We start from the raw sequence: 72,089 nt of genomic DNA, 5'->3' as shown, positions 1-72,089 counted from the left end.
ACGCCCATAGCAACCCAGAGCTTTGGGTGTTTAGACCTCAGAACAACTCCCATAGCAACCTAGAGCTTTGGGTGTTTAGACCTCAGAACAACTCCCATAGCAACCTAGAGCTTCAGGTGTTTAGACCTCAGAACAACTCCCATAGCAACCTAGAGCTTCAGGTGTTTAGACCTCAGAACAACTCCCATAGCAACCTAGAGCTTTGGGTGTTTAGACCTTAGAACAACTCCCATAGCAACCTAGAGCTTCAGGTGTTTAGATCTTAGAACAACTCCCATAGCAACCTAGAGCTGCAGGTGTTTAGACCTCAGAACAACTCCCATAGCAACCCAGAGCTTCAGGTGTTTAGACCTCAGAACAACTCCCATAGCAACCTAGAGCTTCAGGTGTTTAGACCTTAGAACAACTCCCATAGCAACCTAGAGCTTCGGGTGTTTAGACCTTAGAACAACTACCATAGCAACCTAGAGCTTCAGGTGTTTAGACCTTAGAACAACTCCCATAGCAACCCAGAGCTTCAGGTGTTTAGACCTCAGAACAACTCCCATAGCAACCTAGAGCTTCAGGTGTTTAGACCTTAGAACAACTCCCATAGCAACCTAGAGCTTCGGGTGTTTAGACCTTAGAACAACTACCATAGCAACCTAGAGCTTCAGGTGTTTAGACCTTAGAACAACTCCCATAGCAACCCAGAGCTTCAGGTGTTTAGACCTCAGAACAACTCCCATAGCAACCTAGAGCTTCAGGTGTTCAGGTACAACGACTTGGTGTTGGACTGACAGTGACAGGGACATGGGATCTCCTATCATTCACAGAGTTCTACTCTGGGTTATGTCATACTGTGTACAGGGACCCATCTTGGAGGTATGATACATTATAAATGCAGCAGGCCTATTATAAGACTGTCTAAATCCTCATCTGGCCTATTTGTTCATTTGCTGCTCTCACTTCCAAAGCTCTTTAAAGAGTTGTGGTTCCGTCAGCACATATCACATATGGTCTTACATAGGACCTCTGTCATCGTCAGGCTATTTCAATACGGCTCTTGACGTGTCTTTCTCAACGTTGTCCACCACTTGGAGAAACATGAAATGTGATCCTACAAGGTCTCCGTGTTGATTCCCATTCCTTGTTGCGTTTATTCATCTAAACTGTTTGTCATTTCGCTATCTTTGCATTACAATGACTGTTTAAAGAGGCTGTGGCTGTGCACGGGCTACGTCCTAAACGGCACCCTAGCCCCTACGCGGTGCACTTACTTTTGACCGGAGCCTGGTCAAACCTAGTTCACTAGATAGGGAACAGGGTGCCGTTTAGGACGTAGCCACAGCGATGTTGGACAGCTCAGCAGCCAGCAGCAGGGAGGGTAATAACATCACCATGGAAGGCAGTGTCTCATACCACCTCGCCCTACATTGTGGCTGGCTGGCTGGTTGACTGGCTGGCTGGCTGGCTGGTTGGCTGGTTGACTGACTGACTGGCTGGCTGGCTGACTGGCTGGCTGGCTGGTTGGCTGGCTGGCTGGCTGGTTGACTGGTTGACTGGCTGGCTGGCTGGCTTGTTGACTGGTTAACTGGCTGGCTGGCTGGCTGGCTTGTTGACTGGCTGGCTGGTTGACTGGCTGGCTGGCTGGTTGACTGGCTGGCTGGCTTGTTGACTGGCTGGCTGGCTGGCTGGCTGACTGACTGGCTCACTGACCGGCTGGCTGACTGGCTGACTGGCTGGCTGGCATGATTGGCTGGCTGGATGGCTGATTGGCTAGCTGGCTGGCTGGCTGGCTGGCTGGCTAGCTGGCTGGCTGACTGACTGGCTCACTGACCGGCTGACTGGCTGTCTGACCAGCTGCATGGCTGTCCTGCGATCTTGCTCTCTCCACCCTGCTCTGCTCTGCTCACTAAGACCTTTGCTGTGAATCCTTGACGAGGCATCGTGTTACAACACAGGGATTACTCTGTAAACGTCTCCCAGGATAGCAGGCCCAGGGTATATTTAACCTGGCTTCATACATAACCAGAATAACACCTGGGCTGGCAGGGGCAGAGATCCACCGCCCAATGGCCCCCACTGGCCTCCGTAGGTGTCCCAGACCTGGGTTCAAATCCCAGACCTGGGTTCAAACCCCACCCATCTAGCACTCCAAGGCAGACAAAATATTTCAAATAGTAAATGAACCCAGGTCTCACCGGCCTGTACGGGGTCCCAGAACGAGGCCTGGTGGTGGTGTGGTTGGAGCCTAACACGGAGCCTTGCCTTGTCAGCTACAATGACTGGGGATTAAGCTGATGTATCCTGTAGGGACATGGACGCACAACCACTGATCTAGAGACTCACTGACAAGCTTACTGGTGTGACAGAGAGCTTTTGATGAAACAAGACGAGACAAACCCTGGTACAACCTTGCAACATTTCTGATACAACCCTGTGTACAAGCCCAGCTAATTAAATGGGTGGTATTGGCAACGCATCGTCACAATCCTCCTCTGGCCTAGGTTACAACCCAGCTGGCATACTAAAGTTACTCTCTCTCTCTCTCTCTCTCTCTCTCTCTCTCTCTCTCTCTCTCTCTCTCTCTCTCTCTCTCTCTCTCTCTCTCTCTGTCTCTGTCTCTGTGTCTCTCGGTCTCTGTCTCTCGGTCTCTGTCTCTCGGTCTCTGTCTGTCTGTCTGTCTCTCTGTGTCTCTCTCTCGGTCTCTCTCTCGGTCTCTCTCTCGGTCTCGGTCTCTGTCTCGGTCTCTGTCTCTGTCTCTGTCTCTGTCTCCCTCTCTCTGTCTCTCTCTCTGTCTCCCTCTCTGTCTCCCTCTCTCTCTACCCTCTCCCTCTCTCTCCTTATGCCAAGGTACACTCATCAGGATAAGAGAAAGACAAAGTTTTTCTGCATTTTTTTCCCTGCATGGACTGCTGTCTCTAGCCCCTTGGCCGGTTCCTGTGTGAGTTGGGTACAGACAAACCACAGGTGCAGCAGTGCCTTGATCAATGTCAGCTGATCCACTCCTACCAGGTTTCCTAGTACTCTAAGCTGAGAGATGCTCCAGAATACAAAATGTCACCTTGTTTCCTATTTGGTGCACTACTTTTGGAATGCAGCCTATGTGGAGTACCCACCTCACTTCTCACCTGCTCTGCTCCGGGCCAGATCAGTATGGTTGTAGCAGGTAGTGTACACCTCAGGTCATTCACATAGTCGTACATACACAGATTGGAGATTACATAACTCTAACCCTAATCCTAACTTCAGGTCATTCACAGAGTCGTACATAAACACGGTGTAGATGAAGGGGAGGAGACAGTTTAAAGAAAGATTTTTAAGCCTTGAGACAATTGAGACATGGATTGTGTATGTGAGCCATTCAGAGGGTGAATGGGGCAAGACAACAGATGTAAGTGCCTTTGAACAGGAAGTGGTAGTAGGTGCCAGGTGCACCGGTTTGTGTCAAGAACTGCAAAGCTGCTGGGTTTTTCACTCTCAGTAGTTTCCTGTGTGTATCGAGAGCGGTCCACCACCCAAAGGACATCCAGCCAACTTGACACAACTGTGGGAAGCACTGGAGCCAACATGGGTCAGCATCCCTGTGGAATGCTTTCAACACCTTGTAGAGTCCATGCCCTGACAAATTGATGCTGTTCTGAGTGCTAAAGGGGGGGGGGGGGGGGGTTGCGACTCACTATTAGGTTCCTAATGTCTGGTATACTCTGTACATCTGCGGACTCAGACAGTATCTATGACAGTGTTGATTTTTTCATGTAATAGATAGTAACATTCCATCCTCATCAGTACCAAGCTAGTCAGAGACGGCCTTATCTCATCTAGCCCTAACTAAACCACATAGAGGGAGGAGGAGAGGAGGAGAGTCTGACTTAGGCAGAGTATGTCACTCAGTCAGGCCTCCTTGTGTAAGGTAAGCTAGCTCAGTCAGACCTCCTTGTGTAAGGTAAGCTAGCTCAGTCAGACCACCTTGTGTAAGGTCAACTAGCTCAGTCAGACCACCTTGTGTAAGGTCAGCTAGCTCAGTCAGACCTCCTTGTGTAAGGTAAGCTAGCTCAGTCAGACCACCTTGTGTAAGGTAAGCTAGCTCAGTCAGACCACCTTGTGTAAGGTCAACTAGCTCAGTCAGACCACCTTGTGTAAGGTCAGCTAGCTCAGTCAGACCACCTTGTGTAAGGTCAGCTAGCTCAGTCAGACCTCCTTGTGTAAGGTCAACTAGCTCAGTCAGACCTCCTTGTGTAAGGTAAGCTAGCTCAGTCAGACCACCTTGTGTAAGGTCAGCTAGCTCAGTCAGACCACCGTGTGTAAGGTCAACTAGCTCAGTCAGACCACCTTCTGTAAGGTCAACTAGCTCAGTCAATGTAGAGGACGTAAGGATCATTCAACTCACTGAATAGAGGCCAAATTTGGAGCGATGCTTGGCTGAGAGTCTGCACTCTTAATTAGGGTTCAACGTGGTCAGCCAACCTTCAGCCATGGGGGTTGGGGAGGCGACAGATACAAGCCCCCCCAGGCCTCTTATAATCCCCCCCAGCCAGGCAGTCAGCTAACCAGCCAGCCGGCCAGCCAGCTAGACAGCCAGCTGGCCAGCCAGGCCCCCTATATGCCTCCCCAGTCAGCCAGTCAGCCAGCTAGGCTGCCTATAGGTCACCCCAGACAGACAGACAGCTAGCAATTACCCCTTTCCCCCTCCACCACCATCTCCCGACCCAGCAATCACCACTCCACACACCCAACACCTCTCCCAAACCTTCACCACCACCTCTGCCTCCTGAACCCAGCACCACTGCCTCCCAATCTGCCACCTCTCCCTCCCTCTCCTCCCTCACCACCACCCTTTTCCTCCCTCCCTCCCTCCCTCCCTCCCTCCCTCCCTCCCTCCCTCTCCAGATGGACCGGCTGCCTCTTGACCAGAGAGCCAGCTGAAGGTCCTTGTAGCAGTATAAGTACAGAGTGGATTTGAAGAGGTCACCAGGGCTCAATGGACACCTCTTAGTGGCTGGGCTATTTCTGGCTCCGCTCTGGGGCCTGGTCGCATTCCTTCCTGCCTGCCCTGCCTGTACAGACCAGATGTGCGTCCCAAATTCCACCCTGTTTCCTAAATAGTGCACTACTTTTGACCAGGGTCCATAGGGCCCAAAGTAGTGCACTAAATAGGGTGCAATTTGGGATAAAAACCCAGATGTGTTAGAGAGAGCGTTCCGTATGGCAGTGTAAACAGATGGCCTTAGACTCAGTACTGTACTGGTCTCTAGGAGGAGGAGGAGGAGGAGAAGGAGGAGGAGGAGGGGGAAGAGGAGGTGGAGGGGGAGGGGGAGGAGGAGGTGGAGGGGGAGGGGGAAGAGGAGGTGGAGGGGGAGGGGGAGGAGGAGGTGGAGAGGGAAGAGGTGGAGGGGGAAGAGGAGGTGGAGGGGGAGGGGGAGGAGGAGGTGGAGAGGGAAGAGGTGGAGGGGGAGGGGGAGGAGGAGGTGGAGGGGGAGGGGGAGGGGGAAGAGGAGGAGGTGGAGGAGGGGGAAGAGGAGGTGGAGGAGGGGGAAGAGGAGGGGGAGGGGGAGGGGGAGGAGGAGGAGGAGGTGGAGGAGGAGGAGGAGGGGGGGTAAGAGGAGGAGGAGGAGGTGGAGGGGGAAGAGGAGGAGGAGGGGGAGGGGGAGGAGGACGAGGTGGAGGAGGGGGAAGAGGAGGAGGGGGAGGAGGAGGAGGTGGAGGGGGAAGAGGAGGTGGAGGAGGAGGAGGAGGTGGAGGAGGTGGAGGAGGAGGAGGAGGAGGTGGAGGAGGAGGAGGGGGAGGAGGAGGAGGGGGAGGAGGAGGAGGTGGAGGGGGAGGAGGAGGTGGAGGAGGTGGAGGAGGAGGAGGAAGAGGAGGTGGAGGAGGAGGGGGAGGAGGAGGAGGGGGAGGAGGAGGAGGTGGAGGGGGAGGAGGAGGTGGAGGAGGTGGAGGGGGAAGAGGAGGAGGAGGGGGAGGGGGAGGAGGACGAGGTGGAGGAGGGGGAAGAGGAGGAGGAGGAGGGGGAGGAGGTGGAGGGGGAAGAGGAGGTGGAGGAGGAGGAGGAGGTGGAGGAGGTGGAGGAGGAGGAGGAGGAGGAGGTGGAGGAGGAGGAGGGGGAGGAGGAGGAGGGGGAGGAGGAGGAGGTGGAGGGGGAGGAGGAGGTGGAGGAGGTGGAGGAGGAGGAGGAGGAGGAAGAGGAGGTGGAGGAGGAGGGGGAGGAGGAGGAGGAAGAGGAAGGAGTAGGAAGAGGCATTTTGTCATGATTATTATTTTAATTTAGTGACAATTGGAGAAACAGTTTGAGCCATGCTGATCATTTGAAAAGTATGAAAGCCAGCGATCCAATATGCTTTAGCGTATACAATTCCCATGCAGCCTTGATTACAAGTTTGAACAGCTGAATGTGAAATTGAATCTACACCTCGATTCGGCTGATTAGAAATCCTCATTATTCTGTTTAAGGAAGGACATTTTGAGCGGCATTCTTTTTTAATATAGTCTACACTTTCTTGTTCTGACCTTGTAACTGAAGTGGGACGGTGTGGCTTCGTGAAAAATTATAACAAGAGCAGCTGCTCACCGACTTGACAGCTCTAACGTTCCACATAATATCAGCTATGCGAGTGTCTGCTGTTGATCTGATTGAATCTAGGTCTATGACTACCAAAAAAATACAAAAAATCACTGTTTGCTTCCAATGCAAGATGGTCTCCCATGGCGACAGAAACAAAATGTCTGCCTCATCTCATCTAGTCGGGTTATTTCTATTGTTATCAGCCTTGTGAAACTTTGAACCCCCCTTTTAAAATGTTTCACACGTCTGTCAGTAGAAAGGTCCCATGACAGCGATCCCTCTAAATATAAAGTTGGTTCCCGTTCCTTTCTGTTTCAGGAATAGACGTTTCCACTGCCAGCCGGGTCGGGTGAGGTCTGGAGGACTGGGGTCAGTCCTAGTGCACGACTACTTGAACAGATGGGCCCCTACGGAGAGGTCAGGGTCTGAGGTCTGGAGCTCCGGGGTCAGGCCCTACGGAGAGGTCATGGTTCGAGGTCTGGAGCTCCGGGGTCAGGCCCTACGGTGAGGTCATGGTTCGAGGTCTGGAGCTCCGGGGTCAGGCCCTACGGAGAGGTCGGGGTTTGAGGCCAGGAGGACCGGGGTCGGGCCCTACAGAGAGGTCTGGAGGTCTGGAGCTCCGGGGTCAGGCCCTACAGAGAGGTCAGGGTGTGAGGTCTGGAGCTCCGGGGTCAGGCCCTACGGAGAGGTCATGGCTCGAGGTCTGGAGGACCGGGGTCGGTTCCTACGGCGCAGTCCCACTCGGCTTCTGTCCCAAATGACATCCTATTCCCTATATAGTGCACTACGTTAGACCAGAGCCCTATTCCCTATATAGTGCACTACTTTAGACCAGGGCCCCTAGAGAATAGGGTGCCATTTTTGTGCACTATCATTGGCCTAGCGCTTAGCAGCTACGTAGAGCTTGACCAGGGCACATCGGAGGAATGCCAGTTGATGATTGAGGATTGAGGAATCATTGAGTTGATGATAGTGGAAGAGACTCTTAATCACTTCATAGGGTGTTTCTATGGTTTTAAACTCTGCTAGGCTGACAGGTGGTCTTGGATGGATGGAGCTTTGTTGCTATTTCCTATGGTTGTGGTCCTTGTCCCCAATTCAACTCTAATAAACCTCACTTCTCCAGGGCTGCGTCCCAACACGGCTCCATATTCCCTCTATGGTCCACTACTTCTCCAGGGCTGTGTCCCAACACGGCTCCATATTCCCTTTATGGTCCACTACTTCTCCAGGGCTACGTCCCAACACGGTTCCATATTCCCTTTATGGTCCACTACCTCTCCAGGGCTACGTCCCAACACGGTTCCATATTCCCTTTATGGTCCACTACCTCTCCAGGGCTACGTCCCAACACGGTTCCATATTCCCTTTATGGTCCACTACCTCTCCAGGGCTGTGTCCCAACACGGTTCCATATTCCCTTTATGGTCCACTACCTCTCCAGGGCTACGTCCCAACACGGTTCCATATTCCCTTTATGGTCCACTACCTCTCCAGGGTGTGTCCCAACACGGGTCCATATTCCCTTTATGGTCCCCTACTTCTAGAGGGCTACGTCCCAACACGGTCCATATTCCCTTTATGGTCCACTACCTCTCCAGGGTGTGTCCCAACACGGGTCCATATTCCCTTTATGGTCCACTACTTCTCCAGGGCTACGTCCCAACACGGTTCCATATTCCCTTTATGGTCCACTACCTCTCCAGGGCTGTGTCCCAACACGGTTCCATATTCCCTTTATGGTCCACTACCTCTCCAGGGCTGTGTCCCAACACGGTTCCATATTCCCTTTATGGTCCACTACCTCTCCAGGGTGTGTCCCAACACGGCTCCATATTCCCTTTATGGTCCCCTACTTCTAGAGGGCTACGTCCCAACACGGTCCATATTCCCTTTATGGTCCACTACCTCTCCAGGGTGTGTCCCAACACGGGTCCATATTCCCTTTATGGTCCACTACCTCTCCAGGGCTGCGTCCCAACACGGGTCCATATTCCCTTTATGGTCCACTACTTCTCCAGGGCTACGTCCCAACACGGTTCCATATTCCGTTTATGGTCCACTACCTCTCCAGGGCTGTGTCCCAACACGGTTCCATATTCCCTTTATGGTCCACTACCTCTCCAGGGTGTGTCCCAACACGGGTCCATATTCCCTTTATGATCCCCTACTTCTAGAGGGCTACGTCCCAACACGGTCCATATTCCCTTTATGGTCCACTACCTGTGGTTTGGACTGGAGGTCACCACCCACCCTGTGGTTTGAATTGGAGGTCACCACCCACCCTGTGGTTTGGACTGGAGGTCACCACGCTGTGGTTTGGACTGGAGGTCACCACCCACCCAGTGGTTTGGACTGGAGGTCACCACCCACCCTGTGGTTTGGACTGGAGGTCACCACCCACCCTGTGGTTTGGACTGGAGGTCACCACCCACCCTGTGGTTTGGACTGGAGGACACCACCCACCCTGTGGTTTGGACTGGAGGTCACCACCCACCCTGTGGTTTGGACTGGAGGACACCACCCACTCTGTGGTTTGGACTGGAGGTCACCACCCACCCTGTGGTTTGAACTGGAGGTCACCACCCACCCTGTGGTTTGGACTGGAAGTCCCCACCCACCCTGTGGTTTGGACTGGAGGTCACCACCCACCCTGTGGTTTGGACTGGAGATCACCACCCACCCTGTGGTTTGGACTGGAGGTCACCACCCACCCTGTGGTTTGGACTGGAGGTCACCACCCACCCTGTGGTTTGGACTGGAGGTCACCACCCACCCTGTGGTTTGGACTGGAGGACACCACCCACCCTGTGGTTTGGACTGGAGGACACCAGCCACCCTGTGGTTTGGACTGGAGGTCACCACCCACCCTGACCTTTGAACTGGAGGTCACCACCCACCCTGTGGTTTGGACTGGAGGTCACCACCCACCCTGTGGTTTGGACTGGAGGTCACCACCCACCCTGACCTTTGAACTGGAGGTCACCACCCACCCTGACCTTTGAACTGGAGTCCCTTGGCTCATTGCCACCAAAACAACGCCTTCAAAACACCATTAGTCCATCCCTGGCAGCCCAACCCACTCTCCTCATGCAAGATCTGCTCTCTAATTCCTGGCGTCCCTTCAAGCCTTCTCCCCTCAGACTGCAGAGATGGAGGGACAATCTAATAATGCTTCACCCTCTCAGCCTCGCAATCTCTCAGGCTGCTGGTTCTTGAGCTCATCAATCAACATCATTGAGCCCTAATGTATCCTCTAAGAACTGCTTAGCCTTGCCTGAGATGCCTCGCCCTTTACAGAGGCTCATCAGAGGGCTTCTTGGAGGAGCTCGGACGGAAGGGGAGGAAAACCTAAGCTAATCTTTCTTAGGGTTTCATGAATCACTCAATGCTGTAGAGGACATATTGTCCAAATTAACTTCTCCACCAATCAAAGCCCAATAACTCCCAAACCCTCCCTTGAATCAGTCTACTGGTCTTCAAACCCCCCCTTAAATCAGTCTATAGTAACTGGTCTTCAAACCCTCCCTTAAATCAGTCTATAGTAACTGGTCTTCAAACCCTCCCTTAAATCAGTCTATAGTAACTAGTCTTCAAACTCTACCTTGAATCAGTCTATAGTAACTAGTCTTCAAACCCTCCCTTGAATCAGTCTACTGGTCTTCAAACCCTCCCTTGGATCAGTCTATAGTAACTGGTCTTCAAACCCTCCCTTGAATCAGTCTACTGGTCTTCAAATCCTCCCTTGAATCAGTCTATAGTAACTAGTCTTCAAACCCTCCCTTGAATCAGTCTATAGTAACTAGTCTTCAAACTATCCCTTGAATCAGTCGATAGTAACTGGTCTTCAAACCCTCCCTTCAATCAGTTTATAGTAACTAGTCTTCAAACCCTCCCTTGAATCAGTCTACTGGTCTTCAAACTCTACCTTGAATCAGTCTATAGTAACTGGTCTTCAAACCCTCCCTCGAATCAGTCTACTGGTCTTCAAACTCTCCCTTGAATCAGTCTACAGTAACTAGTCTTCAAACCCTCCCTTGAATCAGTCTATAGTAACTAGTCTTCAAACCCTCCCTTGAATCAGTCTACTGGTCTTCAAACCCTCCCTTGGATCAGTCTACTGGTCTTCAAACCCTCCCTTGAATCAGTCTATAGTGACTGGTCTTCAAACCCTCCCTTGAATCAGTCTACTGGTCTTCAAACCCTCCCTTGAATCAGTCTATAGTAACTAGTCTTCAAACTCTCCCTTGAATCAGTCTACTGGTCTTCAAACCCTCCCTTGAATCAGTCTATAGTAACTGGTCTTCAAACCCTCCCTTTAATCAGTCTACTGGTCTTCAAACCCTCCCTTGAATCAGTCTATAGTAACTAGTCTTCAAACTCTCCCTTGAATCAGTCTACTAGTCTTCAAACCCTCCCTTGAATCAGTCTATAGTAACTGGTCTTCAAACCCTCCCTTGAATCAGTCTACTGGTCTTCAAACCCTCCCTTGAATCAGTCTATAGTAACTGGTATTCAAACCCTCCCTTGAATCAGTCTACTGGTCTTCAAACCCTCCCTTGAATCAGTCTATAGTAACTAGTCTTCAAACCCTCCCTTGAATCAGTCTACTAGTCTTCAAACCCTCCCTTAAATCAGTCTATAGTGACTAGTCTTCAAACTCTCCCTTGAATCAGTCTATAGTAACTAGTCTTCAAACCCTCCCTTGAATCAGTCTATAGTAACTGGTCTTCAAACCCTCCCTTGAATCAGTCTACTGGTCTTCAAACCCTCCCTTGAATCAGTCTATAGTAACTAGTCTTCAAACCCTCCCTTGAATCAGTCTACTAGTCTTCAAACCCTCCCTTAAATCAGTCTATAGTGACTAGTCTTCAAACTCTCCCTTGAATCAGTCTATAGTAACTGGTCTTCAAACCCTCCCTTGAATCAGTCTATAGTAACAGGTCTTCAAACCCTCCCTTGAATCAGTCTACTAGTCTTCAAACCCTCCCGTAAATCAGTCTATAGTAACTGGTCTTCAAACCCTCCCTTGGATCAGTCTACTGGTCTTCAAACCCTCCCTTGAATCAGTCTATAGTAACTGGTCTTCAAACCCTCCCTTGAATCAGTCTACTGGTCTTCAAACCCTCCCTTGAATCAGTCTATAGTAACTGGTCTTCAAACCCTCCCTTGAATCAGTCTACTGGTCTTCAAACCCTCCCTTGAATCAGTCTACTGGTCTTCAAACCCTCCCTTGAATCAGTCTATAGTAACTGGTCTTCAAACCCTCCCTTGAATCAGTCTACTAGTCTTCAAACCCTCCCTTAAATCAGTCTATAGTAACTAGTCTTCAAACTCTCCCTTGAATCAGTCTATAGTAACTAGTCTTCAAACCCTCCCTTGAATCAGTCTACTGGTCTTCAAACCCTCCCTTGAATCAGTCTACTGGTCTTCAAACCCTCCCTTGAATCAGTCTACAGGTCTTCAAACCCTCCCTTGGATCAGTCTATAGTAACTAGTCTTCAAACCCTCCCTTGAATATGTCTATAGTAACTAGTCTTCAAACTCTCCCTTGAATCAGTCTATAGTAACTAGTCTTCAAACCCTCCCTTGAATCAGTCTATAGTAACTAGTCTTCAAACCCTCCCTTGAATCAGTCTATAGTAACTGGTCTTCAAACCCTCCCTTGAATCAGTCTACTGGTCTTCAAACCCTCCCTTGAATCAGTCTATAGTAACTAGTCTTCAAACCCTCCCTTGAATCAGTCTATAGTAACTAGTCTTCAAACCCTCCCTTAAATCAGTCTATAGTAACTAGTCTTCAAACCCTCCCTTGAATCAGTCTATAGTAACTAGTCTTCAAACCCTCCCTTAAATCAGTCTATAGTAACTAGTCTTCAAACCCTCCCTTGAATCAGTCTTCAGGTAATTTGGTGATTTATAATTTATTAATCTGTTAAAAAACGGTACACTCCCACGTCTCATGTGCAGCACACACAGACCTACAGTATAGAAGGGTAACCGTAGCAACAGGGAGAGGGGTCACGTAAAGGTTAGATGGCTCAGGGAAGAACAGGTAATTGTGTTTATCTAGACAGCTCTACATTACAGCTCAATGTAAAGGGGTAGAGCTCAACACAAACACACACACACACACACATGAGTCTTAAGAGCAACACAGATGCTTCTCACACACAGTGACCTATATCTGCAGGACATGTAGTTAGGGATAATGAATAACCAGGAGGAATGTTGCTTGTTTTGGCCATGTGCGGAACATCACTACATACACACACTGACAGCTCTGCATGGCATGGATAAGAAGAGGAATGACAACATCAGTCAAGGGAAACGTTTCAGAAAACCCTGAAGCTTTTACCTGAATGATTCTTCAACTATTTGTGGTCTCCTCAGACGTTATTTAAAAAAGATATGTATTTATTTAACTAGGCAAGTCGGTTAAGAACAAATTCTTATTTTCAATGACGGCCTAGGAACAGTGGGTTAACTGGTCTAGGAACAGTGGGTTAACTGGCCTAGGAACAGTGGGTTAACGGCCTGTTCAGGGGCAGAACGACAGATTTAAACCTTGTCAGCTCAGGGATTTGAACTGGCAACCTTTTGGTTACTAGTCCAACACTCCAACCACTAGGCTACCCTGCCTCTAACCACTAGGCTACCCTGCCTCTAACCACTAGGCTACCCTGCCTCTAACCACTAGGCTACCCTGCCTCTAACCACTAGGCTACCCTGCCTCTAACCACTAGGCCACCCTGCCCCTAACCACTAGGCTACCCTGCCTCTAACCACTAGTCCACCCCTGCCTCTAACCACTAGGCTACCCTGCCTCTAACCACTAGGCTACCCTGCCTCTAACCACTAGGCCACCCTGCCTCTAACCACTAGGCCACCCTGCCCCTAACCACTAGGCTACCCTGCCTCTAACCACTAGTCCACCCCTGCCTCTAACCACTAGGCTACCCTGCCTCTAACCACTAGGCCACCTGCCTCTAACCACTAGACTACCCTGCCTCTAACCACTAGGCCACCTGCCTCTAACCACTAGACTACCCTGCCGCTCCTATCTGGTCAAAGAGACACAGGCAGACACAGGCGTACCCGGGAAAGAGCTGTGAGTAACCATTTCTCCGGACTGTTCTACACCTGTTGTATCCTGGGCACCTGACAAATAAACTCTTGATTTGATGTTGAGTTTACGTTGAGTTTACGTTAGAATTGACTTGCTGTTTGGGTTGTTTGCCTGAAATGGCCTCTTCTTTGACAGAGACGAACCAGAGGAATCCAATATGTTCCTTTATCTATCAAATAATGGAAAGCCGTTAGCGATGGACAAAGACGACATGCCTGTTAGGTCTACGAGTCAACTGATACAACTGTCCGTTCCAGCAGGACCAACCGTTCTAGCAGGACCTCTACTGTCTCATTGTTGAGGACACATAAAGAAGTCTTTGTTCCCCACCTGCAGATGACTCTGACAGTTTGGTTGTGACCCAAATGCAGTGTTGGGCCGTCAGGACCAGCAAGGCCTTCTCTGCTGGCCTAAACATCATCAGAATATAATAAAAGAATATATATATTTTCCCACAAATATGTATTAAATTATTCCCCAGAGTAAGAGTTACACTCTTCATTTCATAGCTTTCCTCTTGGTTGCACTGCTTCCAGCCCCAGGTTGAGATTTGGAGGGCTGGTCTTTATGTTAGATCTTTTATCCAATCATATTCAGCCATCATGTGTTGCCAGGGGTCTAAAATCTGCCCTCAGGCCTTCAGAATCAGAATCGCTTGTAGCTTGAAGTGAATGGAAATGAAAATTTAGTGTCAACCAATCAGCTTTAGAGTTGGCTATTGTACGCTTGCTGGCTGGCTCCAGTGTTACACAGGGGCCAGCTAGCAGGCGTAGTGCGTGCACGTCTTTTGATTGGATAACCAATATTGAGAGGCAGGTCCTATGGGCAGGTCTATGCAGAACCTCAGAACTAGGAAACTGAATTTGATAAACAAATTAATTTGCGTACTACTAAGCAGTTTTTTCAACCCACAATGGCGGAAGGAGGAGAAGATATCAATTTGGTCGAGGATATAATTTAACGTCATTCTCAAGACAAACTTTTCAAGAAAAGTTAGACATTGTAAGGAGAGGTCGCCCGACGCCGACGCTACAAAGCCTGTCACAGGCGGGAAAGGGGTTCGTTCGCCACTTTCAAAGTTCCAACTACGAGCGCTATCAATGGCTCACAGGCTCCGAGAAGCACTGTAAATTGTACTGCTGGGAAGGCCTATTATTTACAAGTGATGGATTTGGTGTTTGGAGCCACACTGCCTTTGCCAACTTGAGTTGTCTAAACCAAGGCAGCAACGAGACACCGAAGTACGGCTGGGCACTTACAAGCAATGGTGCTTTTGAAAACTTTTGGGGACACCCGAGTGGATCTACAGCTCAACGAACAAGCGCTCAGGGCAACGGAGCCGCACAATGATTGTGTCATGTTTTTGGGTGACGCCTGGTTATGTTTTTGGGTGACGCCTGGTTATACTGCGTTTCTGTCTAAATGTATAGTGTCTAGAGCCATGGCATCATAATGATGATAATAAGAGGTGGATTAATTCGGGTGGGACTGGCTAGGACCTCACTGAAGGCCCAGGCCTCAGGCCCACGGCACGCCACTGCCCAAATTGGACCGTATGGGCCCCTGGTCAAAAGTAGTGTCCTAGAAAGGGAAATGGCTTGCATTAAGGAAGCTGGTACTGTTGTGTTCTGGGGACAATAATAACAGTGTTATCGTCCAGTGGAAGGTGTTCCCGTGACTTCTCTGGTTACAGGACTGACCGTTAGATCCTCTCAGGACGGTTGAAGGTGTTCCCGTAACTTCTCTGGTTACAGGACTGACCATTAGATCCTCTCAGGACGGTTGAAGGTGTTCCCGTGACTTCTCTGGTTACAGGACTGACCATTAGATCCTCTCAGGACGGTTGAAGGTGTTCCTGTGACTTCTCTGGTTACAGGACTGACCGTTAGATCCTCTCAGGACGGTTGAAGGTGTTCCCGTGACTTCTCTGGTTACAGGACTGACCATTAGATCCTCTCAGGACGGTTGAAGGTGTTCCCGTGACTTCTCTGGTTACAGGACTGACCATTAGATCCTCTCAGGAGGGTTGAAGGTGTTCCCGTGACTTCTCTGGTTACAGGACTGACCGTTAGATCCTCTCAGGACGGTTGAAGGTGTTCCCGTGACTTCTCTGGTTACAGGACTGACCGTTAGATCCTCTCAGGACGGTTGAAGGTGTTCCCGTGACTTCTCTGGTTACAGGACTGACCGTTAGATCCTCTCAGGACGGTTGAAGGTGTTCCCGTGACTTCTCTGGTTACAGGACTGACCATTAGATCCTCTCAGGACGGTTGAAGGTGTTCCCGTGACTTCTCTGGTTACAGGACTGACCGTTAGATCCTCTCAGGACGGTTGAAGGTGTTCCCATGACTTCTCTGGTTACAGGACTGACCGGTAGATCCTCTCAGGACGGTTGAAGGTGTTCCCGTGACTTCTCTGGTTACAGGACTGACCATTAGATCCTCTCAGGACGGTTGAAGGTGTTCCCGTGACTTCTCTGGTTACAGGACTGACCATTAGATCCTCTCAGGACGGTTGAAGGTGTTCCCGTGACTTCTCTGGTTACAGGACTGACCGTTAGATCCTCTCAGGACAGTTGAAGGTGTTCCCGTGACTTCTCTGGTTACAGGACTGACCATTAGATCCTCTCAGGACGGTTGAAGGTGTTCCCGTGACGTCTCTGGTTACAGGACTGACCGTTAGATCCTCTCAGGACCGTTGTAAACCATACCTCTCCAGTGGCAGGCTATTAGCATATTCTGAAAAGCTATTTTCTCCTCTCCAACTGACATCTGTCAGTCTACTGTAATACTGTGTATTGAGTCCGTCTGCCAGACTAATGCATTGAGTCCATCTGTCAGTCTACTACAGTACTGTGTATTGAGTCCATCTGCCAGACTAATGCATTGAGTCCATTGAGTCCATCTGCCAGTCTAATGCAGTACTGTGTATTGAGTCCATCTGCCAGTCTAATGCAGTACTGTGTATTGAGTCCATCTGCCAGTCTACTGTGTATTGAGTCCATCTGCCAGTCTACTGCAGTACTGTGTATTGAGTCCATCTGCCAGTCTACTGTAGTACTGTGTATTGAGTCCATCTGCCAGTCTACTGTAGTACTGTGTATTGAGTCCATCTGCCAGTCTACTGTGTATTGAGTCCATCTGCCAGTCTACTGTAGTACTGTTTATTGAGTCCATCTGCCAGTCTACTGCAGTACTGTGTATTGAGTCCATCTGCCAGTCTACTGTAGTACTGTTTATTGAGTCCATCTGCCAGTCTACTGTAGTACTGTGTATTGAGTCCATCTGCCAGTCTACTGTGTATTGAGTCCATCTGCCAGTCTACTGCAGTACTGTGTATTGAGTCCATCTGCCAGTCTACTGTGTATTGAGTCCATCTGCCAGTCTACTGCAGTACTGTGTATTGAGTCCATCTGCCAGTCTACTGTGTATTGAGTCCATCTGCCAGTCTACTGCAGTACTGTGTATTGAGTCCATCTGCCAGTCTACTGCAGTACTGTGTATTGAGTCCATCTGCCAGTCTACTGCAGTACTGTGTATTGAGTCCATCTGCCAGTCTACTGCAGTACTGTGTATTGAGTCCATCTGCCAGTCTACTGCAGTACTGTGTATTGAGTCCATCTGCCAGTCTACTGCAGTACTGTGTATTGAGTGTTATATATAATACGATTGGATTATGGAGAGCAATGGAAGGGGATATTCATTTTTATTTTAGTTATTTTACCTTTATTTAACTAGGCAAGTCAGTTAAGATCAAATTCTTATTGACAATGAGGGCCTAGGAACAGTGGGTTAACTGCCTTGTTCAGGGGCAGAACGACAGATGTTTACCTTGTCAGCTTGGGGATTCGATCTGGCAACCTTTCGGTTACAAGTCCAAACGTTCTAACCACTAGACTACCTGCTGCCCCAATTGATGGGGTGAGTGACAACATTCGCCTATGATGGGGTTTAGGGTGCCACTGGATTCAACTAAAGGGACGAACTAATGATATTTTATTCACCCATTACTCTGTTGGTTGGTGTCATTATCTTTATTCTTCTGTCTCTGTTGGTTGGTGTCATTACCTTTATTATTCTGTCTCTGTTGGTTGGTGTCATTATCTTTATTCTTCTGTCTCTGTTGGTTGGTGTCATTACCTTTATTCTTCTGTCTCTGTTGGTTGGTGTCATTATCTTTATTCTTCTGTCTCTGTTGGTTGGTGTCATTACCTTTATTCTCCTGTCTCTGTTGGTTGGTGTCATTACCTTTATTCTTCTGTCTCTGTTGGTTGGTGTCATTACCTTTATTCGCCTGTCTCTGTTGGTTGGTGTCTTTATCTTTATTCTCCTGTCTCGGTTGGTTGGTGTCATTACCTTTATTCTCCTGTCTCTGTTGGTTGGTGTCATTATCTTTATTCTTCTGTCTCTATTGGTTGGTGTCATTACCTTTATTCTCCCATTACTCTGTTGGTTGGTGTCATTATCTTTATTCTCCCATTACTCTGTTGGTTGGTGTCATTACCTTTATTATTCTCTCTGTTGGTTGGTGTCATTACCTTTATTCTCCTGTCTCTGTTGGTTGGTGTCATTACCTTTATTATTCTGTCTCTGTTGGTTGGTGTCATTACCTTTATTATTCTGTCTCTGTTGGTTGGTGTCATTACCTTTATTCTTCTGTCTCTGTTGGTTGATGTCATTACCTTTATTCTTCTGTCTCTGTTGGTTGGTGTCATTACCTTTATTCTCCCATTACTCTGTCGGTTGGTGTCATTACCTTTATTCTTCTGTCTCTGTTGGTTGGTGTCATTACCTTTATTATTCTGTCTCTGTTGGTTGGTGTCATTATCTGTATTCTCCCATTACTCTGTTGGTTGGTGTCATTACCTTTATTCTCCCATTACTCTGTCGGTTGGTGTCATTACCTTTATTCTTCTGTCTCTGTTGGTTGGTGTCATTACCTTTATTCTTCTGTCTCTGTTGGTTGGTGTCATTATCTTTATTCTCCCATTACTCTGTTGGTTGGTGTCATTACCTTTATTCTCCCATTACTCTGTTGGTTGGTGTCATTATCTTTATTCTCCCATTACTCTGTTGGTTGGTGTCATTACCTTTATTCTCCCATTACTCTTTTGGTTGGTGTCATTACCTTTATTCTCCCATTACTCTGTCGGTTGGTGTCATTACCTCTATTCTTCTGTCTCTGTTGGTTGGTGTCATTACCTTTATTCTTCTGTCTCTGTTGGTTGGTGTCATTATCTTTATTCTCCCATTACTCTGTCGGTTGGTGTCATTACCTTTATTCTTCTGTCTCTGTTGGTTGGTGTCATTACCTTTATTCTTCTGTCTCTGTTGGTTGGTGTCATTATCTTTATTCTCCCATTACTCTGTTGGTTGGTGTCATTATCTTTATTCTCCCATTACTCTGTTGGTTGGTGTCATTACCTTTATTCTCCCATTACTCTGTTGGTTGGTGTCATTATCTTTATTCTCCCATTACTCTGTTGGTTGGTGTCATTACCTTTATTCTCCCATTACTCTGTTGGTTGGTGTCATTACCTTTATTCTCCCATTACTCTGTTGGTTGGTGTCATTACCTTTATTCTCCCATTACTCTGTTGGTTGGTGTCATTTCCTTTATTCTCCCATTACTCTGTCGGTTGGTGTCATTACCTTTATTCTTCTGTCTCTGTTGGTTGGTGTCATTACCTTTATTCTTCTGTCTCTGTTGGTTGGTGTCATCCGTCAACGTCTCGGTTTAAGTTAAGATGTATCAAATGGTGTGTTGGCATGGTTACGGTAATATTATGGGATACTGATACACTGACTACGTAGGAGTCACAAGCAGCAGGGTCTGTAACAATGAAGTCCTTGCAGGTTATCTCCCCTCTCATTGGTCTGTAACAATGAAGTCCTTGCAGGTTATCTCCCCTCTCATTGGCCTGTAACAATGAAGTCCTTGCAGGTTATCTCCCCTCTCATTGGTCTGTAACAATGAAGTCCATGCAGGTTATCTCCCCTCTCATTGGTCTGTAACAATGAAGTCCATGCAGGTTATCTCCCCTCTCATTGGTCTGTAACAATGAAGTCCATGCAGGTTATCTCCCCTCTCATTGGTCTGTAACAATGAAGTCCATGCAGGTTATCTCCCCTCTCATTGGTCTGTAACAATGAAGTCCATGCAGGTTATCTCCCCTCTCATTGGTCTGTAACAATGAAGTCCATGCAGGTTATCTCCCCTCTCATTGGCCTGTAACAATGAAGTCCTTGCAGGTTATCTCCCCTCTCATTGGCCTGTAACAATGAAGTCCATGCAGGTTATCTCCCCTCTCATTGGTCTGTAACAATGAAGTCCATGCAGGTTATCTCCCCTCTCATTGGCCTGTAACAATGAAGTCCATGCAGGTTATCTCCCCTCTCATTGGCCTGTAACAATGAAGTCCATGCAGGTTATCTCCCCTCTCATTGGCCTGTAACAATGAAGTCCTTGCAGGTTATCTCCCCTCTCATTGGCCTGTAACAATGAAGACCATGCAGGTTATCTCCCCTCTCATTGGTCTGTAACAATGAAGTCCTTGCAGGTTATCTCCCCTCTCATTGGTCTGTAACAATGAAGTCCATGCAGGTTATCTCCCCTCTCATTGGCCTGTAACAATGAAGTCCATGCAGGTTATCTCCCCTCTCATTGGTCTGTAACAATGAAGTCCATGCAGGTTATCTCCCCTCTCATTGGCCTGTAACAATGAAGTCCATGCAGGTTATCTCCCCTCTCATTGGCCTGTAACAATGAAGTCCATGCAGGTTATCTCCCCTCTCATTGGTCTGTAACAATGAAGTCCATGCAGGTTATCTCCCCTCTCATTGCCCTGTAACAATGAAGTCCATGCAGGTTATCTCCCCTCTCATTGGCCTGTAACAATGACGTCCATGCAGGTTAACTCTCTCTCTCCCCTCTCATTGGTCTGTAACAATGAAGTCCATGCAGGTTAACTCTCTGTCTCCCCTCTCATTGGCAGTGACTGTATGGACATGTGGGAGGTGTGAGGAGACAGCTCTTTATTTAGCAGCAGTGACTGTATGGACATGTGGGAGGTGTGAGGAGACAGCTCTTTATTTAGCAGAAGTGAAAAGTTGCACTCACTGAATGCTAGAGGTCGGAGGTCAGAGGGGTATTTCAAGACTTGCTTGATAGTGATTCCATTTTATAAGAATAGGCGGTCATTACCTCTCTCTCTAGCATCTGACACCACATGGGAGAATAGACAGCTATTACCTCTCTCTCTGGCATCTGACACCATCTTGGAGAATAGACAGCTATTACCTCTCTCTCTATTATCTGACACCATCTGGGAGAATAGGTGGTTATTACCTCTCTCTAGCATCTGACACCATCTGGGAGAATAGACAGCTATTACCTCTCTCTCTATCATCTGACACCATCTGGGAGAATAGGTGGTTATTACCTCTCTCTCTGGCATCTGACACCATCTTGGAGAATAGACAGCTATTACCTCTCTCTCTATCATCTGACACCATCTGGGAGAATAGGTGGTTATTACCTCTCTCTAGCATCTGACACCATCTGGGAGAATAGGTGGTTATTACCTCTCTCTCTAGCATCTGACACCATCTTGGAGAATAGACAGCAATTACCTCTCTCTCTATCATCTGACACCATCTGGGAGAATAGGTGGTTATTACCTCTCTCTAGCATCTGACACCATCTGGGAGAATAGGTGGTTATTACCTCTCTCTCTAGCATCTGACACCATCTTGGAGAATAGACAGCTATTACCTCTCTCTCGGATCTGACACCATCTGGGAGAATAGGTGGTTATTACCTCTCTCTCTAGCATCTGACACCATCTTGGAGAATAGACAGCTATTACCTCTCTCTCTAGCATCTGACACCATCTGGGAGAATAGGTGGTTATTACCTCTCTCTAGCATCTGACACCATCTTGGAGAATAGGTGGTTATTACCTCTCTCTAACATCTGACACCATCTTGGAGAATAGGTGGTTATTACCTCTCTCTAGCATCTGACACCATCTTGGAGAATAGGTGGTTATTACCACTCTCTCTATCATCTGACACCATCTTGGAGAATAGGTAGTTATTACCTTTCTCTCTATCATCTGACACCATCTTGGAGAATAGGTGGTTATTACCTCTCTCTCTATCATCTGACACCATCTGGGAGAATAGGTGGTCATTACCTCTCTATCTATCATCTGACACCATCTGGGAGAATATGTGGTTATTACCTCTCTTTAGCCTCTGACACCATCTTGGAGAATAGGTGGTTATTACCTCTCTCTAGCATCTGACACCATCTTGGAGAATTGGTGGTTATTACCTCTCTCTAACATCTGACACCATCTGGGAAAATAGGTGGTTATTACCTCTCTCTAGCATCTGACACCATCTTGGAGAATAGGTGGTTATTACCTCTCTCTCTATCATCTGACACCATCTTGGAGAATAGGTAGTTATTACCTTTCTCTCTATCATCTGACACCATCTTGGAGAATAGGTGATTATTACCTCTCTCTAGCATCTGGCACCATCTGGGGCATTTCCACAGGTGTCCAGGCAGCAAAGGCTGCCATTTATTTAGCAGTAATTATAATTAGCATCAGGGCTTGTTGGTTTCAGTATGCCAGAGTGCCAGTCAGGACAATAATATCCAAGATATTTGTTGGATGGGTTTGTTTGGGGTTTCACACATTGCAGTCTGGGATTTAAAAGCACCACCGCTTGGTTTTAGCTCAGTGCTTAGTTGACACCAGTTATTTTCCTTCATAAACTCATCTCCAGTGGAGCTGTGCTGTGCACTCAGAGGAATGCATTTGAAATATATGATCTCTCCCAGAATAGACAGGACAACCAAAGAGAGGTGGGGTGGAATAGAGAGACAGACAGAGAGAGGTAGGCTGGAATAGAGAGGTAGGGTGGAATAGAGAGATAGGGTGGAATAGAGAGGTAGGGTGGAATAGAGAGACAGCCAGAGAGAGGTAGGCTGGAATAGAGAGGTAGGGTGGAATAGAGAGGTAGGGTGGAATAGAGAGGTAGGGTGGAATAGAGAGGTAGGCTGGAATAGAGAGGTAGGGTGGAATAGAGAGGTAGGGTGGAATAGAGAGACAGCCAGAGAGAGGTAGGCTGGAATAGAGAGGTAGGGTGGAATAGAGAGGTAGGGTGGAATAGAGAGGTAGGGTGGAATAGAGAGATAGGGTGGAATAGAGAGGTAGGGTGGAATAGAGAGACAGCCAGAGAGAGGTAGGCTGGAATAGAGAGGTAGGGTGGAATAGAGAGGTAGGGTGGAATAGAGAGGTAGGGTGGAATAGAGAGGTAGGGTGGAATAGAGAGGTAGGGTGGAATAGAGAGAGGTAGGGTGGAATAGAGAGGTAGGGTGGAATAGAGAGGTAGGCTGGAATAGAGAGGTAGGGTGGAATAGAGAGGTAGGGTGGAATAGAGAGACAGCCAGAGAGAGGTAGGCTGGAATAGAGAGGTAGGGTGGAATAGAGAGGTAGGGTGGAATAGAGAGGTAGGGTGGAATAGAGAGGTAGGGTGGAATAGAGAGACAGCCAGAGAGAGGTAGGCTGGAATAGAGAGGTAGGGTGGAATAGAGAGGTAGGGTGGAATAGAGAGGTAGGGTGGAATAGAGAGGTAGGCTGGAATAGAGAGGTTGGGTGGAATAGAGAGGTAGGCTGGAATAGAGAGGTAGGGTGGAATAGAGAGGTAGGGTGGAATAGAGAGACAGCCAGAGAGAGGTAGGCTGGAATAGAGAGGTAGGGTGGAATAGAGAGGTAGGGTGGAATAGAGAGGTAGGGTGGAATAGAGAGGTAGGGTGTAATAGAGAGATAAGGTGGAATAGAGAGGTAGGCTGGAATAGAGAGGTGGAATAGAGAGGTAGGGTGGAATAGAGAGGTAGGGTGGAATAGAGAGAGGTAAGTTGGAATAGAGAGAGGTAGGCTGGAATAGAGAGGTAGGGTGGAATAGAGAGACAGCCAGAGAGAGGTAGGGTGGAATAGAGAGGTGTGGTGGAATAGAGAGGTAGGGTGGAATAGAGAGACAGCCAGAGAGAGGTAGGGTGGAATAGAGAGGTGGGGTGGAATAGAGAGGTAGGGTGGAATAGAGAGAGGTAAGGTGGAATAGAGAGGTAGGGTGGAATAGAGAGGTCGGGTGGAATAGAGAGGTAGGGTGGAAAACATACTGTAGAGCAACACGGTGAAACACCCTCCTCAACCGGGTCCTTTTGTCTCTCTCTCAATTAAATTCAATTCAAATAGTTTTCCTAACCTCTCTCTCTCTCTATCTCTCTATCTCTCTATCTCTCTATCTCTCTGTCTCTCTGTCTCTCTGTCTCTCTGTCTCTCTGTCTCTCTGTCTCTCTGTCTCTCTGTCTCTCTCTCTCTCTCTCTCTCTCTCTCTCTCTCTCTCTCTCTCTCTCTCTCTCTCTCTCTCTCTGTCTCTCTGTCTCAATTCAATTCAATTCAAGGGGCTTTATTGGCAGGGGAAACATGTGTTAACATTGCCAAAGCAAGTAAGGTAGATATTATACAAAAGTGAAATAAACAATAAAAATTAACAGTAAATATTACACATACAGAAGTTTCAAAACAATAAAGACATTACAAATGTCATATTATATTATACATATATATATATATATATATACAGTGTTGTAACAATGTACAAATGTTTAAAGTCTGTCCTGAGCCGCCAGAGCCGCCAGTCTGTCCTGAGCCGCCAGAGCCGTCGGTCTGTCCTGAGCTGCCAGAGCCGTCAGTCAGCCAGAAGCTGCCAGAGCCGCCAGTCTGTCCTGAGCTGCCAGAGCCATCAGTCTGTCCTGAGCTGCCAGAGCCGTCGGTCTGTCCTGAGCCGCCAGAGCCGTCAGTCAGCCAGGAGCTGCCAGAGCCGCCAGTCTGTCCTGAGCCGTTGGTCTGTCCTGAGCTGCCAGAGCCGTCAGTCTGTCCTGAGCCGTCGGTCTGTCCTGAGCCGTCGGTCTGTCCTGAGCCATCGGTCTGTCCTGAGCCGTCGGTCTGTCCTGAGCCGTCGGTCTGTCCTGAGCCGTCGGTCTGTCCTGAGCCGTCATTCTGTCCTGAGCCGTCAGTCTGTCCTGAGCCGTCAGTCTGTCCTGAACATTATGGACACTTACCCTGCTGCGTTTTGGTCCTCCGATCCGTCTCGCTTCTCCTCCTCAGAAGAAGACGACGAGGGTCGTTACACTGTAACAAATGTCATATTATACATATATATATATATATATATATATATATATATATATACAGTGTGGTAACGATGTACAAATGTCATATTATACATATATATATATATATATACAGTGTTGTAACGATGTACAAATGGTTAAAGTACAAAAGGGAAAATAAATAAACAGAAATATGGGTTGTATTTACAATGGTGTTTGTTCTTCACTGGTTGCCCTTTTCTTGAGGCAACAGGTCTCACTCTCTCTCTGTCGGTCTCTCTCTCTCGGTCTCTCTATCGGTGTCTCTCTCTCTATCGGTGTCTCTCTCTCTCTCTATCGGTCTCTCTCTCTCTATCGGTCTCTCTCTCTCTATCGGTCTCTCTCTCTCTCTCTATCGGTGTCTCTCTCTCTATCGGTCTCTCTCTCTCTCTATCGGTGTCTCTCTCTCTCTCTCTCTCTCTCTCTCTCTCTCTCTCTCTCTCTGTCTCTCTCTCTATCGGTGTCTCTCTCTCTCTATCGGTGTCTCTCTCTCTATCGGTGTCTCTCTCTCTATCGGTCTCTCTCTCTCTCTATCGGTGTCTCTCTCTCTCTCTATCGGTGTCTCTCTCTATCGGTCACTCTCTCTATCGGTCACTCTATCAGTCTCTCTCTCTCTCTCTCTCTCTATCGGTCTCTCTCTCTCTCTCTATCGGTGTCTCTCTCTATCAGTGTCTCTCTCTATCGGGCTCTCTCTCTATCGGTCTCTCTCTCTATCGGTCTCTCTCTCTATCGGTGTCTCTCTATCGGTGTCTCTCTCTCTATCGGTGTCTCTCTCTATCGGTCTCTATCGGTCTCTCTCTATCGGTGTCTCTCTCTCTCTATCGGTCTCTCTCTCTATCGGTCTCTCTCTGTCTATCGGTCTCTCTCTCTCTCTATCGGTCTCTCTCTCTATTGGTCTCTCTCTCTATCCTGTGTTTACGGAGCGGTGGCTGGCACGGACACTGCATACCTGCACCTTGTCAAGGATGCTCCCCTCAATATCCTCTTTCAGGATGGGGTTTCAAGAGGAAACAGCCAGGTAACGGGTCAGACAGACAGACAGACGGACCGGATGGGTTGGAGACATTCGGCCACAGCAATGCCTCTGGGACAGTGACAACGGCAGGATCAGGGACGAGGACACAGGACACAGGATGCTGCCGCCGCCCGAGCCGGGTTGGATTGACAGTTTGGGAGGGGGGAGGTAGGGGTCAGCTGTGACCGGCTCCATCCTCAGGGGACTGTCTGTTACTTCAGCCCGGTGTTGTTCAGGAGGGTTTAGTCCAAGCAGTGGACCGGCGTGTCTGTGGTCTGTGTCTGTGGTCTGTGGTCTGTGGTCTGTGTCTGTGGTCTGTGGTCTGTGGTCTGTGTCTGTGGTCTGTGGTCTGTGGTCTGTGTCTGTGGTCTGTGTCTGCGATCTGTGGTCTGTGTCTGTGGTCTGCCAGGCTCAGTGCTTGGCTCAGTCAGTCGTAGTCACAGAGAGAGAGAGAGGCTAAAACAAGGCAGCTACTTCCTCCAACCTCCCAACAACCAAACCACAGACACACAAACACACACGCTGGGCAGCATCCCATCCCATATCAGTGTTTAGCAGGGTAACATGGGCAGGCAGCTGCCAGTAGCCTAGACAGGAGCTGTCAGTCAATAAACACGCCTCCATTCTGCCAACACTCATTAAGACTGGGGCTCATGTTCACCCTTCACAACAAACCACAAACCTCGGTCCACACACACACACACACACACATCTTCTCATGTACCTTGAGCCGTGGCACAGGCCAGACAGGCCACGTGTGACATGTTTTTCCTGGTATCCATCCACCACGTTACAATCTGACTCAGACCTCAGAGTGGTGGATAGATGGGCGTGTCCAGACCTCAGAGAGGTGGATAGATGGGGGGCGTGTCCAGACCTCAGAGAGGTGGATAGATGGGCGTGTTCAGACCTCAGAGAGGTGGATAGATGGGCGTGTCCAGACCTCAGAGAGGTGGATAGATGGGGGGCGTGTTCAGACCTCAGAGCGGTGGATAGATGGGGGGCGTGTCCAGACCTCAGAGGGTTGGATAGATGGGGGGCGTGTCCAGACCTCAGAGCGGTGGATAGATGGGCGTGTTCAGACCTCAGAGCGGTGGATAGATGGGCGTGTCCAGACCTCAGAGAGGTGGATAGATGGGGGGAGTGTTCAGACCTCAGAGAGGTGGATAGATGGGGGGCGTGTTCAGACCTCAGAGCGGTGGATAGATGGGCGTGTTCAGACCTCAGAGCGGTGGATAGATGGGGGGCGTGTCCAGACCTCAGAGCGGTGAATAGATGCAGGGCGTGTCCAGACCTCAGAGAGGTGGATAGATGGGGGGCGTGTCCAGACCTCAGAGCGGTGGATAGATGGGGGGCGTGTCCAGACCTCAGAGCGGTGGATAGATGGGCGTGTCCAGACCTCAGAGAGGTGGATAGATGGGGGGCGTGTCCAGACCTCAGAGCGGTGGATAGATGGGCGTGTCCAGACCTCAGAGCGGTGGATAGATGGGCGTGTTCACACCTCAGAGAGGTGGATAGATGGGGGGCGTGTCCAGACCTCAGAGCGGTGGATAGATGGGGGGCGTGTTCAGACCTCAGAGCGGTGGATAGATGGGCGTGATCAGACATCAGAGAGGTGGATAGATGGGCGTGTCCAGACCTCAGAGGCGGTGGATAGATGGGGGGCGTGTTCAGACCTCAGAGCGGTGGATAGATGGGGGGCGTGTTCAGACCTCAGAGCGGTGGATAGATGGGCGTGTCCAGACCTCAGAGCGGTGGATAGATGGGCGTGTCCAGACCTCAGAGGCGGTGGATAGATGGGGGGCGTGTTCAGACCTCAGAGCGGTGGATAGATGGGGGGCGTGTCCAGACCTCAGATCGGTGGATAGATGGGCGTGTCCAGACCTCAGAGCGGTGGATAGATGGGCGTGTTCAGACCTCAGAGAGGTGGATAGATGGGCGTGTCCAGACCTCAGAGCGGTGGATAGATGGGGGGCGTGTTCAGACCTCAGAGCGGTGGATAGATGGGGGGCGTGTCCAGACCTCAGATCGGTGGATAGATGGGCGTGTCCAGACCTCAAAGCGGTGGATAGATGGGGGTGTTCAGACCTCAGAGAGGTGGATAGATGGGCGTGTCCAGACCTCAGAGCGGTGGATAGATGGGCGTGTCCAGGCCTCAGAGCGGTGGATAGATGGCCGTGTTCAGACCTCAGAGCGGTGGATAGACGGGGGGCGTGTCCAGACCTCAGAGCGGTGGATAGATGGGCGTGTCCAGACCTCAGAGCGCTGGATAGATGGGCGTGTCCAGACCTCAGAGCGGTGGATAGATGGGCGTGTTCAGACCTCAGAGAGGTGGATAGATGGGCGTGTCCAGACCTCAGAGCGGTGGATAGATGGGCGTGTCCAGACCTCAGAGCGGTGGATAGATGGGCATGTCTCTAGTAGTTCCTGAAGGTCTTTTGAGTGTATGTGATTCCTCTATAGAATAGAACACGCTGGGGGGGGGTTCTATATTATTGGCCTGGTTGAAATCCCATCATGTGATGGACACAATCATCAGAGGTGTGTATGGTGGACCAATCAGACCAGGGGGACAGAGGAGACAGTGTGGACCAATCAGACCAGGGGGACAGAGGAGACAGTGTTAGTGTGGACCAATCAGACATGGGGGGACAGAGGAGACAGTGTTAGTGTGGACCAGTCAGACCAGGGGGGACAGAGGAGACAGTGTTACAGTGTGGACCAGTCAGACCAGGGGGGACAGAGGAGACAGTGTGGACCAATCAGACCAGGGGGACAGAGGAGACAGTGTGGACCAATCAGACCAGAGGAGACAGTGTGATAGGAGATCCTCCTCTTGCTATGACCAGTGTTTAATTTTTGCGGTGACATTTTTTTGGGTGGCTTGAATTACACATCAACAGACTCTGAAAACGGACTCCATTTAACTGGAAGCAGAGAGAGCTACCTTTGAATAATGCATGACGGTGTTCTGACCAGGAAAGGGGTTTTTTCAACCTCTACTTTACCCACCCACCCAGAAACACTCAGAAATGGTCTGATTTTGCTGGAACAATGTTGAGAGCACATCAACACACAACTAATGTAAAACTGAAGGGCTTTATGATTGCATGTCAAGTAGTTGTTGAGAAGGATACTTCATTATGACATCAGCTGTGAGGGAAATGAAGAGAGAGACTATAAGGAACCACTTAGAGTACAGAGAGAAAGAGAGAGAGAGATTTCGAAAACAAACCCAATTTTGATAAACTCCCATATCTATTAGGTGAAATACAACAGTGTTGCATCACAGCAGCAAGATTTGTGACCTGTTGAGACAAGAAAAGGCCAACCAGTGAAGAATAAAACACCATTGTAAACACAACCTATATTTATGTTTATTTATTTTCTCCCTTTTGCAAATATTTGCACAATCAGAACAGCGTTTACTCACCACGAAATGGTAGAAGCATTTTCCTTTAACGAGTCCGACGAGTTCCAGGTGAAGGATATACTGCTTCCCCGGGAAGAGGCCCACATTCCCGTCATTTGCTTGAAGAGAAAAAGGTGGGTAGGAGGGTCTGCCTTTGGAGAATTAGTAGGCGAGAAAGTAAACCCCCACTGCCATCCGTTCTATTGGCAAACGTGCAATCATTGGAAAATAAAATCTTTAACCTACGAGCAAGATTAAACTACCAACGAGACATTAAAAACTGTAATATCTTCTGTTTCACCGAGTCATGGCTGAACGACGACATGAACAACATACAGTTGGCGGGTTTTACACTGCCTCGGCAGGATAGAACAGCAGCATCTGGTAAGACAAGGGGTGGCGGCCTATGTATATTTGTACAACAGCTGGTGCATGATATCTAAGGACATCTTGAGGTTTTGCTCGCCTGAGGTAGAGTATCTCATGATAAGCTGTAGACCACACTATCTACCTAGAGAGTTTTCATCTGTATTTTTCATAGCTGTTTTACATACCACCACAGACTGATGCTGGCACTAAGACCACACTCAATGAGCTGTATTCCGCCATGAGCAAACAGGAAACCGCTCATCCAGAGGTGGCGCTCCTAGTGGCCGGGGACTTTAATGCAGGGAAACTTTAATCAGTTTTACCAAATTTCCACCAGCATGTTCAATGTGTAACTGAAGGGAGAGAAAAACTCTAGACCACCTATACTCCACACACAGAGACACGTTCAAAGCTCTCCCTCGCCATCCATTTGGCGAATCTGACAATAATTCTATCCTCCTGATTCCTGCTTACAAGCAAAAAGTTAAGCAGGAAACACCAGTAACTCGGTCAATAAAAACGTGGTCAGATGAAGCAGATGCTAAACTACTTTTTGCTGTTTTGCTATCACAGACTGGAATATGTTCCGGAATTCTTCCAATGACATTGAGGAGTACACCACATAAGTCACTGGCTTCATCAACAAGTGCAATGATGACGTCGTCCCCACAGTGACTGTACGTACATACCCCAACCAGAAGCCATGGATTACAGGCAACATCCTCATTGAGCTAAAGGGTAGAGCTTCCGCTTTCAAGGAGCGGGACTTTAACCCAGAAGCTTATAAAAAATCCCGCTATGCCCTCCGACGAACCATCAAACAGGCAAAGCGTCAGTACAGGACTAAGATCGAATCGTACTACCCGGCAAGTAACTCTGAAACATGCATGAGAGCATCAGCTGTCCCGGGTGGCTGTGTGATCACGCTCTCTGCAGTCGATGTGAGTAAGACCTTTAAACAGGTCAACATTCACAAGGCCGCTGGGCCAGAAGGATTACCAGGAAGTGTACTGCGAGCATGCGCTGACCAACTGGCAAGTGTCTTCACTGACATTTTCAACCTCTCCCTGTCCGAGTCTGTAATACCAACATGTTTTAAGCAGACCACCATAGTCCCTATGCCCAAGAACACTAAGGTAACCTGCCTAAATCACTACCGACCCGTAGCACTCACGTCTGTAGCCATAAAGTGCTTTGAAAGGCTGGTCATGGCTCACATCAACACCATTATCCCAGAAACCCTAGACCCACTCCAATTTGCATACCGCCCTAACAGATCCAAAGATGATGCATTCTCTGTTGTACTCCACACTGCCCTTTCCCACCTGGACAAAAGGAACACCTACGTGAGAATACTATTAATTGACTACAGCTCAGCGTTCAACACCAAAGTGCCCTCAAAGCTCATCACTAAGCTAAGGACCCTGGAACTAAACACCTCCCTCTGCAACTGGATCCTGGACTTCATGACGGGCCGCCCCCAGGTGGTGAGGGTAGGTAACAGCACATCCGCCAGAAAAAGTTCTGCAGCTGCACCATGCTACTCTCTGTTATTATCTACGCATGGACACTTTAATAACTCTACCTACATGTACATATTACCCTCAATTTACATAGAGAGAGAGAGAGAGAGAGAGAGAGAGAGAGAGAGAGAGAGAGAGAGAGAGAGAGAGAGAGAGAGAGAGACAGAGACAGAGACAGAGACAGAGACAGAGAGACTATTACAGTTGGATCAATCAACACCTCAGTGCGTCTTGGGCTGGTGTGTTTTGATTAAAACCCAGAATGCAGTTGGGTTGGGGGGGTCAACCATGGTAGGTGGTGGGGGTTATGAGGTTGTAATGGTGGTGATGTTAGATGTAAATCACATGGGTTTGTCTCTCAGTGTAACTCCCAAGCAGAGTGAGTGGGAGGGATGTGTTCTGTTGTTATGACTGTTGTCACGCCAACCTGCATGTTGGCAGGGGCCTCTGTTGTCACGCCAACCTGCCTGGTGGGAGGGACCTATGAGGGGCAGGGAACTCCCAACATCAAAAGGAACAGCAGAGCTGGTTAGCATCCCAAATGCCACACTCTTCCCTGTACAGAGTGCACTACTTATGACTAGGTCCCATATGGTTTTAGCCTAAACTATTGCACTATGTAAGGAATAGGGTGCGATTTGGGGCAAAGACCTGATGATCTCTGTGTGGTATTTTACAGAACAGAATCCAACAGAATCCAACTGATGGGCCTGCTTCACGAACTGAGAAACATCTCTGTGTGGTATTGTTGTGACAGACAACAATATCAGTGTCACATATCTCTACACCTGTCATCATTCAGCATTTTGTCTCTGTAGAAATGAATGGGAAGAATTCTCCCCGAGGACATCTCTGTCAACCACATTATAATAACACACTGTACCAGGAAGATCCAGAAACTATTTATAATAGACCAGCTAGCGACCTCAAACTCCTTATTGCAACACGGTGACAAGGACAAGGTTTTTACAACACAGTAACAGTACCTGTATCAGTGCCTAAACAGACTACCACTCTCCGAGAAATAGATTCCATAGAATTGAAATAGATTCCATAGAATTGAAATAGATTCCATAGAACTGAAATAGATTCCATAGAATTTAAATAGATTCCATTGAATTTGGATTTATTTATTCCTTATTTTTCCAGGTAAAATGACTGAGAACATATTCTCGTTTACGACAACAACCTGGGGATTAGTTACAGGGGAGAGGAGATATATTAGCCAATTGGAAGCTGGGGATGATTAGGTGATGAGGGTCAAATTAGGAATTTAGTCAGGACACCGGGGTTAAAACCACTACTCTTATGATAAATACCACGGGATCTTTAGTGACCACAGAGTCAGGACACCCGTTTAACATCCCATCTGAATGGAAGCAACCTACACAGGGCAATGTCCCGAATCATTGCCCTGGGATATTTCTTTTTTTTAGACCAGAGGAAAGAGTGCCTCTCTTCCAGCAGCATCTGGTCTCCCCCATCCGTGGACTGACCAGGACCAACCCTGCATAGCTGCAAGCCAGCAGTGGGATGCAGGATAGTGTGCTGCTGGCAGAGAACTGAAATAGATTCCATAGAACTGAAATAGATTTCATAGAACTGAAATAGATTCCATAGAACTGAAATAGATTCCATAGAACTGAAATAGATTTCATAGAACTGAAATAGATTTCATAGAACTGAAATAGATTCCATAGACTGGAAATAGATTCCATAGAACTGAAATAGATTCCATAGAACTGAAATAGATTCCATAGAACTGAAATAGATTCCATAACTGAAATAGATTCCATAGAACTGAAATAGATTCCATAACTGAAATAGATTCCATAGAACTGAAATAGATTCCAGAGAATTGAAATAGATTCCATAGAACTGAAATAGATTCCATAGAACTGAAATAGATTCCATAGAATTGAAATAGATTCCATAGAACTGAAATAGATTTCAACGAATTGAAATAGATTCCATAGAACTGAAATAGATTCCATAGAACTGAAATAGATTCCATAGAATTGAAATAGATTCCATAGAACTGAAATAGATTCCATAGAATTGAAATAGATTCCATAGAACTGAAATAGATTCCATAGAACTGAAATATATTCCATAGAACTGAAATAGATTTCAATGAATTGAAATAGATTCCATAGAACTGAAATAGATTCCATAGAATTGAAATAGATTTCATAGAACTGAAATAGATTCCATAGAACTGAAATAGATTCCATAGAACTGAAATAGATTCCATAGAACTGAAATAGATTCCATAACTGAAATAGATTCCATAACTGAAATAGATTCCATAGAACTGAAATAGATTCCATAGAACTGAAATAGATTCCATAGAACTGAAATAGATTCCATAGAACTGAAATAGATTTCATAGAACTGAAATAGATTCCATAGAACTGAAATAGATTCCATAGAACTGAAATAGATTTCATAGAACTGAAATAGATTCCATAGAACTGAAATAGATTCCATAGAACTGAAATAGATTTCAACGAATTGAAATAGATTCCATAGAACTGAAATAGATTCCATAGAACTGAAATAGATTCCATAGAACTGAAATAGATTTCATAGAACTGAAATAGATTCCATAGAACTGAAATAGATTCCATAGAACTGAAATAGATTTCATAGAACTGAAATAGATTCCATAGAACTGAAATAGATTCCATAGAACTGAAATAGATTCCATAGAACTGAAATAGATTCCATAGAACTGAAATAGATTCCATAACTGAAATAGATTCCATAGAATTACTCCCCTCAAACACAGCATTGCATATACATGATGTACTGATGAAGCATGGAACCCATTTCCCTGAAGATCAGGTTTAGAATAGTGCCCGTTGAATCAGAAGTATTTCCTCTCCTCTGCCAATGATTTGTTTTGTTGGGAGAGTTATTTCTGCTCCCCAGACGGGATTATTTCTCCTTTCCTGTGATGATTCAGACAGAGAGAGTGGGAGAGAAACTCTGTTTCTGCATCTCTCTCCTCCCCCTCTCTCCTAATCTGGTGATGGATGGTCCCTCACTGGCACCATGTGTTGACTAATCACTGCAGAAGCCTGCAGCGCAGCACAGGGAGAAGATTAAGAGCCCCGATGAGATCAATACAGACAGACTTCAGTCCTTCTCTCAGATAGAGAACCAACCTGAACCAACCACTGTGTGTGTGTGTGTGTGTGTGTGTGTGTGTGTGTGTGTGTGTGTGTGTGTGTGTGTGTGTGTATTGTAACCCACATGTGTCTCATATTGGAAGATCCCTCTATTCAAGTCCTTACACCATTGAACTGGACTGTGGAAGTTGAGCGCTGCCTGATCACGGGGCGCCCCGCCAGACCTGCGGGTCCTGACAAAGATCATTGTGACACGGTCAGCATTTTTTCATGCTGCGGGCAGGAGCGGGGCGGTCAGACAGACTACTTTGGGACGGAAATAGTTTTGTTGTCCCGCATATTATTTGGAAAGGTGATCTTTCTGCTTAGTATGCGTTAGCGTACATATGGTATTAAAATCACATTTTTGTCGCATTATTCACACGCTCAGAATTCGCTTGTTTCAACTTCAGTAGCCTACCTCTCCTCTCCTAGTTGGACGTGTGGTCTCATTGAAATAGAGTACGCTGCATATATGGGCGGAGAATCACGTGGCAGTTAACTTGAATATGGAATTAATTTAAATATGATTCGACTGTAGTTTACTACAGTGTCTGTAAATAAATATTGATAATGGAAAGATGTGGAGGGCGATCAAACAACGTGAGTCAAAGTGCAATCCCAAATATATATCATAATTGAAAAGGAAAAAGGCACAACGTGCACATAGGTTAGCCTACTATGGTGAGCTAGCTTCGTGCCTTTTCATTTTCAATATGAACTGATTACCCATTTATTTTTCTCTTCCTGCAAATCGTCCTCCTATATCCTATATGCAAACCGTCATTTTTTCTAGCTGATTAAAGTTCACTAGTCATATCTGCGATATCAGGTGTGAGTGTCGTCTGAATTGAATAGAGCTGGCTATAGAGTAGAGTAGACTACAGACAGACCCCTTTCTCTTGTTTGCAAACATTATAGAACGAGGGCGATGCGCGCCAGTTGTTGGTGGCACTCTTAAAAGGTAGGCTATAAACAAATAGCTCAAGAGAAAGTCTCTCCAACTTTGCTCTCTTCAAAATACTATTCATCTACCATATTGGCTGATATAGCCCAGTAATACAGATAACCTAATGTGGCCACGCGATAATCTCTGGTGATTTAACCCATTTCTGAACGTATTTTTCCCCGTTTGAGATTGCCTGTAGGGCACAAAATTGCTGGGACCATGGCTGGCAACTGAGCTGTGTCACATAAGCCTAAAATAACATTGCCGGGACTGCGGGTTCGGTTTGGGACCAGTTCTTGTGGTAGAAGGGGGGAATCGGACAGAAAGCCAGCGAGGAGGAAGACACCAGTCCTGCCCAGACCTCCATCTGGAAAGTCATTATAACTGATCTGTTTTGATGCTGCTATGTGATGTGATTGTTCTTGTACATCTGGACTCATTACAATATGTCACAGTGCAGTGGAAGAAATCAAATCAAACAGCCACCGCAGAAACATTCACTCCTTCACTGAATACAACACAGTGGCATTACTGGGATGGTACCTATGCTGGGAAAAATGCTTAGGCTGGTCACCAGCACTCACTGTGTTTTAGGCACTGGTGACCAGCATTTATTGTGTTTTAGGCACTGGTGACCAGCATACCAACATGTGTTTTGGACACTGGTGATCAGCATACCTAAATGTGTTTTAGGCTCTGGTGACCAGCATTTATTGTGTTTTGGAAACTGGTGACCAGCTTTTGTTGTGTTTTGGACCACGTGGTGACCAGCTGTTTTGGACACTCGTCACCAGCCTCCACAGTGTTTTTGCTGTTTACCAGCCTTCGCTTTGGACAATGGTGACCAGCACACCGAAATGTGTTTTGGACACTGGTGACCAGCATACCGAAATGTGTTTTGGACACTGGTGACCAGCATACCGAAATGTGTTTTGGACAATGGTGACCAGCATACCGAAATGTGTTTTGGACACTGGTGACCAGCATACCAAAATGTGTTTTGGACACTGGTGACCAGCATACCAACATGTGTTTTGGACACTGGTGATCAGCATACCTAAATGTGTTTTAGGCTCTGGTGACCAGCATTTATTGTGTTTTGGAAACTGGTGACCAGCTTTCGTTGTGTTTTGGACCACGTGGTGACCAGCTGTTTTGGACACTCGTCACCAGCCTCCACAGTGTTTTTGCTGTTTACCAGCCTTCGCTTTGGACAATGGTGACCAGCATACCAAAATGTGTTTTGGACACTGGTGACCAGAATGGTGGTTAGTATGGTAAAAAAAAAAGACTATGTATCAAGACTCAGGATGACCCAGATGCAGACACAGGAGGCGGATAGCACAGTTCTCAGATGATGTATTATAAACACGGGGCAGGTAAAGAACAGGTCGAGGAGGACAGGCAGAGGTTCGTGATCAGGTCAGAGTCAGGCAGATACAGGACGGTCGGCAGGTGAGAACCAGGAAAAACTAGGAAACAGAACTTGAGAAACAGGAAGACGGGAAAGCATGCTGGTAAGACCTGACAAAACGAACTGGCCACAGACAAACAGAGAACACAGGTATAAATACACAGGGGATAAATGGGCAGATGGGTGACACCCGGAGGGGGGGTGGAGACAATCACAAAGACAGGTGAAACAGATCAGGGTGTGAGATTATGAAATAAATAGTACAACTACTGAGCTATATTGTATGCAAAAAAAAAAATGGGAACATTTTATTATTTTATACTAATACAATTTCTCATTGAAAGAGAATTTGTAATCAAGTACTAAAAAAAGCTAAAGATGTTTGCTAGCTTGAACAGCAACCCCAAAATGACTCAGTATATATGTCTGTTCTCAGAGCAGCATTAAAACCGGTTGATACAAACTGGTCAACATCTTTAGCTGGCTAGTTTTTTAACCTAAGGCTTATTAAACTGTTGGCTGGCTAACATGATAAACTTAGAGAAACTAATTGCTAGCTAACTAAGGTTCGTTTAGCTAGCTAACACCCCAGATCATAATTTACTCAGTAGCCTCCTCCTTTACACTCCGCATGCAAAGGCTCCCCAATAACTTTACCCAGTTGCACAGCATGACTGCGCAGTTTACCTCAACACAATTAAGGATTGTTTTTTTTTGTGTACCACAGCAACGTTTTTATGACCTGCCTTGTCTGTCTGGGCCAAGCTTTCCCAATGCTGTTGGTCATTGAACGTCTGTGACGTGGCCTCGTTTGGTTCATGCACTTCTAAAATCAGCCACTAGATGGCGTCCTAAAACCACCTGATGTCCCCAAAACATCTCTGTGAAAAAGTGCCACTTAACGTGATACCATAGAGCGGCCTTTTTTTAAAGCATGGGTAGCGGGTCGCAACGTGTGAGAGTAAATTAATATTTTTGTTGATTAATTACTGCAATTGATTTGGTCAAGTGCAATTAAACTCTCTGCTCAGTTTGGCAGCTGCACGAGTTTCGGCAGTTTCCTTCACTCCGCGACACTCAGGCTGCAGTTCTGTCGTTCTGTAGCAGATGAAGCGCTGCCAGTCATTTGTCGCGTTCAAAACAACTGGGAACTCGGAAAAATACGAGGTCAGTAAACAATAAATTTGAAGAGGAAACATGATCAGACCTACTGTGCATTTTACTGTAGAAATGACTGTTGAAAACACGTCTTGGTGGGAACTGTTGCTCTTAAAATACTCGTAATATGTTTTGTTCTGAACTGGAATAAATTGATTGAAGCAAGATGATTTTTGAGGAAAACACTCACACAGTTCTGGGTAGCTCCTCTACAGCAGGAAGCGGTCTCCTGCCTGACTGAGAAAGCAGTAGATGTTCTGGTCCAGTTTGGCAACACATACCTATGTGAGTCAGGGTTCTCAACTCGGTTGTACTTGAAAAACAAGTTTAAAAAAAAACTTCAACCAGTCACGCACCTCTCATTAGGACTGTGTGTGTGTGTGTGTGTGTGTGTGTGTGTGTGTGTGTGTGTGTGTGTGTGTGTGTGTGTGTGTGTGTGTGTGTGTGTGTGTGTGTGTGTGTGTGTGTGTGTGTGTGTAATGCCTCAAAAAGCATCTTGCTATAATCAGTTTATTCCAGTTCAGAATGAACATGATTTCTTGTATTTTAGCAGCAACAGTTCCAACCTAGACAGATATGTAAGAGTGTTTTTAATGGGGGGGAAATAAACATGAATAGCTATTTATATGGGTATTTAATTTCATCGTTATTTGTCTGTATTGTATTTGTTTTAGGTACAAGGGAAATTAAATGCACTGATGTTTCCATAAGCTTGAGTCCCAGGAAAACACAGAATTTCTAATTTGGGTCCCAGGCTGAAAAAGTTTAAGAACCCCTGCCATAGAGATTAGAGGAGTCCTCTGTGCATCTGTCCCATTAGGGCGTCTGGGAGCGCTTTGGGTAGCGTCATGAGCCCATCTCCATTTTTGAAGTTGTCCATTTTCTTCTTCTACTACTTCTATGAGTTGGTAAACAAACTGAAAGGGTGCACACTGCCCCCTGGAGGGTGTTGTTGGAACAGGTGTAAAGCCAAGGTTGGAGTTTTACTGCCACCTGCTGTTATGGAATGTTTCCTCACGACGATAATTCATTGGCTGATCCTGATGACCTGGATGGAATCATGTGATCCTTCCTTAACCAATAGGAAGTCCCACCCAGTTGACTATTACTCATGGGCTGACTATAATTCATTGGCTGATCCTGACGACCTGGATGGAATCATGTGATCCTTCCTTAACCAATAGGAAGTCCCACCCAGTTGACTATTACTCATGGGCTGACTATAATTCATTGTCTGGTCCTGATGACCTGGATGGAATCATGTGATCCTTCCTTAACCAATAGGAAGTCCCACCCAGTTGACTATTACTCATGGGCTGACTATAATTCATTGGCTGATCCTGATGACCTGGATGGAATCATGTGATCCTTCCTTAACCAATAGGAAGTCCCACCCAGTTGACTATTACTCATGGGCTGACTATAATTCATTGGCTGATCCTGATGACCTGGATGGAATCATGTGATCCTTCCTTAACCAATAGGAAGTCCCACCCAGTTGACTATTACTCATGGGCTGACTATAATTCATTGGCTGATCCTGATGACCTGGATGGAATCATGTGATCCTTCCTTAACCAATAGGAAGTCCCACCCAGTTGACTATTACTCATGGGCTGACTATAATTCATTGGCTGATCCTGATGACCTGGATGGAATCATGTGATCCTTCCTTAACCAATAGGAAGTCCCACCCAGTTGACTATTACTCATGGGCTGACTATAATTCATTGGCTGATCCTGATGACCTGGATGGAATCATGTGATCCTTCCTTAACCAATAGGAAGTCCCACCCAGTTGACTATTACTCATGGGCTGACTATAATTCATTGGCTGATCCTGATGACCTGGATGGAATCATGTGATCCTTCCTTAACCAATAGGAAGTCCCACCCAGTTGAATATTACTCATGGGCTGACTTTAATTCATTTTCTGATCCTGATGACCTGGATGGAATCATGTGATCCTTCCTTAACCCATAGGAACTCCCACCCAGTTGACTACTTCAAAATGGTGGAAGCTTTCAATGGCGATATCCATGCACAAATGGGTTTAATCCATCTTGAGGCCGCTATAATTCTCTATGTGCAATACAGAAGACCAGTGGTTCATGTATTTCTAACAAAGATGGTGGATAAATCAAGATAATTCACTCAGGCCGTTTCCCATTGAAAATAATGGTCAGTTCCGTTCTGCTTAATCGGGCGTGGGGGACTCTCCCAAAGACACCAATGTGAACCAGAAAGAAATGAGGGAGTGGGATGTCTGGCTTCCTCTTCCGTCTCGGTCTCCAATAACATTTTGCTCTGCCCGCAGCACCTCCTTATGTGTTATGTGTAACCAATCATTTGGCCTATGTTCTTATGAGGCTTCCCTATTGGACAGGTAGGACCTTTCAGAGGAACATCACTAAGTACCAGTCATCAATCTGTCTGTTACCCATGGAGATGGAAAGATGTCGTAACCTTATATCCATCCAAATATGGCCTCCGTGAGCGCATGGGCAGCGCCATTGAGCGCCATCTCCATTTTGAAGTAGTCCATTTTCATCTTCACGATTGGCTGAACCCTCCTGATGACCAGGTTGGACATGATGACTCCGACAGGGTCACCAGGAGGGCTCAGCCAATGGGGTTGGAAGTCCCACCCAGTTGATTACATTAACATGGTGGAAGCCCTCAATGATAATGTCCATGCAAAACCAGGTTATTTCCCAGATATGACCTCTTTCCATCTCTATGCTGTTAGCCCATAAAAGAGCAAATCAAACACCCAGGTGGGAAGACTGCCTTGACTGGGGTCCTGTGTGCCATGTGCTGAGATTTTGACTAAAAAAAAAAAGGATATAGCTTTAAATCAGATTTGACATTTCATTAGCAGGTTAGGATAATTAACGTGTCAGGCTAAAATAAATACTTTAAGGTCAGGAAAAGAGTTTGGGTTAGCTAAAATGCAAAAAATAAAATTAAAATAACCTTTTGATTTAAATTTGACAAAAGCTGTATCCATTCTAGCCATGGCCATGTGCTGTTTGAAGGGTGCATGTGCTGTTTGAAGGGTGCATGTGCTGTTTGAAGGGTGCATGTGCTGTTTATCCCAGTGTTTAATCGAAGGTATTCCTTGCTTTAACTGCTATTTGCAATTCAACAACAACAGATAATGAAACAAACCAAATGAATGTAATGTTCGTTTTTATTATTTCTACATGCTACATTCTATTCCGGTGTACTTTGAAAAACATGAAGCTGATGAGAACTAATTGTTACACACAACGGCTGTATTAACACCGGCAGCCCAATTCGGATCTTTTTGCAATTGGGGGGATTGTCGTCTAACATCGCAACACTTCAACACTTGGAGAAGTAGCTGGAGGCCACCGTGGCGACACATTCCTTCTGGAAGAGCAGGTTGATCCTACAAGATAATTAAAATGTCCATATTCAGTTACAGCCCTAGAGGTGCTCGCATACATTCACTAAAAGGACATCCTAAATAAACTAAAATACATTCTAAATTCTCTAAATTCACTGAAGGACATTCTAAATTCACTAAAGGACATTCTAAATTCACTAAAGGACATTCTAAATTCACTAAAGGACATTCTAAATTCACTAGACATTCTAAATTCACTAAAGGACATTCTAAATTCACTAAAGGACATTCTAAATTCACTAAAGGACATTCTAAATTCACTAAAGGACATTCTAAATTCACTAAAGGACATTCTAAATTCACTGAAGAACATTCTAAATTCACTAAAGGACATTCTTAATTCACTAAAGGACATTCTAAATTCACTAGACATTCTAAATTCATTGAAGAACATTCTAAATTCACTAAAGGACATTCTAAATTCACTAAAGGACATTCTAAATTCACTGAAGAACATTCTAAATTCACTAAAGGACATTCTAAATTCACTAAAGGACATTCTAAATTCTCTAAATTCACTGAAGAACATTCTAAATTCTCTAAATTCACTGAAGGACATTCTAAATTCACTAAAGGACATTCTAAATTCACTAAAGGACATTCTAAATTCACTAGACATTCTAAATTCACTAAAGGACATTCTAAATTCACTAAAGGACATTCTAAATTCACTAAAGGACATTCTAAATTCTCTAAATTCACTGAAGAACATTCTAAATTCTCTAAATTCACTGAAGGACATTCTAAATTCACTAAAGGACATTCTAAATTCACTAAAGGACATTCTAAATTCACTAGACATTCTAAATTCACTAAAGGACATTCTAAATTCACTAAAGGACATTCTAAATTCACTAAAGGACATTCTAAATTCACTAAAGGACGTCCTAAATTCACTAAAGGACATCCTAAATTCACTAAAGGACATTCTAAATTCACTAAAGGACGTCCTAAATTCACTAAAGGACATCCTAAATTCACTAAAAGACATTCTAAATTCACTAAAGGACATTCTAAATTCACTAAAGGACGTCCTAAATTCACTAAAGGACATCCTAAATTCACTAAAGGACATCCTAAATTCACTAAAGGACATTCTAAATTCTCTAAATTCACTAAAGGGCATTCTAAATTCACTAAAGGACATTCTAAATTCACCAAAGGACATTCTAAATTCCCTAAAGGACATCCTAAATTCACATCCTAAAGTGACACTCTCATAGAATGTTTCACTCATTTAAAAACATTGAATGCGAACCAACAAACTCCCGTTGATAAGATGGAAATAGAATGTATTTACAAAATGTAAAATACACATTTTTTAATTTGCATACTTACATTCTCTTTAGAGCCTTTGTTTGTTGACCGCGACCACTTTCCCTGTTTGAATGGAGAGAGAAAAACACAATGTAAAAGTTCCTAAGAATTGCTGCGCTGAAACACAGTATGTTAACACAATAAGAAACTGGAGGGAGTACATTCACCTCAAAACACCAAAACACTTACATTGTCTGTTTGATAGTCTTCACACAGTTAAAGTCATCACTTATGTTGTCGTCAATCAAAGCTTGAGAGAAACAAAAAGCCCAACAGAGATCAATAACTGACACTGTCACACAAGCCATTTTAGAGATGCATAACTGACACTGTCACACAAGCCATTTTAGAGATGCATAACTGACACTGTCACACAGCCATTTTAGAGATGCATAACTGACACTGTCACACAGCCATTTTAGAGATGCATAACTGACACTGTCACACAAGCCATTTTAGAGATGCATAACTAACACTGTCACACAAGCCATTTTAGAGATGCATAACTGACACTTTCACACAAGCCATTTTAGAGATGCATAACTGACACTGTCACACAAGCCATTTTAGAGATGCATAACTGACACTTTCACACAAGCCATTTTAATCTAAAATCCACCTACTCCATCAATTATCCTGTTGTGCATCTTTGGCACGTTAATACATCAAGTTTTTCCGACAGGTCAAACACATTGAACTCACCACTGCAGTTCATCTGGCAAAGGTTCAACGATGGAGTTGAGCCCGAGGAACAAATCACACGATCGCTCAGCTGGAACAAGCCGTAGAGGGTCCCCATGGTCTCTTCTTCGCTGGAGCTTTCCTCTCCTGAGGTGAAGTGATTCCCAGCGTGTCTCTTACCTCTCTTAGGAGGCTGCTCAGGGCGGGTAGGAAGGGTAAGGCGGGTAGGGTAGTTAGAGCGGGGAGGACGGGTAGGATGGTTATCATTGTTAGCAGGGTGGGTAGGGTCAACATCATCCCCAGCGTGTCTCTTACCCCTCTTAGGAGGCTGCTCCGGGCGGTTAGGAAGGGTAAGGCGGGTAGGGTAGTTAGGGCGGGGAGGACGGGTAGGATGGTTATCATTGTTAGCAGGGTGGGTAGGGTCAACATCATCCCCAGCGTGTCTCTTACCCCTCCTAGGAGGGGGCTCAGGGCGATGGCGGTCATTAACCTTGGCAGGGCGGGTAGGGAGTACATCAGGGCCGTCATCATCCCTCCAAGCAGTCACAAAACTGGTGTTGAAACCGGAGGCCTTCTCCACGTGGCAGACGACTGGAAGAGGCAACAAACACGTAGTGTTACTTCAATCCCACACAGATTTAGACGAGTCTTGGAATAAAAAGTCATTTCAATTGAGAATCTCGATTAAAAATAAAAAGTAATTCTTAGTCCAGGATTAGGCTTAATCTGTGTTCTGGGAAACCAATCCACATAATTTAAGAAGTAATTCCTATTTTTTTAAGGAAAAAAAAAACCCATTGGGTTTATGTAATGTAACTTACTTTTAGCCACAAAATCGTTGTTTGTCAGGTTCTTCACTCCGGCTCCCCCAGTCATGTTGAATTTGAGGGCCTCCTTCTCCAACAAGTTCTTCAGCTCACATTTGGAAAGGATCCGTCCCTCAGACAGACTGGGGACCAAGGCTGCTACAGCCAACACCACCAACATCTGCATCTTCATGTTGTCTCTGTCCGGCTTGTCTTTCCTCGATTGAGACGAGAAGATTACAGTGCACAGTAAATATACTCTTGGTGCCCCAAGAGCATCTTGGGAGTGACGTGACCAAGACTCGTACTTACCTTTTGTTTTCTATCTAAAGTAAGGCTGGCTCTCTGAAATATGTCAAAGGCCTACCTCAATGTAACAAAACTCCACCCAATATTTTGTTTCACCACTCAGTTCAAACCCTCTAAGGGAAATGCTTTAAAAACTGCCTTGTGATGGTACAACAAAGGGGTTTCCTTTGTTAAAGAAGTTGCACCTTGACCTACTGAAAACGGAGGTTAGGCTTTAGCTTAGACTTTAGACAAACAACTCTCACGGGTATCTCACGACCACACGACTGCAATCACCAGGTAACTTCAATCGCAGTGAGCCACACCTAACAACACCACTTATGTGTCCAGAGGTAATCTCTCGAAACGGAGAGAAAACCCGAAACCCGCAACAAGAGCTAAAAATAGCATTATTTTCATTGTCCTGTTCTGACTGATCACATGACGTATAGAGTAACGTGAGGCCCATCAATGCGGTTGGGTTGCATGCATTGTATTCCTCTGTACTGTTCATGTCCGGGAACACCGTGTGTGCAGATGGATAACACGTCTGGAATGGAACGACACAAAAGGTACCATGTCAATGACAGAAACGTCCCCTTTTTCAGGACCCCGTCTTTCAAAGATAATCTGTAAAAATCCAAATAACTTCACAGATCTTCATTGTAAAGGGTTTAAACACTTTCCCATGCATAAACAATTAATGAACATGCACCTGTGGAACGGTCATTAAGACACCAACAGCTTACAGACGGCAGGCAATTAAGGTCACAGTTATGAAAACATAGGACACTAAAGAGGCCTTTCTACTGACTCTGAAAAACACCAAAAGAAAGAGGCATGCTGCAAGGAGGCATGAGGACTGCAGATGTGGCCAAGGAAATAAATTGCAATGTCCGTACTGTGAGACGCCTAAGACAGGAAGACTGGACGGACAGCTGATCGTAAGGCAGGTCCTCACCAGACATCACCAGCAACAACGTCCTCTATGGGCACAAACCCACCGTCGCTGGACCAGACAGGACTGGCAAAAAGTGCTCTTCACTGACAAGTCGCAGTTTTGTCTCACATGGGGTAATGGTCGGATTCGTGTTTATCGTCAAAGGAATGAGCGTTACACCGAGGCCTGTACTCTGGAGCGGGATCGATTTGGAGGTGGAGGGTCCGTCATGGTCTGGGGCGGTGTGTCACAGGATCATTGGACTGAGCTTGTTGTCATTGCAGGCAATCTCAACGCTGTGCATTACAGGGAAAACATCCTCCTCCCTCATGTGGTACCCACAGTGTTCTGCCATGGCCAGCGAAGAGCCCTGATCTCAATCCCATTGAGCACGTCTGGGACCTGTTGGATCGGAGGATGAGGGCTAGGGTCATTCCCATTAGAAATGTCCTGGAACTTGCAGGTGCCTTGGTGGAAGAGTGGGGTAACATCTCACAGCAATAACTGGCAAATCTGGTGCAGTCCATGAGGAGGAGATGCACTGCAGTACTTAATGCAGCTGGTGGCGACACCAGATACTGACTGTTACTTTTGATTTTGACCCCCCCCCCCCCCTTTGTTCAGGGACACATTATTCAATTTCTGTTAGTCACATGTCTGTAGAACTTGTTCAGTTTATGTCTCAGTTGTTGAATCTTGTTATGTTCATACAAATATTTACACATGTTAAATTTGCTGAAAATAAACGCATTTGACAGGGAGGGCGTTGCTTTTTTTTTGCTGAGTTTAACTACAAACATTCACATTTAACTATGAGGTGATACGATAGATACTGGATATTAAAAGGGATTTGATCGTTTGATGTGGGTAGTTGTAGGAGAGGATGTTGTCTCTAGGAGGCCTTTAACTCTGGGTAGCTGTAGGAGAGGATGTTGTCTCTAGGAGGCCTTTAACTCTGGGTAGCTGTAGGAGAGGATGTTGTCTCTAGGAGGCCTTTAACTCTGGGTAGTTGTAGGAGAGGATGTTGTCTCTAGGAGGCCTTTAACTCTGGGTAGCTGTAGGAGAGGTTTCCTTTTGTAGGATAGGTTTCTTTTTGTTTGAAAGTTTGTTTCTGCAACCTCCCTCAAGGTCTTCCCCTCCACCTCTGATGCAGCCTCCCTCAAGGTCTTCCCCTCCACCTCTGATGCAGCCTCCCTCAAGGTCTTCCCCTCCACCCCTGATGCAGCCTCCCTCAGGGTCTTCCCCTTACCCTTGATGCAGCCTCCCTCAAGGTCTTCCCCTCCTCCCCTGATGCAGCCTCCCTCAAGGTCTTCCACTCCACCCCTGATGCAGCCTCCCTCAAGGTCTTCCCCTCCACCCCTGATGCAGCCTCCTTCAAGGTCTTCCCCTCCACCCCTGATGCAGCCTCCCTCAAGGTCTTCCCCTCCACCCCTGATGCAGCCTCCCACAAGGTCTTCCCCTCCACCCCTGATGCAGCCTCCCTCAAGGTCTTCCCCTCCACCCCTGATGCAGCCTCCCTCAAGGTCTTCCCCTCCACCCCTGATGCAGCCTCCCTCGAGGTCTTACAACATATAAATGTGGTGTCACTGTGCTTCATCTAATAACCTAATGACCTGGGTTGTAGTTGAGATTACATTAACAAGTACACGGTGCAAGTGATCAATGCTGTTGTAGATTCCTGACGGATAATTAGAGCCCATTGTGAAGATCTCCACAGACCTGTGATGACCGCTGACCTGCCACCTGGAACGAGCACGCTCTATAAGATTACACACAAAGAAACGTATCCAGGTAGTTACTGTAGGCTCAAAATGTGACCATGGATGTTATTCATTTAAAGGTTGAATGAGACATTAGTTTGTCAAACAGTCTTAACTTTAGTCTATTTGCTGGATTACAAAAGTAAGATTGATTTGTGTTTGGTTGTCAACGCAACCAGATATGAACATTTATATGAGATGTATCTTCTGGTTGGATAGTTCCATCTGAACCACTGGCTTCATCCCATTCTTTATCTTCTGGTTGGATAGTTCCATCTGAACCACTGGCTTCATCCCATTCTTTAACTTCTGGTTGGATAGTTCCATCTGAACCACTGGCTTCATCCCATTCTTTAACTTCTGGTTGGATAGTTCCATCTGAGACACTGGCTTCATCCCATTCTTTATCTTCTGGTTGGATAGTTCCATCTGAACCACTGGCTTCATCCCATTCTTTATCTTCTGGTTGGATAGTTCCATCTGAACCACTGGCTTCATCCCATTCTTTATCTACTGGTTGGATAGTTCCATCTGAGACACTGGCTTCTTTAACTTCTGGTTGGATAGTTCCATCTGAGACACTGGCTTCATCTCATTCTTTATCTACTGGTTGGATAGTTCCATCTGAGACACTGGCTTCATCCCATTCTTTATCTTCTGGTTGGATAGTTCCATCTGAGACACTAGCTTCATCCCATTCTTTATCTTCTGGTTGGATAGTTCCATCTGAGACACTGGCTTCATCCCATTCTTTATCTTCTGGTTGGATAGTTCCATCTGAGACACTGGCTTCATCCCATTCTTTATCTTCTGATTGGATAGTTCCATCTGAACCACTGGCTTCATCCCATTCTTTATCTTCTGGTTGGATAGTTCCATCTGAACCATTGGCTTCATCCCATTCTTTATCTTCTGGTTGGATAGTTCCATCTGAGACACTGGCTTCATCCCATTCTTTATCTTCTGGTTGGATAGTTCCATCTGAGACACTGGCTTCATCCCATTCTTTATCTTCTGGTTGGATAGTTCCATCTGAGACACTGGCTTCATCCCATTCTTTATCTTCTGGTTGGATAGTTCCATCTGAGACACTGGCTTCATCCCATTCTTTAACTTCTGGTTGGATAGTTCCATCTGAGACACTGGCTTCTTTAACGTCTGGTTGGATAGTTCCATCTGAGACACTGGCTTCATCCCATTCTTTATCTACTGGTTGGATAGTTCCATCTGAGACACTGGCTTCATCCCATTCTTTATCTTCTGGTTGGATAGTTCCATCTGAACCACTGGCTTCATCCCATTCTTTATCTTCTGGTTGGATAGTTCCATCTGAGACACTGGCTTCATCCCATTCTTTATCTTCTGGTTGGATAGTTCCATCTGAGACACTGGCTTCATCCCATTCTTTATCTTCTGGTTGGATAGTTCCATCTGAGACACTGGCTTCATCCCATTCTTTAACTTCTGGTTGGATAGTTCCATCTGAACCACTGGCTTCATCCCATTATTTAACGTCTGGTTGGATAGTTCCATCTGAGACACTGGCTTCATCCCATTCTTTATCTTCTGGTTGGATAGTTCCATCTGAACCACTGGCTTCATCCCATTCTTTAACTTCTGGTTGGATAGTTCCATCTGAACCACTGGCTTCATCCCATTCTTTATCTTCTGGTTGGATAGTTCCATCTGAGACACTGGCTTCATCCCATTCTTTATCTTCTGATTGGATAGTTCCATCTGAACCACTGGCTTCATCCCATTCTTTATCTTCTGGTTGGATAGTTCCATCTGAGACACTGGCTTCATCCCATTCTTTATCTTCTGATTGGATAGTTCCATCTGAGACACTGGCTTCATCCCATTCTTTATCTTCTGATTGGATAGTTCCATCTGAACCACTGGCTTCATCCCATTCTTTATCTTCTGGTTGGATAGTTCCATCTGAACCACTGGCTTCATCCCATTATTTAACTTCTGGTTGAGCAGGAGGCAGGTTATAATGCTATTTATTCTATTTCAAAAGTTATATTGAATTGTTTTTGGTTCATTAATTTAAATACAGGAAAGTATTCATGTGACCTTTGCCACATTTTTTACGTTACAACCCTTTTCTAAAAACGGATCCCCTAAATCTACCCACAATGCCCCATAATGACAATGCAACACACAGGTTCTTATAAAAATATCACATTTACGTAAGTATTCAGACTCTTTACTCAGTACTTTGTTGTAGCACCTTTCACAGCGATTACAGCCTCGAGTCTTCTTGGGTATGATGGAACAAGCTTGGCACACCTGTATTTGGGGAGTTTCTCCCATTCTTCTCTGCAGATCCTCTCAAGCTCTGTCAGATTGGATGGGGAGCGTTGAGATATTCGTTCGGGTTCAAGTCTGGGCTCTGGCTGGGCCAACAGTCTGATGGCCTTGAGATAGAAGCTGTTTTTCAGTCTCTCGGTCCCAGCTTTGATGCACCTGTACTGACCTCGCCTTCTGGATGATAGCGGGGTGAACAGGCAGTGGCTCGGGTGGTTGTTGTCCTTGATGATCTTTATGGCCTTCCTGTAACATCGGGTGGTGTAGGTGTCCTGGAGGGCAGGTAGTTTGCCCCCGGTGATGCGTTGTGCAGACCTCACTACCCTCTGGAGAGCCTTACGGTTGCCGTACCAGGCGGTGATACAGCCCGCCATGATGCTCTTGATTGTGCATCTGTAGACGTTTGTGAGTGCTTTTGGTGACAAGCCGAATTTCTTCAGCCTCCTGAGATTGAAGAGGCGCTGCTGCGCCTTCTTCACGATGCTGTCTGTGTGGGTGGACCAATTCAGTTTGTCTGTGATGTGTACGCCGAGGAACTTAAAACTTGCCTCACCGTATGAATGCACTGTATGAGGGGGAAATGCTCCATATCCCATGGAATGAAACAATATTTGACCTTATTTTTCAGTGCATCCCACAACACCATAGGATTACTGATAACGGTCTTGTCCAAATGTTGTTGTATTGTGTGTCTGTCTGGTTGAGTATTGTCCTGTCAATCATCCTCCATTTGTTATGGTCTTGTCACTGTCATTATCATGTTGTTGTATTGTGTCTGTCTGGTTGAGTATTGCCCTGTCAATCATCCTCCATTTGTTATGGTCTTGTCACTGTCATTATCATGTTGTTGTATTGTGTCTGTCTGGTTGAGTATTGTCCTGTCAATCATCCTCCATTTGTTGTGGTCTTGTCACTGTCATTATCATGTTGTTGTTATGGTTGTCTTGTGGTTGTTTTTATGGTTTATTTTGGTAAATATTTTTCTTAACACTTCTTGAACTGCATTGTTGGTTAAGGGCTGGTCAGTCAGCGTTTCCATGGTTAGGGTTAGGGTTACCTGTTAGGGTTAGTCAGCGTTTCCACAGTAAAGTCTACACTGTTGTATTTGGCCACAAATAAAAGTTTGATTTGATTTTGAAGTCGATAAACAAAAATGTAACAGTAAAGATGATACTCACAAAAGTTCCAAAAGAATAAAGACATTTCAACATTTTTGGGGATTGTATTTTGTCCTGTAATTCATTCAAGGTAATTGGAGAATCCAGGGGGTTCCGGTAGTTTTTAATTGTTGATTCTAAGATTTGTATTTGATCCTATATTTGTTTGTTCTTTTTTTTTTTTAGAGCCAAAAAGATTGGAGAAGTGGTTTATCCATACATCTCTGTTTGGATAGATAGCTCTTCGTCTTGTTTGTTTAGTGTTTTCCAGAAGGAAAAAGAAAGAAAGAAAGTCAGTCAGTCTGTCCGTCCGTCCGTCCCTCCCCCTCTCTCTCTCTCTCTCTCTCTCTCCCTCACCCTCTCTGTCTCTCTCCCTCACCCTCTCTGTCTCTCTCCCTCACCCTCTCTGTCTCTCTCCCTCTCCCTCTCTCCCTCACCCTCTCTGTCTCTCTCCCTCACCCACTCTGTCTCTCTCCCTCACCCACTCTGTCTCTCTCCCTCACCCACTCTGTCTCTCTCCCTCACCCACTCTGTCTCTCTCCCTCACCCACTCTGTCTCTCTCCCTCACCCACTCTGTCTCTCTCCCTCACCCACTCTGTCTCTCTCCCTCACCCACTCTGTCTCTCTCCCTCACCCACTCTGTCTCGCTCCCTCACCCACTCTGTCTCGCTCCCTCACCCTCTCTGTCTGTCCCTCACCCTCACCCTCTCTGTCTCTCTCCCTCACCCTCTCTGTCTCTCTCCCTCACCCTCTCTGTCTCTCTCCCTCACCCTCTCTGTCTCTCTCCCTCACCCACTCTCTGTCTGTCCCTCACCCTCACCCTCTCTGTCTCTCTCCCTCACCCTCTCTGTCTCTCTCCCTCACCCTCTCTGTCTCTCTCCCTCACCCTCTCTGTCTCTCTCCCTCACCCTCTCTGTCTCTCTCCCTCACCCACTCTGTCTCTCTCCCTCACCCTCTCTGTCTCTCTCCCTCACCCTCTCTGTCTCTCTCCCTCACCCTCTGTCTCTCTCCCTCACCCTCTCTGTCTCTCCCTCACCCTCACCCTCTCTGTCTCTGTCTCTCTCCCTCTCTGTCTTGCTCCCTCTATAGGATGCACAGTCACAAACACAGACGCACGCACGAGCACACACACACAGTGGTTGTTTGAGGTTCATTAGAGGTGTGTTGTGCCTGGTCTAGCAGACATCCCAGTTCACAGTAGTCCAGTAGCGCCCTCTAGTGGTGTTCAGTTGAATCTCATGACATGCCGCTGGTGTTTCCACCACTACTGTACTGGTAGTTCTAGTTAGAGACCTTTAAAATGGATTCATCCCAGTTAACCACTATTAGACCATGGTTACATCTCAAAAGAAACCCTATATAGTGCACTACTTTAAACCAGAGCCCTATTCCCTATATAGCGCACTACTTTAAACCAGAGCCCTATTCCCTATATAGTGCACTACTTTAGACCAGAGCCCTATTCCCTATATAGTGCACTTTAGACCAGAGCTCATAAGGCCTACCCTGCTCCATACACCTCCCACCCTAGCCCTGTTGTAGGGGCCCACCCTACACCTCCCACTCTAGCCCTGTTGTAGGGGCCCACCCTACACCTCCCACCCTAGCCCTGTTGTAGGGGCCCACCCTACACCTCCCACCCTAGCCCTGTTGTAGGGGCCCACCCTACACCTCCCACCCTATCCCTGTTGTAGGGGCCCACCCTACACCTCCCACCCTAGCCCTGTTGTAGGGGCCCACCCTACACCTCCCACCCTATCCCTGTTGTAGGGGCCCACCCTACACCTCCCACCCTAGCGCTGTTGTAGGGGCCCACACCCTGTCCCTGTTTTAGTCAGGAATGTGGAGAATGCTGTGTCCGCAGTAGGGGGCCTTTCTCCCAGGCCCCGGGAGACCGGTCTGCTGGCTAATGACTGACCAGACTATCAGAGTGTTAAACCTGGGATTGACTCCAGGGTCTGTGTTGCTGAAAACCCAGCTCATTCTCCCTCCCTCCCCCCCTCCCTCCCTCACTCCCTCCCTCCAGAATTATTGCTTATCTTGCCAACATATAATGTCCATTTTAGCCCATTGAAGTGAATGTTTATTTCTTCAATAGAGAAAATCGTAAAGACACATTTTAGTGAATGCTGGTTAAGAAACCGTTGTCGCAATTCAACACATGGAAATATAAGGGGAGGGGGGGGGGGGTACATATTGGGGGGGGGGGGGGGGAGTACATATTACAATGGTAATATAATAATCAGCATACAGAATAAGATGGTGCTCTCCAAAATACAGGATTTGTCGAGAAAACAACAACTACAAAAACATCATGTATTGACAGAGTGATCTTCACAAGCCAACTTGTCAGAGAGAGAACAGAATGTAGCAGCTAACTACACAGGACAGAGAGAACAGAATGTAGCAGCTAACTACACAGGACAGAGAGAACAGAATGTAGCAGCTAACTACACAGGACAGAGAGAACAGAATGTAGCAGCTAACTACACAGGACATAGAGAACAGAATGTAGCAGCTAACTACACAGGACAGAGAGAACAGAATGTAGCAGCTAACTACACAGGACAGAGAGAACAGAATGTAGCAGCTAACTACACAGGACAGAGGGAACAGAATGTAGCAGCTAACTACACAGGACAGAGAGAACAGACAGAGAACAGAATGTATCAGCTAACTACACAGGACAGAGAGAACAGAATGTATCTGCTAACTACACAGGACAGAGAGAACAGACAGAGAGAACAGAATGTATCAGCTAACTACACAGGACAGAGAGAACAGAATGTATCAGCTAACTACACAGGACAGAGAGAACAGACATAGAGAACAGAATGTATCTGCTAACTACACAGGACAGAGAGAACAGACAGAACAGAATGTAGCAGCTAACTACACAGGACAGAGAGAACAGAATGTAGCAGCTAACTACACAGGACATAGAGAACAGAATGTAGCAGCTAACTACACAGGACATAGAGAACAGACATAGAGAACAGAATGTAGCAGCTAACTACACAGGACATAGAGAACAGAATGTAGCAGCTAACTACACAGGACAGAGAGAACATAATGTATCAGCTAACTACACAGGACATAGAGAACAGAATGCAGCAGCTAACTACACAGGACAGAGAGAACAGAATGTAGCAGCTAACTACACAGGACAGAGAGAACAGAATGTAGCAGCTAACTACACAGGACAGAGAGAACAGAATGTAGCAGCTAACTACACAGGACAGAGAGAACAGACAGAGAACAGAATGTATCAGCTAACTACACAGGACAGAGAGAACAGAATGTATCTGCTAACTACACAGGACAGAGAGAACAGAATGTATCAGCTAACTACACAGGACAGAGAGAACAGACATAGAGAACAGAATGTATCTGCTAACTACACAGGACAGAGAGAACAGACAGAGAACAGAATGTAGCAGCTAACTACACAGGACAGAGAGAACAGAATGTATCAGCTAACTACACAGGACATAGAGAACAGAATGTAGCAGCTAACTACACAGGACAGAGAGAACAGAATGTAGCAGCTAACTACACAGGACAGAGAGAACAGACAGAGAACAGAATGTATCAGCTAACTACACAGGACAGAGAGAACAGAATGTATCTGCTAACTACACAGGACAGAGAGAACAGACAGAGAGAACAGAATGTATCAGCTAACTACACAGGACAGAGAGAACAGACATAGAGAACAGAATGTATCTGCTAACTACACAGGACAGAGAGAACAGACAGAGAACAGAATGTAGCAGCTAACTACACGGGACAGAGAGAACAGAATGTAGCAGCTAACTACACAGGACATAGAGAACAGAATGTCGCAGCTAACTACACAGGACATAGAGAACAGAATGTAGCAGCTAACTACACAGGACATAGAGAACAGAATGTAGCAGCTAACTACACAGGACATAGAGAACAGAATGTAGCAGCTAACTACACAGGACAGAGAGAACAGAATGTAGCAGCTAACTACACAGGACAGAGAGAACAGAATGTAGCAGCTAACTACACAGGACAGAGAGAACAGACAGAGAACAGACAGAGAACAGAATGTAGCAGCTAACTACACGGGACAGAGAGAACAGAATGTAGCAGCTAACTACACAGGACAGAGAGAACAGAATGTAGCAGCTAACTACACAGGACAGAGAGAACAGACATAGAGAACAGAATGTATCTGCTAACTACACAGGACAGAGAGAACAGACAGAGAACAGACAGAGAACAGAATGTAGCAGCTAACTACACGGGACAGAGAGAACAGAATGTAGCAGCTAACTACACAGGACAGAGAGAACAGAATGTAGCAGCTAACTACACAGGACATAGAGAACAGAATGTAGCAGCTAACTACACAGGACAGAGAGAACAGAATGTAGCAGCTAACTACACAGGACATAGAGAACAGAATGTAGCAGCTAACTACACAGGACATATATTTTTACAGACTTTACAGTCTTGTCACAGCTAACAAACAACTCTCACACCACTACAACCAACATCAATGACTATCGATCAGGCCATGGCTGAGTCCCTATTTCGTGTAGAGTTGCATTACCTCTGACTAGAGCCCTATGGGCCCTGTATAAGGATAGTGTTCCATTTAGGAGGCCTCGTCTCTGTGGTGTCTGGACTGACCATGCTGTGTGTTTTGGGATGGTGCTCGTCTCAGCAGACCAGGCCGTAGCAATCCTCTGTATAGCTAAAACAATTATCCTCCTTATTAGCAGTGCTGAAGGCAGAGTCCCCCAGGGCTGTGTCTCGGCGCCCCTAAAGATTGACGGTTCTGTAGAGTGACGGTTCTGTGGTAGAACAGGCCTGTAGAGTGACGGTTCCATAGTAGAACAGGCCTGTAGAGTGACGGTTCCGTGGTAGAACAGGCCTGTAGAGTGACGGTTCCGTGGTAGAACAGGCCTGTAGAGTGACGGTTCCGTGGTACAACAGGCCTGTAGAGTGACGGTTCTGTGGTAGAACAGGCCTGTAGAGTGACGGTTCCGTGGTAGAACAGGCCTGTAGAGTGACGGTTCCGTGGTAGAACAGGTCTGTAGAGTGACGGTTCCGTGGTAGAACAGGCCTGTAGAGTGACGGTTCCGTGGTAGAACAGGTCTGTAGAGTGACGGTTCATGGTAGAACAGGCCTGTAGAGTGACGGTTCCGTGGTAGAACAGGCCTGTAGAGTGACGGTTCCGTGGTAGAACAGGCCTGTAGAGTGACGGTTCCGTGGTAGAACAGGCCTGTAGAGTGACAGTTCCATGGTAGAACAGGCCTGTAGATTGACGGTTCCGTGGTAGAACAGGCCTGTAGATTGACGGTTCCGTGGTAGAACAGGCCTGTAGATTGACGGTTCCGAGTTAGAACAGGCCTGTAGAGTGACAGTTCCATGTAAAACAGACCATCTATCTATGCTGAATGCCTGTTCTTACTGTGTGAGTGAAGGAGGGGGAGCTTGGGGGAAGGAGTTGGTCTGGTCATGGGGATTCTGGGTAGAGCCCCTCCTGGACCCTGAGATCCAGACAGCTGCACGGTATGGGCTGGCAGAGTACTGCAGGGGGTCTGGAGGGTATGCACCTGAGGAACCTGGGACATTACCTGTCTGTCTGCGGGTCTGTCTACCTGTCTGTCTATACTGTCTATCTACCGGTCTGTCTACCTGTCTGTCGATACTGTCTGTCGATACTGCCTGTCTACCGGTCTGTCTACCTGTCTGTCTACCTGTCTGTCTACCTTGTCTGTCTACCTATCTATCTACCGGTCTGTCTACCTGTCTATCTACCGGTCTGTCTACCTGTCTGTCTATACTGTCTGTCTACTGTTCTGTCTGTCGGTCTGTCTGCCTGTGTGTCTATATGGTCTCCCTCTGAGGCCTTCTCCAGGAGCTGAGCCAGGGGGGTGGGGGGGTGGAGAAGCTGGCGACAGAGGTGCTCTTTGAACCCTGTAAAGGGTTCCAGTAACCGAGGCTGGACTGGGACCGGGGGTGGGACACACCCCTCCTCCTCCTCCCACAGACACCCCAACGTCGTCCCCCGTCTCCCCCAGTCCCTCAGCCTCCTTGTGTTGGAGATGGGTAGTCTTCTCAGGGCTGGTTTCAGGGGACAGATGGGGTAACGCTGGAGCTGAGACTGGGACTGTCTCAGGTTGCTGCTGTTCTCAGCCTTGGACCATGTGATGCTCAGTCTGATCAACAGCATCTCTCCCATCCCCTGGGTTGGAGCCCTTGGTTCAGTCCACTCAGTCCTTCCTTGGGTTAAAGCCTTTGGATCGGTCCACTCAGAGGAGTATGGAGGGGGGTTATCTCTCAGAAGGTGTGGCTGGAATCTGTATACTTTCTCAGGACCGATGGTGTTAGATATAGCGCAGGTGGATGTAGAAGAGAGGACTCTGGGATACAGGGGTTTTCTATCTTCCTCTGGCTTCCTGGTTTGTGTTTCGTTGTCAGGGGTGATCGGGTACACGGCCTGCAGCGCGGGGCTGTGGAACGTGATGCGTTGGGTCTCAGTTGGAGGTGGATCAGAAATTATCTTGGACATGGTCACAACAGGTACTTTGAGGAGGTCCTCATTATTAAAACTCTTCTTCAGACCAACAGTCTTCTTCTCTGGTAGTCCAGAGGGAACATCTCCCTGCTTCTTCAGACCAACAGTCTTCTTCTCTGGTAGTCCAGAGGGAACATCTCCCTGCTTCTTCAGACCAACAGTCTTCTTCTCCGGAAGTCCAGAGGGAACATCTCCCTTCTTCTCAGGCCTACAACAACAGGTGATAGACAAAATGTGAATAGAGACTGAGAATTCAGTCTTACCATCATGCAAAGCAGAGAGATACAGAGACAACAGGGACATGTAGGTGCTCTGATTCCTAACATGTTTTAAAAGGGATTTCATGTTTACTCTTTCTCTCTGTGAAAAAAATGGCTGGCATGTTGAGTATAATATGTTGTACATTGACATTTATTGTCCGAGTCAGTTTGCAGAGTGAACACAGCAGCACGGTGTATTCTCCTAAACAAGCTTGTGTTTTATACCCCTGGAGAGATCCATCCTCGGTTTTAGGACTTGTTCTGAATCTTGTCATTATCGTGTCAGGGATGGATAATCTCAATTCAATAAAACACCAATTCAATAGTTGAATCACTAGCAGTTTGTTCGTTCCACTAATGATGCTTTGACATTTTAACTTTATCCAATAAAGGAACACCGAAACTCCAATATAATTTATAGTAAATGGATTATTTGGGGCAAAAATGGAGACATAATGAAATTTACTCTGGTAAATCCGAGGTGGTGTAGATAGTATTAAATAAAGAATCTAATTTCAGGCTTTTACGAGAAAGCTAGCCCTCCCTGTTGGCTGTTTGACAGAAAGCTAGCCCTCCGTATTGGCTGTTTAACAGAAAGCTAGCCCTCCTATTGGCTGTTTGACAGAAAGCTAGCCCTCCGTATTGGCTGTTGGACAGAAAGCTAGCCCTCCTATTGGCTGTTTGACAGAAAGCTAGCCCTCCGTATTGGCTGTTTGACAGAAAGCTAGCCCTCCTATTGGCTGTTTGACAGAAAGCTAGCCCTCCGTGTTGGCTGTTGGACAGAAAGCTAGCCCTCCGTGTTGGCTGTTCGACAGAAAGCTAGCCCTCCTATTGGCTGTTTGACAGAAAGCTAGCCCTCCGTATTGGCTGTTTGACAGAAAGCTAGCCCTCCTATTGGCTGTTTGACAGAAAGCTAGCCCTCCTATTGGCTGTTTGACAGAAAGCTAGCCCTCCGTATTGGCTGTTTGACAGAAAGCTAGCCCTCCTATTGGCTGTTTGACAGAAAGCTAGCCCTCCGTATTGGCTGTTTGACAGAAAGCTAGCCCTCCTATTGGCTGTTTGACAGAAAGCTAGCCCTCCTATTGGCTGTTTGACAGAAAGCTAGCCCTCCGTGTTGGCTGTTGGACAGAAAGCTAGCCCTCCGTGTTGGCTGTTCGACAGAAAGCTAGCCCTCCTATTGGCTGTTTGACAGAAAGCTAGCCCTCCGTATTGGCTGTTTGACAGAAAGCTAGCCCTCCTATTGGCTGTTTGACAGAAAGCTAGCCCTCCTATTGGCTGTTTGACAGAAAGCTAGCCCTCCGTATTGGCTGTTTGACAGAAAGCTAGCCCTCCTATTGGCTGTTTGACAGAAAGCTAGCCCTCCGTATTGGCTGTTTGACAGAAAGCTAGCCCTCCTATTGGCTGTTTGACAGAAAGCTAGCCCTCCGTATTGGCTGTTTGACAGAAAGCTAGCCCTCCTATTGGCTGTTTGACAGAAAGCTAGCCCTCCGTGTTGGCTGTTTGACAGAAAGCTAGCCCTCCGTATTGGCTGTTTGACAGAAAGCTAGCCCTCCTATTGGCTGTTTGACAGAAAGCTAGCCCTCCTATTGGCTGTTTGACAGAAAGCTAGCCCTCCGTATTGGCTGTTTGACAGAAAGCTAGCCCTCCGTATTGGCTGTTTGACAGAAAGCTAGCCCTCCTATTGGCTGTTTGACAGAAAGCTAGCCCTCCTATTGGCTGTTTGACAGAAAGCTAGCCCTCCGTATTGGCTGTTTGACAGAAAGCTAGCCCTCCTATTGGCTGTTTGACAGAAAGCTAGCCCTCCGTATTGGCTGTTTGACAGAAAGCTAGCCCTCCTATTGGCTGTTTGACAGAAAGCTAGCCCTCCTATTGGCTGTTTGACAGAAAGCTAGCCCTCCTATTGGCTGTTTGACAGAAAGCTAGCCCTCCTGTTAGCTGTTTGCATTCCAGAAGCACTTCTTCCTTTTTATTTCATACTGAGCCACTTTACGCCCATTTTATTAGTCCAACTGCGTTCCATGCTAGAGGTGGGTGTGGTGTGTGTGTGTGTGTGTGTGTGTGTGTGTACATGCGTGCGTGCGTGCGTACGTGTGTGTGTGTACGTGTGTGTGTGTGTACGTGTGTGTGTGTACGTGTGTGTGTACGTGTGTACGTGTGTGTGTGTACGTGTGTACGTGTGTGTGTGGTGTGTGGTGTGTGGCGTTTGTGTGTATATATGAGTGTGTAATCTGCATGGCCCTCACAACTCTCCAGTTCAGCTCAGGCTCTTAACCTCTCTCTCCAACTGCTCTCTCCCTCTTTCTCGTACCAGATAGTTAAATTAATGTCTCAGAGTTCCTCTCCTCCTGCCTCCCCCCCGTTCTCCTCCTGCTTCCCCCGTTCTCCTCCTGCCTCAGGCAGCAGACTAACCAGCCTTTAAATCATTAACAAGCAGAAAATGAGACCGTGTGTGTCTGCTGCCGGAGATATTGACGAGGCACTTCTTTCTCCTCTTCACCTCTCTTTTCATTTGTTGCCATGAATTTAACGAACAAGACACTCATATTTAGAGTAGCTAAAGCTGTGAAAACAGATTACTGTACGTAGACTACACCTGGGGAGGGATGATTACTGTATGTAGACTACACCTGGGGAGGGATGATTACTATACGTAGACTACACCTGGGGAGGGATGATTACTGTACGTAGACTACACCTGGGGAGGGATGATTACTGTATGTAGACTACACCTGGGGAGGGATGATTGCTGTATGTAGACTACACCTGGGGAGGGATGATTGCTGTATGTAGACTACACCTGGGGAGGGATGATTACTGTATGTAGACTACACCTGGGGAGGGATGATTACTGTACGTAGACTACACCTGGGGAGGGATGATTACTGTATGTAGACTACACCTGGGGAGGGATGATTACTATACGTAGACTACACCTGGGGAGGGATGATTACTGTACGTAGACTACACCTGGGGAGGGATGATTACTGTATGTAGACTACACCTGGGGAGGGATGATTACTGTATGTAGACTACACCTGGGGAGGGATGATTACTATACGTAGACTACACCTGGGGAGGGATGATTACTGTACGTAGACTACACCTGGGGAGGGATGATTACTGTACGTAGACTACACCTGGGGAGGGATGATTACTGTACGTAGACTATACCTGGGGAGGGATGATTGCTGTATGTAGACTATACCTGGGGAGGGATGATTGCTGTATGTAGACTACACCTGGGGAGGGATGATTACTATACGTAGACTACACCTGGGGAGGGATGATTACTGTACGTAGACTACACCTGGGGAGGGATGATTACTGTACGTAGACTACACCTGGGGAGGGATGATTACTATACGTAGACTACACCTGGGGAGGGATGATTACTGTACGTAGACTACACCTGGGGAGGGATGATTACTATACGTAGACTACACCTGGGGAGGGATGATTGCTGTACGTAGACTACACCTGGGGAGGGATGATTACTATACGTAGACTACACCTGGGGAGGGATGATTACTGTATGTAGACTACACCTGGGGAGGGATGATTACTGTACGTAGACTACACCTGGGGAGGGATGATTACTGTACGTAGACTACACCTGGGGAGGGGATATTACTGTATGTAGACTACACCTGGGGAGGGATGATTACTGTACGTAGACTATACCTGGGGAGGGATGATTGCTGTATGTAGACTACAACTGGGGAGGGATGATTGCTGTAGACTACACCTGGGGAGGGAGGATTACTGTACGTAGACTATACCTGGGGAGGGATGATTGCTGTATGTAGACTATACCTGGAGAGGGATGATTGCTGTATGTAGACTACAACTGGGGAGGGATGATTGCTGTAGACAATACCTGGGGAGGGATGATTGCTGTATGTAGACTACACCTGGGGAGGGATGATTGCTGTATGTAGACTACACCTGGGGAGGGATGATTGCTGTATGTAGACTACACCTGGGGAGGGATGATTACTGTATGTAGACAATACCTGGGGAGGGATGATTACTGTATGTAGACTACACCTGGGGAGGGATGATTACTGTACGTAGACTACACCTGGGGAGGGATGATTACTGTACGTAGACCACCTGGGGAGGGATTATTACTGTACGTAGACTACACCTGGGGAGGGATGATTACTGTACGTAGACTATACCTGGGGAGGGATGATTGCTGTATGTAGACTACAACTGGGGAGGGATGATTGCTGTAGACTACACCTGGGGAGGGAGGATTACTGTACGTAGACTATACCTGGGGAGGGATGATTGCTGTATGTAGACTATACCTGGGGAGGGATGATTGCTGTATGTAGACTACAACTGGGGAGGGATGATTGCTGTAGAAAATACCTGGGGAGGGATGATTGCTGTATGTAGACTACACCTGGGGAGGGATGATTGCTGTATGTAGACTACACCTGGGGAGGGATGATTGCTGTATGTAGACTACACCTGGGGAGGGATGATTGCTGTATGTAGACTATACATGGGGAGAAATGATTGCTGTATGTAGACTACACCTGGGGAGGGATGATTGCTGTATGTAGACTACACCTGGGGAGGGATGATTGCTGTATGTAGACTATACCTGGGGAGGGATGATTGCTGTATGTAGACTACACCTGGGGAGGGATGATTGCTGTATGTAGACTACACCTGGGGAGGGATGATTGCTGTATGTAGACTATACCTGGGGAGGGATGATTGCTGTATATAGACTACACCTGGGGGGGAGAAGCGTGAGACTCCATTATTAGCAGTACTGTGGCGGGGTCCCCCAGGGGTGTGTCCTGACGCCCCTGTAGATTTACTGTGTGAGTAGCTTCTCTTCCTCACATTGGGCCATGAGTAATTAGTTAGAACCTACATTGAGAAAGGTACCTGTACCCAGCTGGACCTGGGGGTCTTTCCTGGTGCAGAGGCTCATGGGTTCTGGTAGATTTGATGATGGGTGAAAGTCTGGAACATCTCAGGTAGCCAGTACCCCTCAATTCCAGACTGGCTCTATGACAAACATAAAGACACATGTACTGAGTGATAAAACATTAGGAACACCTGCTCTTTCTATTACATACTGTAGACTGACCAGGTGATTCCAGGTGAAAGCTATGATCCCTTATTGATGTCACCTGTTAAATCCACTTCAATCAGTGTAGATGGAAGGGAGGAGACAAGTTAAAGATGAAGGGGAGGAAACAGGTTAAAGAAGGAGTTTTAAGCCTTGAGACAATTGAGTCGTGGATTGTGTATGTGAGCCATTCAGAGGGTGAATGGGCAAGATAAAATATTTAAGTGCCTTTGAACAGGGTATGGTAGTAGGTGCCAGGCGCACTGGTTTTTGTCAAGAACTGCAATGCTGCTGGGTTTTTCACTCTCGGTAGTTTCCTGTGTATATCGAGAATGGTCCACCACCCAACTGTGGGAAGCATTGGAGTCAACATGGGTCAGCATCCCTGTGGAACGCTTTCAACACCTTGTAGAGTCCCTGACGAATTGACGCTGTTCTGAGTGCGAAAGGGGGGGTTGCAACTCAATATTAGGTTCCTAATGTTTGGTGTACTCTGTGTATACACATGGGGTCGTATTGACTCATACAGACATGGGGTCATATTGACTCATATAGACATGGGGTTATATTGACTCATACAGACATGGGGTTATATTGACTCATATAGGCATGGGGTCATATTGACTCATACAGACATGGGGTCATATTGACTCATATAGACATGGGGTCATATTGACTCATATAGACATGGGGTCATATTGACTCATATAGACATTGGGTCATATTGACTGATATAGACATGGGGTCATATTGACTCATACAGACATGGGGTTATATTGTCTCCAGTTCCATCCACAGCATTTTCCCTCAGGGACAGGAAGTGTTGCATGTCGAGGAGTGGCCTTGATAGAAACATGTCAATGAAAGAAGTGAGGAAGTACCTGGGGTCAGGATGAATCTTAGTAACAGGGGGCAGTCTGAGCTCGGGGATGGTGTGTCTCTTCGGGAAGCCCCGTGACCTTTTCACCTTTGAGGCGTGACTCAGGGTGCTTCTCATACTGGGCATGCTCCGTAGGCTCAGCGTCTCTTCCTGGTCTTCCTCATCCAGGGCTCCTCTTCTCGTTGCACCAGGCAGCGGGGCCAGATCTCTAGTCACATCCTGAACCAAATGAAAACACAGAGGAGGGTTGTGTTCATATGATGCTCTGTCTGAAACCCCTATCTGATCTTTCCAGATCTACAGGAAGGGCGTAGAGGGTCGAAGACAGGGGGGGGGGGGGGGGGGGGGGGGTCAATTTGGGATCTAACAAATCAACCACTGTGCATTGATCATTTCAAGAAGCCTGTGCTTTCCCTAAACCCTATTCCAGAGTGTTAGAAGAGAGGATAGTATCTGTATGAAGATGACTTAGTAGCTGCTGTTCCTGTACTCTACCTTACGGTGCTGCAGGTAGGCCGGCTCTGAGTAGTATGAGAGGACAGGGGAAACGGTCTCTCTGTGGGGTGACTGGGTTCTCTTCGTGATCCTGGGGAGGTGCATCATCTTAAGGAAGTGCTGCTGATCCGAGGGCCTGTCCACAAGACACATGGATGTTTCCTCAGAATGGACGAGGAAACAGGGTTATATAGATCGTTGGTGCCTATGAAGCTATACGTTGTACCAGTTTTATAGAGATAAACAATGTCAATAAACAACTTGAAACTATCTGCAGCGTCAAGGAATATCCAATCCTGATATTGTGTAGTGTGTGTTCAACTTCCCTAGAGATAAAGAAACGTTGTTTATCCACAACGTTTATCCAATCCTGATATTGGACAATGTCTTTAGAGACATAAAAACTCATAACTTCAATATATATATTTTTTTGCATCAATATATTGTAAACCCACTCACCAGCCTCTTGTTCCTTCCATTAAGTGTTTCTTTGTCAGCTCAGGATGCTGCTGTTGTCCTCATATCTACTGTAGAAGAGCCGGGAGACAGAAAATAGCTTTTAAAAACCTTTAAACGACGTTTCCAAACTGAGAATGAATCTAAACATTCCTATTCATTAGAATGAGTCTTTCTGTCGTTATGGTAATTATTCAGTCTTTCAGCCAGCAGCACCGGTAAGATTCTATTAGTGCGGGAAGCTATTTATTTATTTATTATTTACATTTGCATATAAATAGCATTTTGCTGCTTTAATTCCAGCTCTGGGCGGAGGAAAACCATGTTTAATGATTGCTTGGATGGTAATCTGACAAAACTGATTCAAGAGAAGTCTTTTAAAATTAACCCGCTTAGTGTTTTTAAGGTAAAATTGTTGATTAAGTTTAAAATTTGCCATGAAATAACCCGGTTGTATCGGGTCCACTCCTGTCTCTCTGCCAAAACACAACCTCTGAAATACTCAAGTCATTTCAAGTGGTCCTTAACCCTCACATGAACTCGGGAATGCTGCCTACAACCTCGTGGTAATGATGAGTATTTGGACAAAATCAAAATCACTTCATCACACGCCAGACCTTTCTTGAGTTGAAGAATCAAACTCAAACGTGTTTAGTGTGTTTCTGCAGAATAAAGCTTATAGCGTACATCTTACCTCAAAGGACACGGAGTTACGTTATCGTGTAAAGTTCAGTAGTGAGTCGTACCGGAGTGCTGGTCATGTCGGCCGTTGAGCAGGGTGGCTAGTGGGAGGTAGAGTGTTGAGGAGGCTCCTGAGTGCCTGCCTCTGCCCCCTCCTACCTCTTGCAGAGGGACACCGGGAACTAACACGGAGGGGATAGGTCAGCTCTAAAGTCCCAGTTAAGCCAGCCCACTGCTGCTGATGGGTTCTTCTATGGGGACGGACAAATAAAACTTCTGGAACCTGTTTTTTTTTCTTTCTAAGAGTGTAGCTGTCTATGACATCATAAGCTTCTTAGAACCTGTTTTTTTTTTCTTTCTAAGAGTGTAGCTGTCTATGACATCATAAGCTTCTTAGAACCTGTTTTTTTTTTCTTCCTAAGAGTGTAGCTGTCTATGACATCATAAGCTTCTTAGAACCTGTTTTTTTTTTCTTTCTAAGAGTGTAGCTGTCTATGACATCATAAGCTTCTTAGAACCTGTTTTTTTTTTCTTCCTAAGAATGTAGCTGTCTATGACATCATAAGCTTCTTAGAACCTGTTTTTTTTTCTTTCTAAGAGTGTAGCTGTCTATGACATCATAAGCTTCTTAGAACCTGTTTTTTTTTTCTTTCTAAGAGTGTAGCTGTCTATGACATCATAAGCTTCTTAGAACCTGTTTTTTTTTCTTCCTAAGAGTGTAGCTGTCTATGACATCATAAGCTTCTTAGAACCTGTTTTTTTTCTTCCTAAGAATGTAGCTGTCTATGACATCATAAGCTTCTTAGAACCTGTTTTTTTTTCTTCCTAAGAATGTAGCTGTCTATGACATCATAAGCTTCTTAGAACCTGTTTTTTTTTCTTCCTAAGAATGTAGCTGTCTATGACATCATAAGCTTCTTAGAACCTGTTTTTTTTTCTTCCTAAGAGTGTAGCTGTCTATGACATCATAAGCTTCTTAGAACCTGTTTTTTTTTCTTCCTAAGAATGTAGCTGTCTATGACATCATAAGCTTCTTAGAACCTGTTTTTTTTTCTTCCTAAGAATGTAGCTGTCTATGACATCATAAGCTTCTTAGAACCTGTTTTTTTTTCTTCCTAAGAATGTAGCTGTCTATGACATCATAAGCTAGCCATATCAGGGCTATGGGCTGGCCGTACTCCTTCAATAAGACCCCATACAAAACAGGGACTACTCAGTCTGAAGGAACAGGGACTACTCAGTCTAAAGGAACAGGGACTACTCAGTCTAAAGGAACAGGGACTACTCAGTCTGAAGGAACAGGGACTACTCAGTCTGAAGGAACAGGGACAGTTGATTGCATCAGAATAGATTTAGGCTACCATCATCTAGATTTATAGGATTTTACCTTGAGGTTTGAAATGATTTTGCCCTTACAGTATGTGTTTTTTCCCTCCACGTATACCATTATCACTGATTAACAGAACAGAACATTACCTTAGACTATGAACTGATTTCCTCTGACTGGTATCCAAAGCCAACCTGAGTTGAGCCCTGTGTTTATGACATCTGTGTTTGAGAGATCTGTGAGTTGAGCCCTGTGTTTGAGAGATCTGTGAGTTGAGCCCTGTGTTTATGACATCTGGGTTTGAGAGATCTGTGAGTTGAGCCCTGTGTTTATGACATCTGGGTTTGAGAGATCTATGAGTTTACCCCTGGGGGTGAGAGAATTGTGAGTTGAGCCCTGTGTTTGAGATGAGACCTGTGAGTTGAGCCTTGTGTTTGTGAGATATGTAAGTTGAGCCCTGGGTTTGAGAGATATGTGAGTTGAGGCCTGTGTTTGAGAGATATGTAAGTTGAGCCCTGTGTTTGAGAGATATGTGAGTTGAGGCCTGTGTTTGAGAGATATGTAAGTTGAGCCCTGTGTTTGAGAGATATGTAAGTTGAGCCCTGTGTTTGAGAGATATGTGAGTTGAGCCCTGTGTTTAAGAGATATGTGAGTTGAGCCCTGTGTTTGAGAGATATGCAAGTTGAGCCCTGTGTTTGAGAGATATGTGAGTTGAGCCCCTTGTGTTTGTGATTAGATATTAAAAACTCTAGCTGCGTCGGGGACCCCCACCTGATTCAACTTGTCAACTAATCACCGAGCCCTTGAATAGGTGAATCAGGTGAGCTAGTTGAGAGCTACAACAATAATGTGAAACGTCTGGGGGACCCCGAAGGCAGGGTTGAGAAACACGGCTTTAGAGGTGGCTCAGTGGACTGTGAACATTCCTGTCAGCAAAAACACAGAGGAGATAACAGAGAGGACCAGCCTGGATACTTTCTACATTGTCCCGGCTGGTCCTCTCGGTTACTTCCTCTTCTACTAGAAAGGAGGTAACAGAGAGGACCAGCCTGGTAGGTAACAGAGAGGAGAGCTCTCCTATCAGGCCACACCAGAGGGACTAAGCCCCGCCTACAGTGTTCTCCCAGAGGAGAGCTCTCCTATCAGGCCACACCAGAGGGACTAAGCCCCACCTACAGTGTTCTCCCAGAGTAGAGCTCTCCTATCAGGCCACACCAGAGGGACTAAGCCCCGCCTACAGTGTTCTCCCAGAGGAGAGCTCTCCTATCAGGCCACACCAGAGGGACTAAGCCCCACCTACAGTGTTCTCCCAGAGTAGAGCTCTCCTATCAGGCCACACCAGAGGGACTAAGCCCCGCCTACAGTGTTCTCCCAGAGGAGAGCTCTCCTAACAGGCCACACCAGCATCACACATTCCAGACACTACAATCATTAGCTCCCTCACATAATCCACACACTCACCAAGCATAGAGCTGTTGCTGCTAGTTCCAGCATATATAGACCATTTACAAGGACTCACCAAGCATAGAGCTGTTGCTGCTAGTTCCAGCATATATAGACCATTTACAAGGACTATCCAATTAAGTGGGACCTAAATACCTGATAGTCTTTCTCAGTCATTGTTTGGTTTTAGTTGCAGTTTCAGAGTTCAGTTCATGTTGTTTGGAGAGATAGAATACCAGTTCAGTTCATGTTGTTTGGAGAGATAGAATACCAGTTCAGTTCATGTTGTTTGGAGAGAGAGAATACCAGTTCAGTTCATGTTGTTTGGAGAGAGAGAATACCAGTTCAGTTCATGTTGTTTGGAGAGAGAATACCAGTTCAGTTCATGTTGTTTGGAGAGAGAATACCAGTTCAGTTCATGTTGTTTGGAGAGAGAATACCAGTTCAGTTCATGTTTGGAGAGAGAGAACACCAGTTCAGTTCATGTTGTTTGGAGAGAGAGAATACCAGTTCAGTTCATGTTGTTTGGAGAGAGAGAATACCAGTTCAGTTCATGTTTGGAGAGATAGAATACCAGTTCAGTTCATGTTTGGAGAGATAGAATACCAGTTCAGTTCATGTTTGGAGAGAGAATACCAGTTCAGTTCATGTTTGGAGAGAGAATACCAGTTCAGTTCATGTTGTTTGGAGAGAGAGAATACCAGTTCAGTTCATGTTTGGAGAGATAGAATACCAGTTCAGTTCATGTTTGGAGAGAGAGAATACCAGTTCAGTTCATGTTTGGAGAGAGAGAACACCAGTTCAGTTCATGTTTGGAGAGAGAGAATACCAGTTCAGTTCATGTTTGGAGAGATAGAATACCAGTTCAGTTCATGTTTGGAGAGAGAATACCAGTTCAGTTCATGTTTGGAGAGATAGAACACCAGTTCTTCTGCCTTGTTCAGGGGAACAGTGGGTTAACAACTGCCTTGTTCAGGGGAACAGTGGGTTAACTGCCTTGTTCAGGGGAACAGTGGGTTAACTGCTCAGGGGAACAGTGGGTTAACTGCCTTGTTCAGGGGTACAGTGGGTTAACTGCCTTGTTCAGGGGTACAGTGGGTTAACTGCCTTGTTCAGGGGAATAGTGGGTTAACTGCCTTGTTGGTTAAATAAAACCAGTTCCCTTCCAGTTACTGGGCCCGATGCTCTAACCACTAGACTACCTGCCGCCCCACGTAGCCTAGTGGTTAAATAAAACCAGTTCCCTTCCAGTTACTGGGCCCGATGCTCTAACCACTAGACTACCTGTCGCCCCACGTAGCCTAGTGGTTAAATAAAACCAGTTCCCTTCCAGTTACTGGGCCCGATGCTCTAACCACTAGACTACCTGCCGCCCCACGTAGCCTAGTGGTTAAATAAAACCAGTTCCCTTCCAGTTACTGGGCCCGATGCTCTAACCACTAGACTACCTGCCGCCCCACGTAGCCTAGTGGTTAAATAAAACCAGTTCCCTTCCAGTTACTGGGCCCGATGCTCTAACCACTAGACTACCTGTCGCCCCACGTAGCCTAGTGGTTAAATAAAACCAGTTCCCTTCCAGTTACTGGGCCGATGCTCTAACCACTAGGCTACCTGTCGCCCCACGTAGCCTAGTGGTTAAATAAAACCAGTTCCCTTCCAGTTACTGGCCCGATGCTCTAACCACTAGACTACCTGTCGCCCCACGTAGCCTAGTGGTTAAATAAAACCAGTTCCCTTCCAGTTATTGGCCCCGATGCTCTAACCACTAGACTACCTGCCGCCCCACGTAGCCTAGTGGTTAAATAAAACCAGTTCCCTTCCAGTTACTGGGCCCGATGCTCTAACCACTAGACTACCTGTCGCCCCACGTAGCCTAGTGGTTAAATAAAACCAGTTCCTTTCCAGTTACTGGCCCCGATGCTCTAACCACTAGACTACCTGTCGCCCCACGTAGCCTAGTGGTTAAATAAAACCAGTTCCCTTCCAGTTACTGGCCCGATGCTCTAACCACTAGACTACCTGTCGCCCCACGTAGCCTAGTGGTTAAATAAAACCAGTTCCCTTCCAGTTATTGGCCCCGATGCTCTAACCACTAGACTACCTGCCGCCCCACGTAGCCTAGTGGTTAAATAAAACCAGTTCCCTTCCAGTTACTGGGCCCGATGCTCTAACCACTAGACTACCTGTCGCCCCACGTAGCCTAGTGGTTAAATAAAACCAGTTCCTTTCCAGTTACTGGCCCCGATGCTCTAACCACTAGACTACCTGTCGCCCCACGTAGCCTAGTGGTTAAATAAAACCAGTTCCCTTCCAGTTACTGGCCCGATGCTCTAACCACTAGACTACCTGTCGCCCCACGTAGCCTAGTGGTTAAATAAAACCAGTTCCCTTCCAGTTATTGGCCCCGATGCTCTAACCACTAGACTACCTGCCGCCCCACGTAGCCTAGTGGTTAAATAAAACCAGTTCCCTTCCAGTTACTGGGCCCGATGCTCTAACCACTAGACTACCTGTCGCCCCACGTAGCCTAGTGGTTAAATAAAACCAGTTCCTTTCCAGTTACTGGCCCCGATGCTCTAACCACTAGACTACCTGTCGCCCCACGTAGCCTAGTGGTTAAATAAAACCAGTTCAGAAATATTGTTTGGCTTGAATCTATAATATTTACTGGTGACCACTGCTCCCTACTGGTCAATGGCAGAGTGAGTATGTCCAAGGACCTCAACGGAGTCAAAGGCTGCATCCCAATTGACCTTCCTTCCCCTGGAAGTGTGTACACACCAGTATAAACATGCATACTTCAGGGGAAGGGTGGAGAATGGGGACACAACCTAAGGTAAAGATGTCTACTCCACTTCTCCTCCTTAATGAGCTAATTAAATGATCCTTCAAACCTTCCAAAGCTTATTATCAGCCCTCTAATTGGCCCTCCACGTTAATTAATTAATTAGCTTACTTGCTCGCGTGGAACATTAGATTTCCCCCCCCCCCCCTTTTCATCTGATCAGCAACAAATTGGGGACAAGTGAGACATACTTTGAGGAACTTTACAAAAGTTACATTCTGATTCTCAAGTGGCATGTAGCCTAGCGGTTAAAGAGCTGGTCCAGTAACTCAAAAAGTAGCCGGTTCGAAGACTTGAGCAGACGACGTGAGAAAAATCTGTCGATGTGCCCTTGAGCAAGGCACTTCGTCTCAATTTGATCTAGGTGTGCCGTACTACTATGGCTACACCCTGTGAAACCGTTTCACTGACCTATCCTGGTGTGTGTGTGTGACAATAAAACATTTTTATTTTGATGATCTGGGATGTCCCTGCCATCTTTGGCGCGTATACAATGCTGATAGGTGTACTTGTTAGGACTATAAAACTGAACAGACATGGACCAGTCGTTTAGCGTCGAGGAGCTAGTGACCTTTGCAGAGAGATTTTCTATGATGAACGTCATCTTTAAAAGGTTTGGGTTTTCATCAACTGGACGTATTATCTACGTTGGGTTATGAGGCTCGCTGCAGTCAGCTAACACAGAAAAGGTTTGGGTTTTCATCAACTGGACGTATTATCTATGTTGGGTTATGAGGCTCGCTGCAGTCAGCTAACACAGAAAAGGTTTGGGTTTTCATCAACTGAACGTATTATCTATGTTGGGTTATGAGGCTCGCTGCAGTCAGCTAACACAGCAAAGGTTTGGGTTTTCATCAACTGAACCTATTATCTATGTTGGGTTATGAGGCTCGCTGCAGTCAGCTAACACAGCAAAGGTTTGGGTTTTCATCAACTGAACCTATTATCTATGTTGGGTTATGAGGCTCGCTGCAGTCAGCTAACACAGCAAAGGTTTGGGTTTTCATCAACTGAACCTATTATCTATGTTGGGTTATGAGGCTCGCTGCAGTCAGCTAACACAGCAAAGGTTTGGGTTTTCATCAACTGAACCTATTATCTATGTTGGGTTATGAGGCTCGCTGCAGTCAGCTAACACAGCAAAGGTTTGGGTTTTCATCAACTGAACCTATTATCTATGTTGGGCTATGAGGCTCGCTGCAGTCAGCTAACACAGCAAAGGTTTGGGTTTTGAAGAGAATCGGCATGTCTTTTACCATCTTTAGAATGGTTGGTGAGTATTGGCCTGCTGCTTGGAGGGTAGCATTATGGCACTGGCCTGTTGCTTGGAGGGTAGCATTATGGAACTGGCCTGCTGCTTGGACGGTAGCATTATGGAACTGGCCTGCTGCTTGGAGGGCAGCATTATGGCACTGGCCTGCTGCTTGGAGGGCAGCATTA

General features: G+C 46.5%; 1 protein-coding gene across 9 annotated transcripts; it reads right to left on the bottom strand.

Moving 5' to 3' along the window:
* Positions 1-41,087: 41,087 nt before the first annotated feature.
* On the bottom strand, positions 41,088-65,299 carry si:dkey-39a18.1 (uncharacterized). 9 transcript variants are annotated; one of them, XM_036956636.2, is made up of 10 exons: positions 65,048-65,218; positions 64,357-64,424; positions 63,898-64,033; positions 63,404-63,621; positions 62,336-62,458; positions 44,165-44,367; positions 43,365-43,934; positions 42,852-42,912; positions 42,684-42,725; positions 41,088-41,327 (listed from the first exon to the last, which is right to left on the bottom strand). In XM_036956636.2, the coding sequence occupies exons 2-10, from the start codon at positions 64,374-64,376 to the stop codon at positions 41,261-41,263; spliced, it is 1,440 nt and encodes a 479-aa protein (XP_036812531.2). In that variant the 5' UTR covers positions 64,377-64,424; positions 65,048-65,218; the 3' UTR covers positions 41,088-41,260. The 9 variants fall into 9 exon arrangements, with proteins under 9 accessions (XP_036812531.2, XP_090055330.1, XP_036812527.1 ...); XM_090199204.1 differs by having other exon boundaries at positions 64,357-64,421; XM_036956632.2 differs by lacking the exons at positions 41,088-41,327; positions 42,684-42,725; positions 42,852-42,912; positions 43,365-43,934; positions 44,165-44,367 and adding an exon at positions 55,734-57,375 and having other exon boundaries at positions 64,357-64,421; positions 65,048-65,299.
* Between the last annotated feature and the right edge of the window lie 6,790 nt (positions 65,300-72,089).

This window comes from Oncorhynchus mykiss, chromosome 15 (assembly GCF_057628025.1).
Source record: "Oncorhynchus mykiss isolate SJ-2025 chromosome 15, ASM5762802v1, whole genome shotgun sequence".
Classification (NCBI taxonomy): domain Eukaryota; kingdom Metazoa; phylum Chordata; class Actinopteri; order Salmoniformes; family Salmonidae; genus Oncorhynchus; species Oncorhynchus mykiss.
This window is presented reverse-complemented; position numbering and strand designations above follow the sequence as displayed.

What these genes read in the sequence shown, in the direction of transcription:
- si:dkey-39a18.1 (XM_036956632.2), bottom strand. Translation starts at nt 64,376, where the DNA reads ATGGAAGGAACAAGAGGCTG. An exon ending in CCTACCTGCAGCACCGTAAG is followed by an intron (nt 63,622 to 63,897) that starts GTAGAGTACAGG and finishes CATTTGGTTCAG; the next exon opens with GATGTGACTAGAGATCTGGC. An exon ending in CCAGGTCCAGCTGGGTACAG is followed by an intron (nt 57,376 to 62,335) that starts GTACCTTTCTCA and finishes CTGTTGTTGTAG; the next exon opens with GCCTGAGAAGAAGGGAGATG.